We start from the raw sequence: 71,331 nt of genomic DNA on the forward strand, positions 1-71,331 counted from the left end.
AGGAAGAACGGCACTGTGACAAAAAGTTTTTCAGTGTTGATGCTAACAGGGTTTGTAGCATGACCAGACTTCTGTATCATAGATTAAAACACACTTCAAAGACAAAATCTGGTGGTGCAGGCTTGGGATCTCAGCTGTTTCAGAGGCTGAAACATTATTGAAAGTTCAAGGTCTGACTGGGCAACTCAGGGAGGGAGACCCTGAGTCGAGACCCTGTCTCAAAATAAGAAATAATAATAGAGTGATTGACTAGCGTGGGCAAAGCCTTAGGTTCTGTTTGTACCTAGCATGAGAGAGCAAGAGGGAGGGAGAAGTGGGGGGAAGAGTGTCTGAGGGTTAAAGTGCAGTATGTATCTATTCATGTGGTAATGGGGGGGATATTCTGAGGGTTAAAGTGCAATGTGTATCTATTCATGTTGTAACGGGTTGAGTAATGGACACATGTGCTGAGTCATTGTTGCAAAAAGTTTGCACATTTGCAGTAAGATGTGGTTTCTCTCTTGTTCTAGCTCTATGCAAATTGGAACACATGGACCGGCTTTTAGTGAAGTGGCAGCAGAATCTCTCCACATCACCCAGGTTGGCAGCTCTGGGCTATTTAAAGAGGTAAAGCCATCATATTAATGGAGTCTGTGGTGACAAATCAACTATCACACTAGAGCAGGTCCCCCAGATCCTCCCAGGCACAGAGACAGTACTGAAACTGTCTGTCAGTCTCCTGCCTTCTAAGACTCAGCAAAGTGGAACTTGGTAAAAAGAAAGCAACAGAATCTGTTTTTTTTTTAAAAAAAATAGCATTTCTCCAAAACACACAGCTCACTTTGTGAGGTATCTCAGCCTCTCTGTCTCTCTCTCTCTCTGAGACAGGATCTCACTATGTAACCCAGGCTGGCCTGGAATTCACTATGCAGCCCAGGCTCACAGAAACACATGCCTCTGCCTCCAAAGTGCTGGGATTAAAGGCCTGTACCACCACGTTTGATTTGTAGCCTGTTAACATAACTTTGACTAAATATAGGTAGTATTTGTTTTGAAAATACTATGATTTTGTTAGACTATTTTCCCAGTGAATTATCATCCACGTTTTATAGTTTAAGTTAATCTTGATTGTTCAAAACAGTAAATAGTGCCTAAAACTAAAAGAAATCAAAAAGCCATTGTATTACAGTTTCAACATTGGGACTGAATCCCTTAATTAATCTTACTTGTAATAAACTTCAAGGAACTGTGATGTCCCTTCGAAGGAAGATATAGAAATAGATTGGGCTGAGCGGTGGTGGCGCACGCCTTTAATCCTAGCACATGGGAGGCAGAGGCAGGCAGATCTCTGTGAGCTCTAGGTCAGCCTGGTGTACAGAACTAGTTCTAGGACAGCTAGGGTTGTTACACAGAGAAACCCTGTCTCAAAAAAAAAAAAAAGTAGATTGGTTGCAGGATTAATTGACTGAGATGAGATGGGGGGAATAAACATGAATGGGAATTTGGCGAATTGCTTGCTTGTTCCTTCTGGATGTTAGGAAGAAACAACAAGAGAACGTGCAGTTCAGGCCCAGCCACTGCTGCCAAAGCCCTGTGAACTCCTTCCCCCAAGGACTGGCCACTGAGATCAGCTACACCTGGCTCAAGCACTATACAGCCTGTCTGTTTGTATTACAGATAAGAATCACTGCCACAGAAGGAGGTGACCACAGTCAGCTTTGGTCAACTGGTTCTTCATACTTTAACAACAAAGTATGGAGCGAGGCAGTGGTGGCCTGTATCTTGAATCCCAGCACTCAGGAGGCAGAGGCAGATGGATTTCTGTGAGTTCAAGGCCAGACTGGCCTACAGAGTGAGTTCCAAGACAGTCAGCACTATATGGAGAAACCCTGTCTCAAAACAACAACAGAAACAACACAAAGTATGGGATGTCATAAGACTTAAACACAGCATCCTCTCCAATAGCCTTACCCTAGATTGTGCAGTTTGGAGCAAGTACTTTCCTTTAGCAGCCCAGTTTCTCATCCACATGATGGAGAGAATAATGTGATTGCTGGGAGATTCTTTTCTTTAAAGCACATTACAGTGTTACAATAAATAAAGCTTGCCTGAAGATCAGTGCAAAGCAGCCAGACTAGTCAGCCATACAGGCCAGGCAGTGGTTACACACACCTTTAATCCCAGCAGCCACACTAGTTAGCCATAGAGGCCGGTGATAGTAGTGCAAGCCTTCACCTTTAATCCCAGCACTAGAGTAATATAAAATGGGAGGAGACAGGTCTTACTCTCAGTCTCAGTCTGAGGATTCGTGGAGGCAGGATGGCTCATTTTTGGTCTGAGGTAGAGGTCAGAGCCAGTGGCTGGCTGCTTTGCTTTTATGATCTTCAGGTTGAACCCCAATATTTGTCTCTGGGTTTTTATTATTCATGCAACAACACATTTATTACGTTCATGTATTTGCTTATTTATTTATTTATTATGTGCCACATCATTGTGTGACTGTCAGGGTGACAACTTTTGGGAGTGTGTTTCCCCTTCTGTCACATAGGTCCTGGGACTCAAAATCAGGCTGTCAGGCTTGGCAGCCTTTGAAGGCCCCTATAGAGGATTCTGAATTTGATTATATATCAACTACTTGTTGATTTTCGGGCACTAATGCAGTCACTGGCTGGAGAACGCATGCTCCCTGCTCCCATAGAATTCACATTCTAACAGCGTGAGGCTGCAATAAACAAAAAATGAACAAACAGGGAGACATCAGATTTAGGTGATGCTAGACGGAGAATGAAGTGATGACGTCAGAAGTGATGACAGCCCTAAATTATGGTGTTATGCTGCTCTGACAGAGGAGGCCTGTTGGAACATAGTGTATTTAAGAAGAGATTTGAAGGATAGATCAGGGCAGCCAGGCATGCAAACATCAAGACACAGGAGAGAGTTAGAGCAAAGGGTATCAGATAGCTTTCACTTTGTAAAAAACAAAAAGCCGGGGCAGTGGTGGTGCATGCCTGTAATCCCAGAACTCAGGAGGCAGAAGCAGGCCAATCTCGGTTCTTCGAGGCCAGCCTGGTCTTCAGAGCAAGTTCCAAAACAGCCAGGATTACACAGAGAGAAACCTTGTTTCGGAAAAAAAATTTTTTTTCAAACATTAGTGGTGTAAAAATAGCAACCATTTATTTAATCTATAGTATGTAAACCAGTGATTTGAGCTGGGTTCCACTGGGTTGTTCTTCTGGTCTCAGATGGTATTAATTCTAGCACCAATCAGCTGGTAGCTTTGCTCTTTTTAGGATTGGCTGGCTGTGAGCTGGGGAGATGGGAATCTCTAGGCCTTGTGGCTTTCACAGCTAGTGTGGGCTTGGTTATGTGTTAATGAAGCGTTTCTAAAGAGTGGAAGCATGTTGCTGAAGGCTCTGGCTCAGAGGGAACATCACTTCTTCCATAGCCTAGATGGGGGAACAGAGGAGATCATACTTCCCAATGAGGGGACCGGAAGAGACATGGACATGGGAGAAAGACCCTGATTCCTGTAACATATTATAGGCAAGGATTAACAAAGAACAGAATATAATGCCAACGTAGCCACAGCAGTTACTAAGGAGAAAATGACACAAAGTGTTTTTTTTCTCCACTCCCAAAACAGAAAATTCAAAAGTTGGAATTTTGGGGCTAGAGAAATGGCTCATGTGGGTACACATGCTTGTTGTGCAAACATGACGAATTGAGTGTGGATCTCAGCACCCATATAAAAAGCAGGACTTGGTTGCAAGCACCTATAATCTCAAAGCTATAGAGGACAGAGACCAAAGGATTGCTAAGGCTTGCTGGTCACAAGTCTAGTTCCAGCTTCAGTGGAAGACTTTGTCCCAAGGGACTAAAGTGACAGATAGCAAGACATTTAATATCTTTCTCTGGCTTTCATGCACATACATACTTCTGTGTACATCTACACACATGCATACATGTAACACATGCACACACATGTACATGCACAAAAGTCAAATTTGATATCAGGTCTTTAAAAAAATCACTAAGGTTAAATGAGGTCATTGGGAATGACCCTCATCAGTATGACTGGCAAGAAAATGCCCGGTAAGATAGTGGAGAAGAACCCCTGAAACTCAAGGAAAGTAAACAGTGAAGACAATATACAGTGAGCTCTTTGCAAGAGACAAGGTCTGTAAGCAAACCCATTGAGCCAGGAGAGATCTCTATAGTGGAGCAGGCAAGAAAGCAAGGATTACAGCCCAGCTGGAAGCCCCTTTCCAACTAGCAAAACTTCAGCTAGAGTGGTAAGTACTTAAGATACAAAGTAAGTACTGTTCTTCACACTCAGAGATCTACAGGACCACAGGAGGCTACCACAGACTCTGTGGGTTCACGAGAACCACCAGGAAAGATCTTAAGGCTTCCCTTCCCCCACATGACAGACCCCAAGGAACATGGAGTCCTCACAGACCAGTGGTTCTCACTGGCCCCTTGCTCATCCAGCCTTAACTCCTACATGGGAACCGCTACAGTTGAAGGGATCTGAGAATTTCACAGTCTGACTCAGCATGGCTGCACCAGCAGTTCACCGCAGAAGTGTCCTTTTTCTTTAGTTCCTGTTATCTCGCTTCCACTCTTGCATGTGTGCTGTGTGATGGCTTAGTGTTTGCATAGAACTCAGTGAGGTTTCAAGGCTGCTGTGAATGTTTCTCAACCTAGCTTAGTGTACCTGTAATACCTCTGCCTTTTCCTCTTTATGTAATCTTTACCCCTTCCTCTTTTTAATTCTCCTCTTCCTTTATTCTTCTTTTTCTGTTTTTATTTTTTAACTCAGCAGGGTCCACCTGCCTTTGCCTCCCAAGTGTTGGGATTAAAGGTGTATATCACCATGCCTGGCTTCTTTTTAAAACAGATTTTATATATAATTATGTGTATGTTCATGGGAATTGAGGTGTGTGTGGGGGGGTACTCTGGGAGGCCAAAGGTATAGGATCCCCTTGAAGGTGGATTTATAGGCAGTTATGAGCCACTCAACATGGGTATTGTGAACCAAATTCAGATTGTATGCTGAAGGAGAAGAAAAGCCAACAGAGTTAGGCTAACTTTCTATTGCTTTCCAAATCATTGTATTACAGAAATGTAAACCACATCCCTGCAATATCGCCTGTCTGGTTGCCAGCAGGCCTGGCTTCCACAACTTCAGAGGACAACCCAAGCAGGAGTGTCCGTGAACTTAAAGGGTTTTGACTGGCAGTCTGACAGTAAGGTTCCAACAGCTTGAGATGTCAAGGGAAAACTGTGGAAGTCCAGGCTTCATTGTACTCCATTCCTCTGAAGGCCCTGGGCTCCTAGGAGACAGAAACCAACAACTCCAGCCTCCTGCTTTCCCAGGCTCAGCACTTCCCCAGTCCAGAGCAGTTCATCCCAAAGTGGAAGTCCTGGACCAGTGTCTCAGGACCCACCTCCCAAGATGAGAAGATGCCACCCTCAGTCTATGCAAGGAATCTTGTCACCATCAAGGAACAATCATGCCCTTCTCAAGGCTTGTTGCTGCCATTTTGGTCATGCCCCTGCCTCAGTCCATCTCCTGAGCCCTTCTAGGGTTCTATTAATGCAGGACAGAGAGGAGGGCACCTCTGACACAGACCTTTCCCTTTGGAGGTATTGATATCCTTTCTTCCCTCTCTTGTCTCTATTCTTTAAAGTCCAGTTCTGACCTATAGCTGGCAGTGTTTCTGGCATCAACAGACACCTGATAGGAAGTAGTTTCCAGAAAGCAACTTGGATGAAGCCCCAGAGGCCCTGGTTTGTGGAAAAGGTGATTAGCCCAGCCAACACGGGGACTTTTGGTCCCTGTGTTTCTTCTCCAAGATGGGAGCAAACTTACTCTCAAAACCCTCCAGATCATGGGGGTGATGAGGATTCGTGTTCTGATAGGCTCTGCTATTTCCTGTTTAAATCCTAGGTGTGCTTTATGGCCTTCCAGGTTAGGGTCTTGGGTGGAACACCTGGTGCCTGGGCTGTTCTCTGAATTTTTCTGGAATGCAATTTTTTCCCCTTGCATTTTAAAGCTCTAGGAGAGAGAAACAACAGCAAAGGCCATGTCTGGAAGTAATTTGGGTTGGGGGAGGAGTAGTCACAAGGCTTTCTCGGCCCCCCCCCCAGCTCCGGCAATGGAATCTTGTCTACACTCGGGACTGTTTTGTATAATTGTCCCCAGAAATCTAACTTCTGGAAAAACAACTGGCTAGCAAAGCATTCCAGATGCCAAACAGATAATCTGAAGTGACTTTGTTTATTAAGGAAGGATTTCAAGAGGGCCTGTAGTTTCCAGAGAATTGAGAGCCTGTCTCTGAGCCCCAACGAGTGGGAGAGGGAATCAAGGCTGCTGCTGGTGTCTGTGACCAGAAGTTACACCAGGCTCCATGAACTGCTGCTGGTGTCTGCCCTTCACCTCGTGGAGCTCCAGCTCCTTATTCTGCAGTTGGATTTGAGGTCGATTCTCATCTCCCTGTCTTCCCCAACAGAAAACCACATTGACCCAAATCCAGAAGAGGCCCAGATCTCCCCGCCCCCCAAAAAAGAACTGCCAGATGGGATCTAGCTCGCTGACACAGCCCACAGTGGCACCCACACCGCATCTGAACTTTTACATGAGAAATAAACTTAGATTTTGCTCCAGGTCTTGCTATTTAACCTCTGAGACTAAACAACAAAAGTTTCTACTAGCCAAGAAAGAAGCAGAAGAATCAGCTGGGAAGTGCTGGCAACTCAGCAGAATTCCAAGGGAACTCCATGTTATTGGGGAGTCTTCCCCAGTCCTCCCTGCCTGTGTGCTTTAGTTCACAGTTAGCTTCTTCTGCTCCTCCCAAAGCTGATCTTGGGACCTTAATGGGTTCTATCCAACCTTCAACCACATAACTTTGCCAATTCACCACCCAAACCAATTCATCGTAAACACCTGGTTCTCAGTAAACAGAGACTAAAAATGCAATTCAGTTGGTAAAGAGTTTATCCAGAAGGCATAAGACATTGAGGTCTTCCTGAGCACTAAGCACAATGATATGTACCTGTAATCCTAGCGCAATCCAGAGGTGGAGGCAGAGGATCAGAAATCCAAAATCATCCTTGACAAGAGAGTGAGTTGGAGGCTAGTCTGTGCTACACGAGACCTTATTTAATAAACCCAAAAGTGAGTAAACAAACCAGTAAACAGTCTCTGGCCAGTTAGTGGATAGACTGTTCTGGAAACAGACGATGGTGGCAAGGAAACTCGACAGCGAGGGCCATTACAGAAACAGTTTCTCTGGAACAGGTTGACATAAGTTACTCTAGGAAAAATAGTATTCATGGACTGACACAACTCTCATAAGCCTCTTGGTTTGTCTTTCCCAAAGCATCCCAAATCTCTTCTTGTGTGAAGGTCTCCTTTGAAAAGGACTGAATGGTCAGGTCAGCTGGGGGGGGGGGGGGGGGGGGGGAGAATGAACCCAGAGTAGAAGATGAGGCTGAGAATGAGCTGGGCAACAAGCCTGGCTTCCCCGACTCTTAACCTGCCTTTCCACACAAAAGTGTCACACCAAGAAAGACAGGAAGGGATTTCCGCAGTATCGCCGAGAACTAAACCAGGAGGTCTTAAAGCGAGTCTATAGTCCATAAGATCGTATGCCTTTGTGGATTATTCTGAGATTATTAAAAGGAACAGCACCCCTGTTAGGGGTCTGAGTGTTGAATTTGATCTCTAGATTGAACAAGATCTCTAGGGGCTCTCTTCAGTCTCAGCTTGTGTCACCGGGAAACCGACTGACTCTTACATAATCGCAAGGATTGTCTGCTTCGTTTTCTGCCTGTCCCATTTTACTAGGGAAGCAAATGGATTCCCCTCTACTCTACAGGTGAGCTCCGGGAAGACCTGCAGGGATTAGGGCCACACTCCCGTCTTTGTTCGTTCAGGGTCGGGACCGCACAACAGCGCCGCCCAGCTTCACGGTGCGAGTGTACAGACTCCCCAACGCTCGCGCCGTTGTCGCTCCGCCCATCGCCCCGCCCAAAGTCCAGCCATAGCCCCGCCCATATCTGGAGCGCCCCTTTTCCAGTAGCCCCGCCCGCCCATAGGGGGAGGAGCCTGTGGCGCGCGGGTGTGACGCCAACGCGTGTCTACGTCATCACGCGCCCAGCTGGGAGGAGGCGCGAGCTGAGAACGGAGCCTGTCGCCACCAGCGCGGCGGTGAGCTCACATGGGTCTCTGGCGCGGCTCTGCGTGCGCTGGCTTCCTGGCGCTGGCCGTGGGCTGCGTGTTCCTGCTGGAGCCGGAGCTGCCGGGCTCGGCGCTGCGCTCTTTCTGGAGCTCCCTGCGGCTGGGGCCCGCGCCCCCGGGACCTCTGTCCCCCGAGGGCCGGCTGGCGGCCGCCTGGGATGCTCTCATCGTGCAGCCCGCCCGGCGCTGGCGCCGCGTGGCTGTGGGGTGAGTGCCTGCGGGGCCTGCGGCTCTGGGCCTCCCCGGGAAGTGTGCGCGCTCCGGGGTCTGCCCTGGACGCGCTGGTGTCCGCGTTGCCCTCTTGGCAAAAGTGTCGGACGTGTGAGACGAGCCTTTCGTCATCGCTTCAGGGACACTCAGCACAATTTCCCCCTCGGCTGGTTCTGCTCTTCTCTTTTCCGTGTAAAACCATCCAGCCCTAATAGCCTCTTAGACATCTAACCCAGCCTGTCACCTGTATTTTTTTGAGGTTACTCCATTGTCGTGACTTTCACCCCTTCGCGGCCAACTGTTCTCTAGCGGTCACAGATTCCTATTCTTGCGCTCTTCCTATTCTGAACTTGAAGCTGAATGAGTTCTGTAGCTATTACGTCATCTCGTCTGAAGACCACTGTACTAAAACTGCTCGTTTTCAAATTCAGCAGTTTTTTTGGTTGAGGTTTCATTGTCTGCTCTCTGCGCCTTTCACGTTTAGCACGCCTCCTTAGAACTACTTCCTTCCCCATACTGAGTGACAGTCCGTATTTTTTTTTTTTTTTTTGGTTTTGACAGTCCGTATTTTTAAGGTTCTCCCAAATCACAGTACCTCCTTTCTTTGCTCACAGAAATGTAATCTTATTAACACTAACCTTAGTCCCTCTCCTAGTTCGCCTTGGTTTTCTTGTCACGTCAAGGGTGCCATACAACGCCAAGTTTATTATCTTTTGGGGGGTATGCTTTTCTTTAGGTTGGATTTGTTGAGTTTTTGCTTCTTTTTGAACTACGGTCTCCTTGGCTGGTCTGGAACTTATATAGATGAGGAATGGGCCTCAAACCTAGATGTACCTGTTCCTGCCTCCTGTACTGGTGTTACATGCCCAAGAGGCCTGTACAAAAACAACTCGTCCCTCCTATTTTGTGCCATTGTTGTGGCTAAGTGGAGTAAAGTAAAGCAAAGGTGACCTGCATCGATGAAATAATCACGTTATTTAACCAATAAAATGTTAGCTTTTGCAAGTACTCACATGTTAACTAGTTAGTAGTTTTGTACACAAGTAGTCTTTACTGTGTATTTCCTACCTCTTTCCAAATTCATACTCTCTTCACCCACCCTTTTATCGGATTCTTTTTTTTTCTTCTATGTGTATGGGTGTTCTTGTCAGCATGTTTTTCCACGCAGTGCCTGCCAAAAGTCTCTGAACCCCTGGGGCTGGAATTATGAACAGTTGTGAGCTGCCATGTGGGTGCTGGGACTTGAACCTGGGTTTTCTGCAAGAGGACCCTACTATTAATCACTGAACCATCTCTCTAGCCTTCTTTATCAGAGTCTTACTTTAAGATTTAAAAATTTTAAAATGTATCTGTGTGGGAGTAGGTGGGAGTGCAGGTCCCCTTGGAGTCCAGAAAAGAGTGCTGGATCACCTGGAGCTGAGTTACGTGTGCTGGTGAGTTACCCCAGCTGGTGCTAGGAATTAAACTCTGTCCTCTGGAAGAGCAGCCTGTGTTCTTAACTGCTGAGCCTTCTCCATCCCTTCTTATCTGATTTTTTCTTCTTTCTTCCTTTTTTTGTTTTTATTTTTTTAATTATCTTTAATTTATTTTTCAAGACAGCGTTTTTCTGTGTAACCCAGGCTGTCCTGGAACTCACTCTTTGGACTAGACTGGCCTCAAATTCAGAAACTGGCCTTCTGCCTCCCGAGTGTGAGTGCTGGGATTAAAGGACTTTGCCATCATGCCTGGTCTTATATTCTTTTTTGTTTTGTTCTTTTAAGACAGGGTTTCTCTGTAATGGCCCTGGTTGCCCTGGAATTCTCTTTGTAGACCAGGCTGGCCTCAAACTCACAGAGATCCACTTACCTCTGCCTCCCAAGTGCTGGAATTAAAGGCGTGCACCACCAAGCCCAGCTCTCTTATCAGATTCTTGATCATTTTTTTTCTTTGAGCTGTGTCGGGTATGTGCTGGGTTCTGAGTGTACGTATGGAGGAGGCCAAGTTTCTGCTGCATTTGTTGGAAGCAGATAGATTGTACTCCTTGGGCTGCTAGAACAGAATAACTCAGACTAATTGCTTAAAACAAAAGAAGCTTTCTGGTGACCCTGGAGACTTGATAGTTCCAAATCAAGGTTCCAGACTGGTTTCTAGGGAAGCTGATTTCTGGCGATGCCATTTACCTTGCAACTGGCCAGCTTCTTGTGTTCTCACATGACTTTTACTGCGTAGTCCAGAGTGATGTCTCTTCCTCTTATATGAAAACCATTCTTGTTGAATTAGGGGCTACCTCTGCCACCCATTTAACCTTAATTGCATCCCATGAGGCCCAAAGTCCAAATACAGTTACACTGGGGACTGGGTTTGTCTTAGTTACTTCTCTACTCCATAACAAAACACCACAATGAAAGCAACTTATAAAAGAGCCTTATTGGGGCCTTCAGTTTCAGAGGGTGAATCCATAGCCATCTTGACAGGAAACATGGCAAGCAGTCAGGCAAGCATGACACTGGAGTAGTAGCCGAGAGTTTATATCCTTGTTCAAAAGTAGGAGGCAGAGAGAGAGAGAACTAACTGGGAAGGGCATGGGTGATTGAAATCCCACCCCTGCTGATGCACCTGTTCCAACATGGCCACACCTCCTAATCCTTCCCAAACCGTTCTTAATCAAACCACCATAGGGTTTCCACATAGGAATTTGAGGTGATGTAGGGATTACCATTGTCCACAACAGTTGTGAAAGGTGCTGTGTTTAGCTCCTGATAAGAGTAAGGCAGTCCAGCTATTCCGAAGAATTGCTAATTCCTCCCAGGATGGGATAGTAGAAAACACTCCAAGGAAATGGCATTCCATTTTCTGTTGTTACATAGTAATGCATCACCTCAAAACTTACTTAAAACTGCCTTATTTCATGACCTTTTGTTAGTCTAAGATATGATTGGGTTCAGCTGAGCACTTCTAGCATTTGGGGTCTTCTACAGTTGTATTAGGGTAATGACTGAGACTAGGTTTATAATTAAGATTGATCAAGGCTGGAATGTCCACTGAGGTTTTCCATCTACAGGAGGCCTCTTCTGGCTGTTTGGATTCTCAGAACAGGGAGACTAGGCTAGGAGAATGTCCAAAGAGGATCAGGCAGATGGCTTAATGTCTCATGGTTTAACTATAGGATCAGATTTCCCAGCGTTTGGTCCACCTGGTTATAAGGGGAGGGGACATGGGTTACTCCTTGGTGGGAGGAATATCAAAATTACATTGGAGCAAAACCATATGGATCTTGGTTGAGACCATGATAGAAAATATATTCCATGATAACTTGTGTGATAGATCTAGAGAGAAAAAAGATTTCTTCTGATCAAGGCAAGGGAACAGATACATCTAAGCAAGGACCGAGTGTGGGAAGAGTCCACAGCGGCATCGGTTGTGGCGGTGCACACCTGTCATTGCAGCCCTGGGAGCTGAGGTGGGAAGAGGGCGTGTTTGGGGCCACCCTGGACTACAGCAGCCGGGTTTGAGAATGAGAGTGCAGAGAAGAAGGGAATCTTGGAGTTGGTGGTGGAGAAGAGAGTAGAGCTTTATAAACAGGCGAGTGCCGCTAAAGTTCCTTGTTGAAAACATCTGATGGGGATGGAAAAGATAGATTTTTGGGCAGCTATTTCAACCTAACTGCTCAGCACCATTTTGTGGCCAGCACAAAGCAACTAGCAACATTATTTCTTACCCAGAGGTGTTTAAATGTAAAGGTAGGGCATGGGGTTAGGGAGCAAATGTACTAAAATTTCATTTTGGAGTGAGAGGGTGGGTTGTAGTTTTGACACGTGGATTCGTTTCTCACTCAAAGCACATGGTGTAGTATGGTCTGTAAGGCAGGTTGTCTGGAGACCCTGATACTGGTAAAGAGGCCATTGTACGGCTCTGGTGAAGGGAGGAAAGAATCCAAACCATTGCTTGGCAGTGATCCTGGAGGGTGAGATTGGAGATGTTGGATAGCAGGGTGGACGGGCAGTTAAAGAAAGCAGGCTCGTCATGGCAGGTGTAGCAACTTTATGAAGCAGGTGGTTCTAAGTGTTCAGTCATCACAAATGACAAGCTGTCTTAGAAATACCGGTTTCCCGAGGTCACACACACAGACACACAGAGCCATCAGGTGCTGTAATAACATTGTAAGACTCGTCTTTCCCGCTTCTGCTTCCGTATTTAGGCCCCACGGTTACCAGAATAAGAGACAGAAAGAAAGGAGCCGGTTAAACTGGGCTGCAGAGGATTTGTGGGATTTCAGATGAAGTGGCTTCTGAGAATAAGGCTGAAGTTAGGAGTTTGCTGAGGACTGGGACTGCTTACTTTTGAGATGCCAGTGCTTAAATGAAGCCCACCTTGATTTTCTAAAAATGTGACTCCTTCCTGCTTCTGAACTGGACCTGGGTATCTATTGCCTATGGGATAAAAATGAAGCCCTCAACCTCACATTGACTCGAGTCTTTCTTTGCCCTGAGCTTTGCTCCCTCTAAATTCTCCACTCTAGATGAACATTCATGTTACAGACCTTGCCCCCTCGAGGAATTCAGTGTAGATGAATCTGAGTTTGAATTAAAGCTGCTCCAGTCTGTGGCTTTTGGAATGTTAGTTAATCTCTACTATAGCTCCTCTCAGCTGGAGCCATGACGACTAATAACTGAGACGCTTCAGCTTAGGGAGAAGAACGCTGCTCCCACCCAGGCTCTGCTCATAGACCAGGAAGCTAGGCTTCCAGTTCCTTCTCTGACCCCCTTCTTAGATAGACATTCGGTATCTTTGTCCTGTTTGCTCCCTAATTGTTGGGTTTTGTTTTCTCCATATCACACAACGATTTATATGTTTTGAAATTCTGCCCTCCTGTCAAGTGAGCACAATTTGTTAGTTTCTTTGTCTTAATTTCCTCTCCACAGTGAAGCTCTGGCAATGTGCTTGTTGATGTTGAAGGATGTTGTTAGCTTTAGAGAGAGAGTTTAACTGGTGACAGGGTGTGACAGGTACATAAGTTATTAGTTTGGCGTCTGCACATAAGTGGATGGTCAGTAACATTTTTCTGTTATTTTTAAGAATTTTTTTGTTTATTTTTGCTGAGGGTTTTACACTTAGACTTATCTAGGCTGTCCTGGAATTCACAGCAATCCTGTCTCAGCCTCCTAAATCCTGGACTTAAAGGCATAAGCCAACAAACCTGGTCTTTTTTTTTTTTTTTTTTTTTTTTCTAAAACAAGGTCTTACTAAGTTGATGAGGCTTTAGAATTTCATACAACCAACCAGGTGATGCTGTACTGGTTTCTCAACAGCCCTTTGAAGTGCATGGACCACTTCTGTGAACTCATGTCAAGTACTGAGCTACAACAAGGTTACAGGCCCGCCCAAGTCTTCCAAGCCATGCTCAGTTCTAAGATGCAGCTTCAGCTTGGAGTATTTGGTAGTTAGTGTAGTCTGCCCAATGTCCTGTCTTGTCTATGGAGGAAAGTGTCTGACGGCTGCCTTTTGCCAAGATTTTTTTTTTTTTTGCACTTTAAAACATACATTAATTTATTAAATCTTTACTATAAGTTAACTTGTATTGTTGCCATTTTATAGGCAAGGAAACAGATTCAGAAATTGAAGGGACTTGCATCCAGACAGCATAGCTTTGCTAGCATCTTTGCATAAATGCATTTTTGTTCCCATGATATTGTTGTTCTGAGTGCTGAGTACCTGCATTCTCAGTTTGTAGCTGACAATAAAAGTTTGCCTGACTCTGAAGAAGAGTTCCAGTATGTATGTCCAGATAAAATCATTCTTTAGATATATGATGTTTGCTTTATTGTCCTGGTGTCAGACCTACACCAGCTGTCTGCAGAGCTGCTCTCTGTAGGTAAATTCAGAGTTGCTGCCCCATGCTTTAGCTTCCTTTCGTCTCTCTCCTTCCAGAGTCAATGCCTGTGTGGATGTGGTGATCTCTGGCGTGAAGCTTTTGCAGGGGCTGGGTCTCAGTCCTGGGAGTGGAAGAGATCATGCTGTTCTACACTCAAGAAGTGATCTGGAAGAAGCCTTTGTGTACTTCATGGGGAAGGGAGCTGCTGCTGAGCGCTTCTTCAGTGATAAGGAAACCTTCCATGACATTGCCCAGACTGCATCCGAGTTCCCTGGAGCCCAGGTTTGCCCCAATTACCAGTGCTACAAACTTTGTTAAGGGAGGGAAATAGCCTTTTTTTTTTTTTTTTTTTTTTACAGGGTTCTTAGAAGCAGCTTTCTCAGCCAGGCATTTGTGGTGCACACCTTTAATATCAGCACTCCAGAGGCAGAGGCAGGTGGATCTCTGAGTTCAAGGCCAGCCTGGTGTACAGAGGGAGTTCCAGGACAGCCTCCAAAGCTACAGAGAAACCCTGTCTCCAAAAAACAAAACCAAAAAAGGGCAGCTTTCTCTTTTCTCTTTCATTGTACACCAAGATCCAATTCTGTGGGTTGGCCCTTTTTGTAAAATTTTGTGTTGTGTATGTCATTAATCCTATTTCTTTTACTTGGATTTCTGTTCTGGGTCATACAGAACACCCTCCCCCCTTCTTTGTTACCAGACTAAAGGTTAGAAGTATGTATGTCTATTCCTAGTTTAGGTTATAATTTATTTTTTCCATATTTGTGTGTGTTTCTATACTTTATTTTTTTTAAATAAATGTATTTATTTATTTTACATCCCAGCCACAGTTTTCCTCCCTCTCTTCCTCCCAGTCCCTCTCCCCTCAGGTTATAATTTTTTATATATAGTTTGCAGTAATCTTAATATGTCTGAGTCCTTGCCAAGAAGGAAGGAAAAAAAATAAGCCCACACAGAGCTCTATCTAAATCCTTTTGGGAAGGGGTTTGGGAGTGTCTTCACCTTTATTTCGTCCGTCCAGACTAGAGTGTTTTGAGAGTGTGGAGGCTAATGCTCTGTGAGAAGGGCTGTCCTGTGTGTTAGGGAGTTGTCAGCAACCTCCCACTTCAGACTGCTAAGTGCAAAGCTCTGCTCTCCACTGTGATGGCCAAACTATCTCAGACACGCTCCTGTGTTTCCTGTGGGAAGAGGCGCTGGCAGAATCACACTGTTTGAAATCTGCTGGTCTAGATTGGTAGTTCTCAGGCTGAAGTATGTGTTGGAATCCCTGAGGGGAGGTGGAATAGGGACTCTTGAAAGAAATTGCCACTGGTGTTCTGAGATCCTGTTCAGTCTGTGGAAGCCTAGAGTTTTCTTTTCTAGCAAGTTTCTTGGTTAACACTATTGGATTGAGGACCTTGTTTTGAGAACCACTTGTTTATAGAGCAAAACACAGTAGACATATCTTTAGCTCACCTGTAATTATCAACAAAACCCTAGAACCCGCATGGTAGAAGCACAGTGTGTGGTAGAAGAGTCAGTTCTAGAGTTGGAGATGCAACCTTGGCTCTTCCCATCTCACTAGCATGTCTGTCCTCTATGTACCCTGGGGATGAGTTTTGGTTCTGATTTCTTTCATCCCAGCCCCACTAGGCCCCAGTAATTCTTCCTCCTTATGTAGGGCCTTCATTTTATGCAAAAGACAGGTCTCACATAAGTATGAACCTGAATTCTGATTAGGGAAGTTTTTTGTTTTGTTCTGTTTTTATAGATTTATTTTTATTATGTATATAAGTGTTCTGCTTGTATTCTGCCTGCAGGCCAGAAGAGGGCATCAGATCTCATTACGAATGGCTGTGAGCCACCATATATAGTTGCTGGGAACTGAACTCAGGACCGTTGGGAGAGCAGCCAGTGCTCATAACTGCTGAGCCAGTTCTCCAGCCCTGCTAGGGAAGTTGTTAATACATTTTTAATTGGTACCAATCACAGGCAAACCTTGGTGACCATTTTGGTTTTGATCCCTTTGAGATTTAAATTCGTTTTGTCTTCTGAAGTGGCCATCCTGAGCATTAGAAATGAGCGAGGTGTTAGCCAGCCAAATCTGTCAAGGACACAGTTGTCATATCCATCCGGACGGCTCAGCGCAGCAGCAGAAGTCCTCTCGGAAGGGAACACTAGTCTTTATGATCCTGGTATTTAAGCCAGTTTGCTTTATGTCCTCTTCTGCTTTGATGGAGGGGGCAGGAATCGTACAGGAATTAAATTCTGCTTTCCAGTGGTCCACACTATTTCTGAACGTTAGAAAAATGTCTTGCTTACCTTCTACTGATGCCTCAGTTTGGTACCTTTTCAAATTACCATCAGCTGTAAGGCGGGTGGCCTGAAAACCAACAGATAAACCATCCTGTGGAAACTCTGTGTCTGTTTTGTAGCTATCTTGAAATTTCCCTAACATTTCCTAGTGAATTCTTTTATCCATTGTAGTTAATTAAAACATTAAATCTGACATGTAGACCAAATTTGAGCTACCCATCACAGAAAATTCTAAATTTTTATGTAGAAAGCTATCTCTGTCCTGCCTAAACACAGATTGATTGACCTAAAGCACAGGGTGAGAGTAATGGCCAGCCTCTAGAGTGAGTTGTTTAATCTCTGCCTCTGCGTGGGTTAAGGACCAAAAAGATGGAGTGTTGCTCAGGGAGAACTTCTCAGGCTTCTTAACTGAACTGGCTGTTATTTGAGTTTCCAAGGCATCTGAATCCATGCTTAGCAACATGAAGTACCAGCTGGAACTGCCTGCTTTCTAAATGAGAGCTGCAGTGTGGAGAGAATAGGAGTTGTTCTGTGTGAGGGACTTTACCTGGGAGAGTTTATTACCAAGGTGGCCATTGTGTTTCCTAACTCGTCAGTGTGCTACTTCTAACTTAGCAACAGACACTTACTTAACCCATAGCCTAAGAAGGTGATCCCTAACCTGAAGGAGCTAGTTGTGTTCCAGATGTTTATCACCTAAGAGCTGGAGCTGTAGTAAAGGCTATTCAAGTTAGGTGGTAAGAGATCCCTAATCCTGTCTAGGGAGGACCATTTTGGAGACTGAGATGTCAGTGGGGAAAGGAGAGCAGAGACAGTATCATATGTTGTTGGAAAGGACTCAGGACCCTAATATAGAAGGGCAGGGTGTCCTAGCCAAAGGTCCAGGGACCCAGAGGAAGGCTGACTTGGAGAACTACCTTTCACCGCTGCAAGATAGGGGTGGAAGAGAGATCATGAGCTGAAAGCAAGAAAGGCTCTGTACACCCACTGTACACAGTGTCAATGTCAGCTTTCCCCAGCGACGCTGCTTCTAATCTCTTGTGTCCGTTTCCCACAGTATCCGCTTGGTCCTTTCTTACACTTCCCTCTTTGCTGGCATTTCCTCCTTCAGGCCTTTCCTTGTAGTAAATCTAATGTGGATTTGACACTGGGAAACAGGCAGCACAGCTACATACTTTACTGTCTATTCCTAAAGTGGATAACGTATAGAGTACAAAGAGAGGATGTGATTAATTATTCATAATGCACATCTCTCCTTGGTGGGGTAATTTGTAAGCTGAAAAGTCTGGGAGCAATGTTTGTCCTTTATGCAGCTACACTTACCATAGAAACTGAAATTTAAGCTGTGTTGTTGGAGAAACTAGTGTGCAGCGCAAATTCTAATTGCTCTTACTTATAAAGACCCAGAGCCAGATATCAGGGTAAATGCTGAAAGATGAGAGAGACAAAGGAGCAAGCCACAACCAGCTCTTATCTGCTGTCTCCTCTTGCCTTATATTCCCCTCTCCACCCAGCCATATCACTTCCTGCCTGTCTGTACAGACCTCCAGACCTTTATGGTTAACTAGCGGCTAACTCTGCGCTCTGATCTTCAGGCAAACTTTATTTGTTAGAGGACAAACAAAATATCACCACACTAGTGTTATTTAATTAAATGATCATAACTGGAATTTATGCATACAAATTGGAACCAAGCAAAGCAAAGCTTACCTGTATTATGGACATTGAATTAAATAAAATACAAAATATTTTTTAAAGGTACATTTTAAACTGTTGGTTCATGCCTGTAATCTCAGCACTTAGGAAGCTTGATATAGGAGGATTGCTGTGAGCTCAAAGTACCCTAAGCTACATAGCAAGACACTGTGTCACCCACTCTCCACCCCAAAGTCCCCGCAGAAAATTACATTTTAGAGCCCAGTGTGATGATGTGAACGCCTAATCTCAGCACTCAAGAAGCAGAAGAAAAGAACAAACAAATTAAATGACAAAAAAAATAACAGACTGCGCAGCTACATCTTAGGATTAAGAATGCAGCTGAAAGCACTCACAGGCCCTAGGCTCGAGCACTGAGAGAAGGATGTGCTCCGGTATTGAGTGATATTTAGGAGAATGACATAGTCGTATGCTCCATTAAGGAATCACAGGATGTGGGATAAGGTACAGTCATTTTGTGTTTTCTATTCTCTGCTTTAACTGCCTGGAAGCTCAGGGCCAGTTTGATCTAATTCAAACAGCCATACTGATTTTCATATTTATTCTCTCCATCTTTCCTTATTACTCCGTGTCTGTTTTGTTTTGTTTGCTTTGAGACAGGGTCTCTCTGTGTAGCTCTGACTGTCCTGGAGCTTGCTTTGTAGATGAGGCTGGCTTTGAACTCACAGAGTTAAGCCAGCTTTTGCCTCCAGAGTGCTTGAATTAAAGGCATGGGCCACCGTGATGCCTGGCTTTGTTTCTGTTTTATTAACCTCATTTGTAACCTTTGTTGTCAAGTCACCTCCAAGCTTGGTGCAGGTAGCCTGGTGGTAGATACATGTGATCCTAGCCCATGGGAAGTGGACAGAAGGATCAGAAGTTCAGCACTAGCCTCAGCTGCATAGGGAGCTTGAGGCTATTCTGAGCTACATCAAACGCTGTCTCAAAAAACCAGGAAAAAAGAAAAATCAAAATATATTAGTGGGGGCCGGGGTGATATCTCAATGGTTAAGAGCACTGACTCCTCTTGCAGAGGACCAGGGTACAATTGCCAGCACCACATGAAGGCTCATATTTCCAGGGGATCCAATATCCTCTTCTGGCCTCTTCAAGTATCGCAAACATTTGGTGCACAGACACAGACATAGGCAAGGTACCCATAAACACAGAATAAAAACAATTCTGAAAAAAAAAAAGAGTTAAAATTGCTGGGGTAGAAATGGACTGTGTTTTTAACCTTAGAAATGATTAAGCTTGGGTTATGCACTTGTTTGAGTGCTGATAACCTTGAATTGTCTTACAGCACTATGTAGGAGGAAATGCAGCTTTAATTGGACAGAGGTTTGCTGCCAATGCGGACTTAAAGGTAAGTCACATTTCTGGATTAAAACGTGTCTTTTTAAAATTTATTCATTTTTATTTTATGTGCATTAGTGTTTTACCTGCATGCATGTCTGTGTGAGGGTATCAGATCTTGGAGTTACAGACAGGTGTGAACTGCCATGTGAGTGCTGGGAATTGAACCCAGGTCCTCTGGAAGAACAGTCAGTGCTCTTAACCACTGAGCCATCTCTCCAGCCCCAGTGTCTTTCAACTGGTGTTTCCTCAATGTTAAGAGCAAGAGTGGGTCTTGGTTTCTTAATTCAGTCTGTGGTCTACCTGAGCTTCTAGCGAGAAAGCAGTATTGTGTTAGGGATGAATATAGTAACTAATGATGTTTGGGTACTTACCGTTTGTTAGATCAGTTCTTCTGCAGTCATGAAAGGATAGTTAATACTGCTGTTGATAGGACTGTTTTTGCTTTCCACATAAGGAAATGGGAGGCCTAGAGGCATTCACACTAATACATATGGATGCTCAGATGCTATCTAGATAGCCTGACCTAAGAACCCATGTTCTGATGAACATGTAATGGCTAAAAGCATGTGGACTCTGGAGTCAGGCTAAGTAGGAGATTAATATAAGCAATAAGAGAAAATGGAGTTGGTTGTGTTGGTGAACCTGGATCCAAATTGCAAAAACATGAGAGCTGTCAGGTGTGGTGACTCCAGAGACAGAAGCAAGTACGTAGAGGTATATATTCAAGTCTTAACTTTTTTGATGTAAGTAGACTTTTAAATGACCCCTATAGCCAGGTGTAGTGATACACATCTGTAATTCCAGAAAAATCACAAGTTCTGGGCCAGGTTGGAGTATATAACAAAACTCTGCCTCAAAAACAATCTCCCAAATAAATAAATATTAATTATTTGCTTGTGATATGTGTAAAGTAAAATCTGAGTAAGTAGTGGGATAGATGTAAAGGGGAAAGCCAGCGTGACGGTAGTTGCCTTTGCACTGTAAAACAGAGTTTGGATTAGAGCTTTCAAAAAAGAAAAATATATATCCAAAACCAAAATGGTAAGCAGAGATTTAACAAAGATGATTTCAGTATAATAGCAGTAGCCTTCAACTGTCCTCCCAATTTCACTCAGTGCAGAAGAAAACTGCTTACTCAGATGTTATTTTAAACCTTTCATATTCACTCTCCTGAGGCTAGTGTTCGTTCTGTCTCTGGAGAAGCTAGCCTAGGACTACAAGACATTATAATAAACAACCTGGCCTTGAGTGTAGAAAAGACATGGCACTTGCTCTGTCCTTACTGCAGTCTCATGGTTTTATGATTCTCAGAATTAAGAAGTCCTGAGAGGCTAAGTAGGGTGTCCAAGGTTACCTAAGCTAGAGAATAGAAGGGCTACAATGTAAACACTACACTCCAGACTGACTACCTTCCTCTACTGCTCTCAGAAATTCAGTTTAACTTGTCCAAATGCATCCCAATATGGACCAGATAGTACCTGAGAAATAGCAGAAATTAAGAACTAGGTTTTCAGCTGAGTGGTGGTGGCACACGTTCTTGGGAGGCAGAGGCAAGAGGAGCTCAGTGATTTCAAGGCCACCCTGGTCTTGTGCTACAAAGCTGTAGCACAAATAATATAAAGCAAGAGATAGATATTGCATTCAAGGAAAACAAAGCAGCCAAGCCAAGGAAATAATATTAACTGAGTAAACAGGAAGTGTGAGCAAATGATTTCCAAAATAAGTGAGAAATGACAGAAACAGCTGGCTGCCTGGACAGTCACCTAAAATTCCTCTGCAATGTTGGGGCATCCATTTTCAGCCTAAAGGCCTAGAGTGTTTGACTGCCTTGCCTGTCTTGACAAGGTTTAGTGTCACTATCTTTTGTGTCCTGCTTATCTCGTTAGGATAGCATACTGTCAGCGGCCTTGCCCAGCAGCTTACTTTTGCCACAAAGAAAATAAACTCCATGTGGGTATTGTTCAATGCCCATTATCTACTATGAAGTAGATTGTTACTACCAGAAGCAGACATGTCTCATTGTGAAAAAAAAAAGAACCTATGTTATTAAAACATCTTAAATGCCATATTCGATAGATCTCTGAAGTATTTGAAGATGACCTGTCTATTTAAAATATATCTCTATTAGACCTTGAGAACATACCTAACATGACTTCAAATTTAATTGTACTAGGTGACTAATCACTAACCTGCATTTCCTCATTATCCTAAACAGTTGTAATAATAACTTTAAAGAACTAGAAATTTGGATTACATTATTAAATGAGCTGTATAGGTACAATACCTTGAACAAGATTAGAAACAAATACAGTATGTTTTAACAAAATTAATCTCAAATTTGTATCTATGCAAAATTTGTATAATATACAATAATAATATACAAAAATCTAATCCAAAATATTTGAAATTAGTAGTTGCTTTTTAAAAGTAGATTCAATAATCTAATTTTGTTTTATCATATCTATATTCTCCTTTTTTTCTTTTCAGAGTAGATTCAGTAATCTACCCTTTTATCCTATCATATCTGTATCTCCCTTTTTTTCTTCTCAAAACAGGAACTCCGAATCTCCTTTGTTCAGCTCTCCTCCTGTTTCCAATCACAAATTGTAACCAACCCCCAACAATGACAAGTATCTATAACCCATTGAAAGACCAAAACCCATCCACCTGTCTGTACCTCTTGGGAATGTGGGTGTCATAGTCTTAAATTTACTTCCTGCTGTCTGAGGGCAATGGTATCTTTAGGGGATCCTGAAGAGAAAAATTTGGGTTAATTGTCAAGTCCTGGGAGAGATAGCTCTATCATTTGTTGTCCAGTCTCTGCATAATAGAAAAGTGCAGGGCTTGTTTCAAGTCCTGGCTAGAGTAGTCTGTGAGGCTGGATCATCTTAGCTAGCCACCTCAAAATTGTTGTGAATAGTTTGTGGTCCAAAGCCAATCTTTAGATAGTGTTTTTCAACTTAGTGGTGTTATTATAGTCCTGGAAGAATTGTCATTGTGGGGCCCCATCCTCCTTTCAGAGACTTCAGAGGTCACTGTTAAGCATGGTCGTGACTCACTGCAGAAAATAGAGACTCAAACCCCAAATAATGTACCAGAAGGTAGATAAAGCCTTTTTCTAGAAGTAGTTAGTATTCTATACAACTGTTAACATCATGATATAAGGATATATATGTGTGTGTGTGTGTGTGTGTGTGTGTATAAATGTTGTAAATCTTGAGGTACTATTTATAGCTTAAGAAAAACTGTTAAAGAGTCAAAATAAAACCAAGAGATTATGAGATTAGTGACAATAAAATAGTCCTTAAATTTTTGTTTTTCTTCTGTCCCATATCAGGTGGCTCTTCTGACATGAGACAGATTTTGAATTTTACTTTAATAAGCATGCTTGGATTTAGAGAAGAAAAGAGCCACACTCCAACTCCAAAGACAGCTTTAATCTTTAATTGGACTAGGACTACAAAAAGACCATTTGCATTATATGTCTGGAGTGAATAGCAGAAACAAGCATTTGGGAAGATTTATGAAATTTCATCCTGTTGGAAAGGTGATATACCAACAGGCCAATTTGCTCTTTTTCTTGGGTTTTTTTTTTTTTTTTTTTATGACTTGTCCTTTTTCTTCAGATGTCTCATTTGTCCACTAGTCTTCAGATTCCTTAGCTGGATACCTTCACTCTCCTGAAAAGACAAAAACAAAGGCCTTCCCCAACCCTAATTTTGGGGAGATTCTCTTTTGACATGCCATATCTGATAAAATGAAAAGATTTGTTAGTTTTATAGGTTAGTTTAGATTAAACAGCCATACTGTTTGATGAACTATCATCATCTCTTCTAATTAAGAGGTGTCTCTTGTTCAAATTGAACCTTTATCAATTTTGATGGTATCCATAGTTTTTCTTCTCCTGTGGAAACAAAAACAAAACCCTTCCCCCAAATGTAACTCATGTCCTGGTTTCCATTCTGAGGTCAATATATCTTTAAAGTACACTGGCTGATTTAATTCCATAGTTTTTTTCTAGTATTCACTGTCTCTCCACAGCTGTTGTTCCTTTCTCATTAGCAATTCTAAAACTCAAAGTTAATAAAGCATTATGCAATCTATTTCTGGGGGTCTTGCATCCCTTTCTGTTTATTTAACATATCCTTTGGAGTTCAACTTGATCTTTCTATAACTGCCTGGCCTGTATAGTTGTATGTTATATCTGTAATATGCTTTATATTATAATAAGCAAATAACAGTTTCATTTTCTTAGAGACACATGCTGGAGCATTGTCTGTCTTTATTGTACAGGAATACCCATGATGGCCATAGCTTCTAGAAAATGGTGTGATTACTGAGTCAATCTTTTTTGAACTCGATGGACTTTGATTCATTTTACTTAAATTTTCTGATTTGTAACCTGCCTTACCTGTTTTATTTGTATCAGTATAGAATATAGGGTCTCCAGATACTGATTTTTCCCGTGTAATGTGAAGAAGGATCCAGTTGGTTCTCTTTGTGAGTTGAATTCTCCTGCTTTTGGAATATTTGTTGTTAATCTCTCCTAAAAAAATTACTTCAAGATCTTTCCTAGGGTTCACCTTCTTCCTATAATTTGTCGATTTCATCATTAGTGAACAGTACTACAATTTCTGCTGGGCCTGTTCTGTTAATTGATGAAGTCTCAATTTTCCATTTAGAATTAACTTAGAGACCTTTTCCACATAAGTTTTTTAATTTTTTACTCGGTTTGTGTGGCAAAAAGATCCACTCTAAGATAATATCTTCCCTCTGTGTTAAAATTTCTATAGGTGAATGTTTGGAGGGTAATATGACCAGAATGCAGTTAAGATTTGGATCCACACAATCCACATGTGCCTTCTGTAATTTCTTATCTATCAAAGCCATTTCTCTCTCAGCATGAGCTGATGGTTTCCTGGGACTATTTACCATCTTATCACCATCTAAGGTTTTGTTTAAATTACTCAGTTCATCAGGCTTTATCCCAATAGTGGGCTGTGGATTGGGAATGTCTCCTAGCAATCTTTGAAAGTTATTAAGAGTCTACAATTGATCTCTCCTAATTTGTACCTTTTGGGGTCTAATTTTTTTGTAAACCTATTTTATAACCAAAGTAATTAATAAAATATCCTTTTTGTATTTTTTCAGAAGCAATTTGTAATCCCTAGCAAGGCAAAATTTTCTTCTTCAAACATTCTTTCTAAAGTATCTGTATTTTATTAAACTGATAAGATGTCATCCATATCATGGTAAACTATAGATTGAGGAAATTTCTTACATATTATTTCCAATGGCTGACATATAGTATTGGTATAGGATGGCCTATTTAACAGTCCCTGTGGGAGAACCTTCCATTGATATCTCTTAACAGACTGAGAATTATTGTAAGTAGGCACTGTGAAGGCAAACTTTTCTCTGTCTTTTTCTTTAAAGGTACAGTGAAGAAACAATCTTTTAAATCAGTAACTATAAGACCATAGAAAAGGCAAAGGAATCCTAGAGTGTAGAGAACCCATTGGCTGAATCACCTTATTAACTATTCTTAATAGTTACCATTCTCCATTTTCCAGCTTTCTTTTTAATAACAAGTATAGAATTTCAAGGGCTGGTTGATTTTTCAATATGCTGAGAGCATTTAGTTGCTCCTGTACCAGATGTTTTAAAGCCTGCAGTTTCTCTGTTGTTAAAGGCCATTGCGCAACCCATACAGTTTTGTCTGTTGACCATTTTAAAAGTAGGGCTGTTTGGTGCCTTTGGAAATTCAGCAGCTGTTATACCCTGTTCTTGTACAACCTGAGTGGTTGGTGACCGTTTTTTTATAATAACTTCTAATATTTTTTCCAGAAATGTAGGTTAATTTAAGATTGGGAGAATATTAATCTGAGTATTCCATGTAACAAATCATGTTCCCACAAATCCTTTGCTATGTTAGCCACATATGGCCTTAATTTTCTTTCCTGTCCTTCTGGCTCTATACATTTGACCTATCTCATGCTCTGTTTTACCCGAGATAAAGTTCTGATCCCTAAGAGCTGAACATTTACCTCCTGAAGAGGCCAATTTGGATACCAAGATTCTGGTGAAATTATTGTTACATGCACACCTGTGTTTACCATACCTTCGATGACAACATTTATTCGTATTTTTAATTTTGATTTTTGTTCATTTATGTTTGTCAAAATACCTGAATTTTTTGTTCTCTCTTCTATAGCTGTTCTATTATCCAGAGCAATATAGTTTCTTACAGTAGGCATTATGTTCTTTAATTGCTCTGGGAAGGAGTTTTCCTCTATGATGACAGGAAATGACTGGACCCCTCAAGGAGTTTCCCTATGGCAAAGGGTTACTTTGAATATCTCTTGGCTGATCTACATTCATTAGTCCAATGTCTGCCTTTGCCACACCTGCATAATCTAGAAGGGAAGGCATTCTGTTTGGATTATGCTTAGAAAAAACATTGTTTCTAGGAATGTCCTGTTTATAATTTCTTTTGAGGTGACTTTGTTTGCATCAATTATAAACACTTGACATTTTGATTTTTCCTCAAACCTCTGGAAATCACCTCTCCTAGCCAAGCATCATCATGGTCATGAGATTCAATATTGATTATATCTCAGATCCATTCCTCCAAAGGTCCTGACCTTGCCTTTAAAGGCCTAATTATCCTTTTGCATTGAGAATTAGCATATTCAAAAGCCAGAGATTCAATTATCACTTGTCTAGCTTCTGGATTTGGTATCATTCTATTACTGCTGAAGTCAATCTTTGTAAGAAATCTGTGATGGTTTCCTTTGGGCCCTGTATAACTTTAGTAAATGAGTCAAATTTTTTTTCTACTTCTCCAGTTCTGTCCCAAACATTCAAATCTGCTACATGGCATAAAGCCAGGGTGTGGTCATTATATAAAGATTGCCTTTCTATAGTAGTATAATCCCCTTCTCCAAGAAGTTGATCTTGGGAGATTTCTATACCTCCAGCTTTACTCCGTTGTTCAATAGTCTTAGCCTCATCTCTGAACCAAATACTCCATTGTAATTGTGAACCAGGCTCTAAAACAGCTTTAACCAAGTCTATCCAGTCTTTTGAGATAATTCTATTACAGAGTGACCACAAGTTTAATATTTGCTTTGCAAAAGGTGAATACATACCATATGATGCTATCACTTCCTTGAATCTCCTTAATCTTAACTTTGGCACAGGAGCCCTTTCAGCTCTTCAGAGCCTCTATCATTTGGCAATTCCTATAAGGTTACTGAATATATTAAGGTTGGTTGTTTGAAAAACTTAGGCTTGTTCCTCTCTAACCTTATAATGCAATGCTGAAATTGGTTGTCATTTAAATTCCTCTGGATCTGAATATCTCTATGTCTGTTTTATTTAGTTTTTCTAAAGACTGTATCTTGGCAGTCAAACCAAACAACTTTTTAAGAGATAAACCAAGAATTATCAAAACAACAACAAGGATTATCAAAGTGATCATTAACAGTACGTCAATCCTGGTTATGTTGATTATCCCTTCATTTAGTTGTTTCATTTTTAAATCATGCATTACATAATCATACAGAGACCTAACTTTCTCTATTGTAATTGTGTTTCCCATTTTTTAACATGGGGAAAAACTCTCTCTTTGAACTAATTTCTACCTTAAAAAATTCCCAGTTTTCTTACCAAATCTGCTACCAATGATGATGAGAATGTGAGGCTTATTGCTGCTGTGTAGAATAATAAGATCCTGACTGGATTTCAAGGCAGCTACCTAGTTTGGCAGCAGCTTAATAGGGGGATTCAGGGAAAGCCTACCAGGAGAGAAGAAAGCAAAACCTAGCCTGTAGGGTAGTGACTCTGGCCACGTGTAGCTCTGGTCCAGCCACCAGCAAATGGCTTTTTTATAAATTTGTACCCCAAAAGTTGGATGCCAGATATAGCACAAATAATAAAAGCCCAGAGACAGATATTGTGTTCAAGCTGAAGATCAGAAAAGCAAAGCAGCCAAGCCACTAGAGAGTTCTACCAAGGCTCAGACAAACAAAGGCATGGTCCCATCCTCAGTATGACTGCAGACTGCAATGCTCTCCACCAACCTTAGACTGCAGTGAGCTCTTGTCTCCTCCTGCTTATATAACTCTCTCTGCCCAGCCATACCACCCCTGTCTCCACCTCCCTAGTGCTGGGATTAAAGGTGCGTGACTCCCTAGTTCATGGAGCACCTTTGTGTGAGTCTCTTTCTCTTTTTAGACAGATTGAGTCTCCTGTAGTCCAGAGTGGTCTTGAGTCCTGGGATTAAAGGTGTTTGCCACCATTCCCTGATCTCTAGTGGCTTAACTCTGCACTCTGATCTTCAGGCAAACTTTATTTATTTATTAAAACACAAATAAAATATCACAGGACAGCCATGATTGTTACACAGAGAAACCCTGTCTCGAAAAACCAAAAAAGGAACTAGGTTTTCCAGAGGTGCTAATAAGAGCTAACCCATATGTAGTTCTTACCACAGCCCAGGCACTGTTGGAAGTGCTACTCACATATGCACACACTCGCTCCTGTAATCCTCACCAGTGCCTGTGAGAAAGTCCTTTTTTTTATTTTCCCCCTTGGAGATAGGAGAGTGAGGTGCACAGAAGTCAGAACAGCTCATTGCCTGTTGTTAAGTAGACCAGCTTCAGAATTGTACTCCGTTTCTTAGAAGTAGACCTGGGGAGTCTAGTCAAGGCCAACTTGGTGCAGCAGTGAAAGTGAAGTCAGGTGGCAGAAGAGAAGCAATGCCTTTAAAAAGACATGTGTGCATACATATGTACATGTCCAGCCAGGGCTCTTGACCACTGAGCCATCCAGGGCACCCCCCCCCTTTTTAAATATTGACTTGTCCTTTCTTAAATATTGATATTCCTTTTATTTATTTATTTATTTTTGAGACATAGTTTCTCTGTAGCTCTGGCTGTTCTGGAATTTGGGTAGACCAGGCTAGCTTTGAATTCAGAGATCTACCTGTGTCTGCCCACCAAGTACTGGGATTAAAGGCATGTGCTACTATGCCTGGCTTTCTTTTTTCTTTTTTTAATATGTTGCTGGGCCTTGTGCATGCTGGAGAAGCACTATACTACCAAGCTACACCCCTAGCCTCATTTTTCAATATTAAATCACCTTTGTATTCCTGGGGTAAACTGTTTATGATGCATTACTCTTTTATAAGTTCTTGAGTTCTGTTTACTAAACTTTTGTTTAAAATGTTTATGTCAGTTTCCATGGAGAGACAGTGATTTGTATTTTTCTTATAAAGTCTGGTTTTGCTATGAGAATAATAATGCCATTCTATAGTAGAATAAGTTGAGATTATTTCCTCTGCCTCCAGTTTTGTTTTGTTTTTATTCTATAAGGGGCAAGGTGTTACAGAGAAACTGTGTCTCAAAAATAAATAAATAAAAAGGAATATCATGTACACCCCATGCGCAATTCACTTCTGGAGGTCAGAAGATAAGTCCTCCAAGTTGCATCTCTCCCTCCATCATATGGATTCTGGGGATCAAATCAGGCTGTCAAGCTTGGAAACAAGTCGTCCCCCCATTTTTCGAGACAGGGTTTCTCTGTAGCTTTGGCGCCTGTCCTGGAACTAGCTCTTATAGACCAGGCTGGCCTCAAACTCACAGAGATCCGTCTGCCTCTGCCTCCTGAGTGCTGGGATTAAAGGCCTGTGCACCACCACTGCCCGGCCAACATCTTTTTTTTTTTTTTTTTTTAATGAGTATGGGTTCTTTGCTTGCTTGTATGGACTTGCAGGTGGTTGACAGCTGTCATGTAGGTGCTGGGTATTGGACCTAGTTCCTCTGAAAGAGCAGCAGTGCTCTTAACCTTCATGCCATTTCTCCAGTCCTACACTGAATATCTTTATCACAGGTATGTAAATCTTTCCCAGGAAGACAAACAAATGTCTCTTCACCCCAATTAGGGCACCACCAGCAGACCACAGTAAGGCATACACTTAAATCTAGCTTGCAGAACCAGTGAGTTTAGTTAGTGATGCTTTTAAGAGTGTGGGTGAGGCATTATTTATAGGAACATGGAGCTGATACACCACTGAGGAAATGCACGGGTGTGTGTGCATATGCACGTTCGCGCGCGCACACACATCTCTCTCCTAGTACACTGCCTCTTGGAGAGGGGGAGAACAGAACCTTGTGAGTTTGTGGCCTAATGAGCCTCTCTTCCCCAGTAAAAGCTCTTTATTAAACTTAATGTTTATATAGGTGATCACAACTGCTGAAACTTCAAGAGGACAATTACAGTGTCATTCCCGGAAAACAGAATGTCACAATTTATTACAGCCATGTGTTATTAGAAACGATAAGAAAAGAATGACAGGTTTCTGGAAGGGAGCCGGCACAAGATCACCTTCCAGAGACCTTTATAGGGGATGGGCCAGAGTAGAGAGCAGCCGTTTTTAGCAGAGCTAGCTGTTATACATAACATGATGGGGGGCAGGGGAGGGGGGCTGGAAGAGCCTTCAGATCTCTCCACAATGGGGATCTCTGACTCACAGCTTCTGGGGAATGGCTGGAATTCCAGACTGTGACTTACTGCAGCCTAGAAACCAGGCACTAGGTAAGACCACAACCTTTCTTCTAGTTACAGGAGTGGGGGTGGAGAGGGTGGGTTTTGCGGGGAGCTGGGCTTTCCTCTTCTGCTGAGACATGAGTGTCCCATGAGCCTCAGGAGCAGCCTGGGAGCTCTCTATTCTCCCAGAGTAAGAAATTTAAAATGCTGAACTTTTTTTCCCTTTTAATGCTAAGTTTTGTAGACCTCCAAAGGATTTTAAATACTCTAGATTTTAGTAATTACCTCTTTTTAAAAATAGGGGGGGCGCCAGCTGGCCTGGGTCTGAAAAAGCCTGGGTTAAAACCGGTCTCGCTGAACATAGCGGACAATGAGGACTACTGAGACCCCGCACCTATTGGTTTTGTGGGAGCCTAGGCAGTTTGGATGCTCACCTTACTAGACCTGGATGGAGGTGGGTGGTCCTTGGACTTCCCACAGGGCAGGGACCCTGATTGCTCTTTGGGCTGACGAGGGAGGGGGACTTGGTAGGGGGAGGGGGAGGGAAAGGGGAGGCGGCGGTGGGGAAGAGACAGAAATCTTTAATTAATTAATAAAGAAATAAATAAATTAAAAAATAAAAATAGGGGGATTTTTACTTTTATTTGTTTATATATGTAAACATATGGAATTTGTTTATATATTTTTTTTATATGGAGATAAGGTCTCACTGTGAACTGCTGGCTGACCTGGAACTCATTATGTAGACCAGGCTGGCCTTGAATTTAAGAGGTTGGTCTGCAGCTCCTTCTGCCTCTGGAATGCTGAGATTGAAGGCATGTAGCACCATGCCCAGTTTCTGTATTTTTATATATTCATTTGTTTATGTGTGGATGTCATGTGCCACAGCATACTTATGGAAGCCAGGGGACAGACTGTGGAAGTCAGTACTCTCCTTCAACCATATAGCCCCAGGGATCAGGCTCAGGCCCTCGAGCTTGGTGGCAAGTGCTTTTACTTACTGAGCCATCTCAGGATCTATTGTTATTGCTGTACCTATTTTACATGTGTTATCAATCTTCCGCTGTGTTGTTTGTGTCTTTAATCTTTATCTTTCAAGCAGCATGACTCTAGAGTTAGCATTTCCGTTTCTCTTCGTTCCTGGTCTTGAGCCATAGTTCTACCTCCTCTTGTTGTTGTTCTGCCTAAAGGACTTCCTTTTATTAATAACATTTCCTTTGATAGGGGTATGCTAGTAAATCATAAATTCTTTCAGATTTTGAACATCTGGAAGCTCTTTCATGGTAAAATGTGTTTGTAGGGCTCAACAGGTTCGTTCATGCATCATACGGATCACTGTACTTTGCCTAATGTCCAAGTGCTTTGAAACTGTATTTTTGACCTTTTTTTTTGTTGTTTTAGGAATGTGGCTCTTATTGTCTCAGAATTAAAACTCCAAGTTAGAATTAGGGGAAGGAAATAAAGTGGCAGGACCAAAAATTTTCAGAACTGACAAGAGGCTCATGTCAAAGTGGAGAGCAGGGAGGGAGGTGAACTTTTACCCAGAAGCCCAAGAGTCTGTACGAAACAGTATACAAATAAGGAGCTCATTTGCCAGTGAAGATGGCTTTGAAGTGTGTGAGCAGGGTGCATCAATCTGAACCAAAGTTAGGGATTCTAGGGTCCATCCCCCCCCCCCAAATCCTCCTTCATATTTTGAGACTGTTAGGCTGACCTTGAGGGGTGTGAGAGAAACTATACACTGGACTGTGGTTCAGCTGTGATAGGAAGGGGCTTCTAGAGGTAACAGCCGGGGATCTCAGGTCCAGGGTGAAGAAAGGAGTTTGGAAAAGTTGCAGCACATGCCCCTAAGCTTGAAAGGCTGTGTGGCCATGTAACAGTTAAGGCCAGTGAGAGTGTGCAGTTGCACAGGTTAAGTCACTGGGCATTGCAGTCTGGTGAAAGGAAGTAGCCCTCTTTTCCTATACTATGCAAAAATTCCAAACAAGTATTTATTATCTGGCAGCTTTGTGCAAACACCTCCATGTCTATCTGCCCACAGAATACAAGGAGTTTTAACAAGACTTTGTAGGAGTTTCACACAGTAATGCACGCTTGCCATTCCAGCTACCCAGGAGGCTAAGGAGGCAGAGGGCAAGTTTGAGGCCAGCCTGTGCGACTTAGCTAGCCAGTATCATCTCGGGAAAAGAAAGAAACACACCTACTCCATCCTGAGAATATAGGGTGTGTGTATGTATAAACTGTGTTAAAACAAAAATCTACTTTTTCAGTTTTGGAGGCTCAAAGGTCCAAAATGAAGGTCTCATGGAGGTGTAAAGGGCCCTTTTGCTGCTTGTAGATGGCCAGCTATGTTCCAGTGTAGCCTTGAGGGGCGTACAGATCGTTTTCTCTGAGTTCCATCTGACTAAGACCTGATTTAATCTTCATTCTCATAAAGGCTCTAGCTCCAACAGCATCACCTTGGGGTTAGGCCTTCAGTGTCTGGACTTGAGGAAGACACATTCATTCTTTAACTGAGTGTGGGCCACAGAAGTTGTATAGATATGGAATAACAAGGACTTTGTCATTCCCATTTCTAGGCACATTACGGTTATACTCCTAACATCCTAAGCCTTGGCAATGAAGAGTCCTGTGCTACAAACCTCCAAAGCAGGGGCTTTTGAAATTCAGTTGGATTCTGATAGCTTGCTAAATGAATAGAATTGACTCAAACACACCTTCCTAGTTAATGTTTGGATTCTGCAGGAGACTGACTTGACGTTGCTTCTTTTCTCTAGGTTCTTCTTTGTGGTCCAATTGGTCCAAAGCTGCATGAACTTCTTGATGACAATGTGTTTGTTCCACCAGAGTCACTGCAGGAAGTGGATGAGTTCCACCTCATTCTAGAGTACCTAGCAGGTGAGGAAGTCAGGGGTGTGGGTGGTGGAGCATATGAGTGCTGATGGGAGGACGGGAAGAGGACTGTGTGGTGCAGGGAGTGACTGTGCCAGAAGTCCTTGTCATGGTAGGCCCCTGAACCAAAGATTTCCCAGCCCGTTGTCTTAAGGCGCTGCCGTTAGCCATTGTCTCCATGGAATATAACAGTGTTGAAAGACAGTGCTCCCTCCCATCTGCAGACTGCACTGGTATGAACCTAGGGAAAGAGGCTGCGGGAGAGATCTGTCTTGATTAAAAGTAAGAATGTGTTCAGCACATGCTTATAATAAAGTTTTTCTTTATTACCAAGAGCTAAGAAGGACAACAAATGTTTGCTCATTTCTCTTGGATTCTGCCATGAACTTTTCAGGCCCAGCCCTTCCAGGCTGCTTGAGATTTGGTACCAGGCCTCTGGCAAGCTTTCATGGAGCACGTCATTCTTTTCCTGGAGGTGAAATGCAGTGTTATTTATGTTTCTTCCTGTTACATAATATTCCAGTGTTATGAGTCCACAGTAAACCTATCCCAGTGGATTTTATGTTACAAGAATGAAGGTCTGATTCCTCAACAAATCTTTAGTACCTGGACACAAATAATTTTGTGTGTTTCCTATTACATCTTTTCCTGTGCTGAAGAACTCTTATTTTCTGACTGGGCATCCACACAGACTGATGGGTGTCCCTAGAGCAGTACTTAATGGTCTTCAGTGAGTCACTTCTAAGTCAAACAGGGACCCTCATCTAAAGTAAGAAACTGTCATGTGTGGTACAAATATATGCTTGAAAAGTACCCCGAGGGTTGGATGTTTCCAGTCCTCTGACATACACTAGAAACAGCCGGGGACTTATGGAGGACAGGTCTAAACTTAGAAGCAGAATGTTTTAGTAGGGAATCAACATTTAATAATACCCAGGCTTTGAGTTTCTGAGTTCAGTTTCCCCAAATGGGACATAAATGTGTCTTTTTACCACTAAATGTGGTGGCAAAGATGAACCTGGGAGTGGGTTTTAAGCCTTGTGAACTGCTTTAGAACCACTGCCTAGAAGGTTCTGGATCGCTAAGGTGTGTGCCAGGGCCCTGCTTCTGCCACTTCTATAGGCACCCGTAGAAATGCCTGGCCATTTTGTAGTTAATTTCTCACGGTGACTTGGGAGTGGAGATGGTACTGTGTCAGAGCTCTGACTCTTTTGGTAGGGAGCCCACTCAGCTCTCTCAAAAAGAATCTATGTCCTTGGCTTAATAAGCCTCCTATTTTTGTCCTTTCAGATGCCTAGGTTTTTTGTTTTTTGTTTTCTTGGACAAAGCAGTGGCCTTCTGTTACCCTCATGTGAAGCTGCCATAGGTTCCAGGTAGAGTCTGATCGCAGCAGCCCTCGGTAACTTTAACAGAAGCAGTTCCTGGCTTTTCTGTAGCCTGGATTGGTAAATTCCAAGAACATTTTTCAACTTTTTCTTTTTTTTCTTTTTTTCTTCTCACTGTCCTTCCAGGATACCTCAGAAAAGCTCACTTCAGGCTTAGTCTGGGAATTAAGTGAGTTACTGCAGAGGTTCACTGAGTTGATAAATTGAGAGAAGAGATTGCTTGGTGAGGAGAGGAGCATTAGCTGCCCCGTGTCAGGCCACTCCCTCAGGCCTATGTCTGTGGAAACAGCAGCACGCTCCATTCTCTCCTGTCCCGCCTGGGAAAGGCCTGTTTACTTTTGCCTGATCTGAAGAACTCAGAGGCTCTTTTCCCCAGGCTAGGAGGGACAGTACTTCCTAGCAGTGTCCAATGGAGAATAGCTTGTTTTAACCATTGTGTAGTCTTGATTGCAGAAGTACTAGATTTTTTTTTTTTTTTTTTTTTTTTGTCCTTGTGGTCATTTAGGTCATCTGTCTGCTTTCTGATTCCCTTGTTCTTTGCTAATTCATTCTCATGGCTGTGTGGCAGATGCGTTGTGAGGCAGTAGGGATGTGATGAGGGAAACATAGCTGCCCTCAGCGCGGGGGCTGTAGGCGATGGATACCTGCACAGGTCAGTGCAGAACTATGCTAAGTCCTACAGTAGGGCACACTAGTGGCCCTGCCAAGGAAGTAGGAGAAGGACGCATTTAGGGAAGAAGTAGTATTTTAACTTGCCACTGAATAGTCACTACTCCAAAGCCACTCTGCACAGAAATGGCTGAAACACCTAGATAGTCTTAGACCACAAGCCCAGAAACCTCCAGTGGGCAGGAGCAAAAGGTGCAGTCAGCTAGGCTCAGGCTTTCAGCATATTTAGCTTCCAGCTCTGAAAAGTGCTCAGGGTATGGCCCTTGAGAGGGCAGCATGGCCCCTCTGTTGGGTGTGCAGGCTTACCATGTATGCTGATATGTTCTGTGTGCTCTGTACACATGACCTGTGCTGGAGTTCAGCAGAGCTTTTTTGGAACTAAAGGGGAGCTGGTGACCTTAAAAGGCACAGGGCTCATCCTGTTTCTGTTTCTTTATTAGATTTGGATTTAGGTTTTGATTTGTGTTTTTATCTACTGCAGTCCGGTCCTGGATGCAGCACCCTGCAGGCCTTATACTGCTCTAGGGTCTGCTCAGAGCCGAGGCTCCTGTGAGGCCCCTGCTGTGCCCTGCAGCTGGGAAACTGAAAGCCTCTTCCTTTTCTCCCATGTGTTGACTGGGATTTTCTAGGGGAGGAGTGGGGCCCGTTTAAAGCTCCCCATGCCAACCGGTTCATCTTCTCTCACGACCTCTCCAACGGGGCCATGAATATGCTGGAGGTGTTTGTGTCTAGCCTGGAGGAGTTCCAGCCTGACCTGGTGGTCCTCTCTGGATTGCACATGATGGAGGGACAAAGCAAGGAGCTCCAGAGGAAGAGGCTCTTGGAGGTAATGGCTCTGTTACAGACCCATAGGTCTCAGTTGGTGTTTTCTGTCAGGCTCCTGCCACTGAGCCTCTAGCTGATGCTGGCTTGTCTTAGGCTCTGCTCTGTCAAAGTAGTAGCAGGAGAAAGGCAATTGAAGACATCTTGCCGGCGCCTCTACATGCTGTGCTTAACTGAGTGTGGCTACAAGCTGCAGGGTTTGTAGCTATGTCCTGTGTTTTCCGTACCATCTCACTTCACACCAGCTATGCTGTGCTTCATGCAGATTTGTCTACATTGGGGCCAATGGCTCAGATTAGGACCCAGGAATAGGAGACATGAACATACGGGTGCCGTTCTGTGTCCTCTGATCCTAAAGCCCTGGTTGCTCCCTACAGAGTAGAGTTTTTCTATTGGGGAAAAGCAGCCATTGTTCACAGAGGAGGTGGGGACCCAGTTCATGAGGACACAAAGGGTGTTTCGAGTACATCCCGGCTACTCAGGACCTAATCTTGCCCTCCCTTCTGCCTGACTTCTATCCTGTCTTCCTCTCTGCAGGTTGTGACCTCCATTTCTGACATCCCCACTGGTATTCCAATTCATCTAGAGCTGGCCAGTATGACCAACAGGGAGCTCATGAGCAGCATTGTGCATCAGGTAACCACATGGGCCATTCACTGGCTGCCTCTGGCCTGGGAAGTTCCTTTCTCCCATGAGATCAGATGTTTGGGCTCTGACAGGTTTACTAACTGACATATAGGTGTTGTGTCACTAAGATCTAAGTGTGGATGAACCAGAATGGATCAAGGACTGTTGGGATAGTATTTCCTACTGGGTTAGGACTGTGGCAGAATAACCCACGGCCTGAGACATGTTTCTTCCTTTGGAGAGAGGATGTTGAAGTGAAGAGTGTTGGGGGATTTTGTTTGTTTTGCATATTTCAGAGGCAAAGCTGAAAGCCCAAGTCAGCTCCTTTTAATTCAACACAAACTTTAGGTAAACATGACTCCCTAGTGCTAGGTATCTTAGGTTACCTCCCTCTAGACAGCAGGGATGATTTGGATAAGTCCCACTGAGTCAGGCCTAAACATAGGCATTCCACACCTGGGCTGGCACGTTAGCTTAGCTACTCATTAGCTTTATGAGCTTAGGTGACATATGAACTTACACCAGATAGTGTGAAAAGATCTGGGGTGACATCTGCTTCCACCCCATACCTGCTCAGCAATCTCATCAGTTTCATTTGTAACTCCAGTCTTATTTTATGCATTGGTAAGAAAACATGGAAGTTTAACAGGCAGGATGCCTGCTGACACCCATGAGCTCTCAGTGGTGAGAATATCTGATCTATGTGCAGAGGCAAAGGCACAACAAGTCTTCGGCCCTTTCTACAGTGACATATAGCAAGTCTAGGTCTGGAGGGTATTGAGGCAACTCTATACAGTTTCCCAAGTAGTCATGAGGTGGAAACAGATTTAATTCGTGAAACTGGTTTCAGAGACGGGCCATGGTAAGAAGAAAGATGGTCCCTGCCTGACATTTCATCATTGGCTGTGTCCTAATACTAATATACCAGGAGCTAGGTTGTGTCCACCAAAAAGAGACCTGTCATTATTTTTGTTAGCAGGTCTTTCCCGCAGTGACTTCTCTTGGGCTGAATGAACAGGAGCTGTTGTTTCTCAGCCAGTCAGCATCTGGACCTCATGCTTCTCTCTCCTCCTGGGACGGTGTTCCTGATGTGGGCATGGTCAGTGACATTCTCTTCTGGATCTTGAAGGAACATGGAAGGAGTAAAACCAGATCCTCAGATCTCACCAGGATCCATTTCCACACACTGGTCTACCACATCCTGGCAACTGTGGATGGACACTGGGCCAACCAGCTTGCGGCTGTGGCTGCAGGAGCTCGTGTGGCTGGGACACAAGCCTGTGCCACTGAAACCATAGATGCCAGCCGAGTATCTCTAAGAGCACCTCAAGAGTTCATGACATCCCATTCGGAGTCCGGCTCCAGAATTGTATTAAACCCAAATAAGCCAGTGGTGGAGTGGCACAGGGAGGGAATAACCTTCCACTTCACACCTGTGTTGGTGTGTAAAGACCCCATTCGAACTGTGGGCCTTGGTGATGCCATTTCAGCTGAAGGCCTCTTCTATTCAGAAGCACATCCTGATTAGGAAGACTGTAGGCAGTTTGCGTGAGGAATGAAAACCACCCATCTTAAGAATTCCAGGAATAATATAGCTTGGAAAATAGGCTGTGGGTGTCAGAACAGTTCCTAGACCTAATTGGAAGACAGCCAAAGAAATCACAGCAGATTAAACTGTACAGATACATTCCAGCCTGTTGGCAATTGCATAAAAACACTTCAGGTTTAATTGAAACTTAGTCATGTACTAATGAGATTTTTGTTTTTTTTATGTTGTGTTACAAAGGTTAGAGCCTCCATTCCTGAGTCCCCACCAGGTGTTACATGACATTTAACTCTGGAGAGCGCATCCAGCCACAGAGAGCACTTTTCTCCTTGCCCACTAGAGAAGGGCAGTCCCTCCCCACAAGCCTGGCTGCTCAGAGAGCTTATGTTCCTGGGCAGAAAACTGTCCTAGAAAGCTGTCCATTCAGTGTTACAGTGACAATTTGATGTACATTCCTTCTCAGCCTCCTGCTCAGACACAGGAAAGGATAAAACTGTCCTGTGCTTTATGATCTCAGACTGGAGATGCTGGCAAGGCCTGAGCCGCCTCATCAATCTAAACTTGCTTGGAAGGACCATGCCTTCCTGCTCCAGCTCCATAGACTGGGGCTGGCTGGACTCAGTCAGCCCCATTGCTCAGCCCTGGAAGAGCTCTCTACAGCAGAACCCTGGTACTTGTTCCTCCTGAGCCTTGAAGAGATCCGCTTTACAACTGGAATGTGCTTCTGTGTAGAACACATGTGTTTCATGTTTGCTTTGACATAGCCATTAAAGAGTTTGACCTCATAAGAGCCCCAAGATCATGAATAAATGTGTCATGTTGTATATTTTTTTAATAAATCAAGATTTCTGTGTGCTTTTAAAAATAATAAAAGAATTTACATTTCAGGGATCCTAAGTCTAATCGATTTTGTTCTCATCTCACTCTGAACAGATCTAGTGACTTGCATGGCACTTGGCTGCTGAGGCCTTTGTTCTTTGTTCCCGCCAATGGGTTAGGTAGTCCCCGAGCTGAGCTCTAGCAGTAGGCTTGTCAGGATCAAAGTCTCAGAAGCTTCTGCTGTGGAGCTGCCTTCAGGATAAGTGAAAGCATAGCCATGTCAAAGAGCCAAAAGCTTCCTAGTTCAAAGAGCAAGATGTGTGTGGCACAGGACAGGAGCCATTCACGCCAGCCATGCAGCTGCTCGTGGGATCGCAAACTACCCTCTCTGCTCTGGGTAAGCGGGAAAGTCTGCTCTGTTTTAGAGAAAACTGAAGTCTACACAAATATGAATCTGGAAATTGAAAGCAAACATCTAAGGATACTGGTGGCTGTCGCTTAATCCTCCACCTCCAAAGAAGCTCAGTTAAAATTAGTTTTCTGGGAGGCAGAAACAAGCAGATCTTTGAGTTTGAGGCCAGCCTGATCTACACAGTTAGACCCTGTCTCAAAAAAAAAAAGTTTCTCCGCCTTTTCTTTTTAGTCACCTAAGTGCTGAGATTCAGGTGAGCACCACCAGGGCTTCAGCATTTCAAGAAGCTGAAGTGAGAGAAGATAACTTTCTTAAGGCCAAGACTTTGTAAACTCTCATGTGTTCTTTCCCTTGGTCTTTATTTGTTCAGCTTCTGCCCTAAGTATAGTCTCAAACACCTCTCTGGGTTTTGCTGGTAATACCAATAAAGACTATAGTGACAGGTGTGGTGAGCACCACCTATGCCACTGGCATGTTTGCTGCCCCCTGAGAATTAGCAGGGCCAGCTTTGGCACCACACTCCAGCCCCAGCCCCTCCAAGTGTTTGTCACAGATGGGCCTTGGGCATTAATGGTTGCTAGATCCAGGAAGCTGGAGAGTGCCTACTGCAGTGAGGAAGACCCAGTTCAGATCCCAGCACCTACACTGCCAAACACAAAATAAATAGTCTAAAATTGATAGCTCAATTTTTGATGAGAGTAAAATGTACCAGAATGTATGTTAGAAGGTTTTACTGTATTGTATAGATTGAATGCCCAGGGCATACACCTGTCTGCAGAATGCCTTTCTGTGAAGGAGGCTAAGCCATAAAAGCAAGACTAGAATCTGATGCCTGGGATGAATGTGCAGAGGTGGATGGAACTCAACAGGTGGGGCTGTACTCCTCAACCCCAGACTCAGGTTTCCACACAGGGTTTATAAGGAGACAAAGGGTTTGACCATCCCCTAGTCAGTAATAGAGGCCACCTAGAAACTGTACATGCCCAGGTAATCTCCTTTGAAATTGATTTAACCTGGGAAAAGCTGCAGCCTGCAATACCACTAGAAGATAAGATGGCAGTCAAAGGCAGGTAACCCTTATCATCACATTGAGTCTGCATTTTATTGAATTGAAAGCTGTTGTTGTGATACAGCTTTTTCTTGTTTTGTTGTGTTTTAGGTTAAAAATTTACATGATGAAGCTGCACAATTTATCACTTGGTAAGTCTCAGCAAATGTATTTCCATCACCAGCTAAATCCTCCATGCCTCCTTCAAGTCATCCCATCCCTAACCCTGACCCCACTGTCTAGTCCTGTATAAAGCTGCTCATTGACTATAGAGTCCTGCAGTGGTGGCAGAGGCAGGTGGATCTCTGTGACTTCAAGGCCAGCCTGGTCTACAAGAGCTAGATCCAGGACAGCCTCAAAAGCTACAGAGAAACCCTGTCTTGAAAAACAAAAACAACAAAACAAAACAATATAGTCATGCGTGTTTCGTACAGCTCCGTATTTTGTGGCTGTAAGTACATACAAGTTCCCACTTTGAGGTAAAGAATCTCTCACCAACAAGAGCTTGAATAGGATCTTTTCAGATGAGAAACTGTAGAACCAGAATTGACAGGCTAGACTAGACGCCCGCTGACAAGTTCTGATTCTGTCTTGTTCTTGCTAATAGTGGGAGTTTTCAGCGTTCAGTTGGAGCCATTCTGGTGGGTAATGACTGCTTTTTCTGTTTTTCACATGACAAACGCTAGGCGCTGGTGCTCATTGGCCACTCCTATACTTCCCTCTGTAAAGTCGCACATTTGTCCTAGTTGGGTGTTGGGTTGGTGTGATGGTTATTACTGAGCTGTACGATTTCTTCATGTTGTCAGGTCTGTTCCCTCCAAGCTTCAGCCTGATGTTAGTGTCCTAACAGTCGTCTTCCCTGGGAAACATGACACGTAATCCACGCAGTCTCAGGTGGGGGTCTGTAATGGAGTTTGACTTAATTCCTATGCAGTGTTAATCTGAGGACAGATTTATTTTTTATTTTATGTGTGTGTGTGGATGACACAGTTTTGAAATACTGCTCACATTGTGGAATGACTAGATAGATACCCAGATCATCTCTGGGATCAAGCAGTTTGTGGATATTTCGAACTGGTTTTCACTTGGTATTATGCACTAACCATAGATTTTCTCAGCTTGATTCAGCTCCATTTTGTACTCTTCCTTTTGTCTGGCTCTACTGAAATTTATTTACCTACTTACTTGTCGATATCTTGATTTGCTTCCAGGTTTGGGCATCTGTGTGGGGGATTGTGATTAGTTCCAGTTCATTTCAGCAAATACGTTAAGTGTGACTCTTGGATTATATATTCAGTTTGTTTAGTTTTTAAAGAATATGCCAAATTTAATTCCAAGGTACCTATGCTGAAGCCTTGCTAGCACTTAGTATTGCCAGTGTTTTGGGTTTCGGTCTTTCCAAAGGCTCAAGCCATAACTGTATCTGTGATTATCATTTTGGTCTTATTTTCCTAAGTCTGTTAAAACTGTGCTGTGAGCTCCCTTCATAGAGTAACTTTTTGTTCTTTTCAGGATGAATAAGAAACTGAATGCAGACACCCAGAAGAATGGACATGTGCAGCCTGTTACCTAAGAAAGCCTAAGTCCAAGCACTCTGGAAAGCATTGCCTGTGACTATTCCTGGAAGAAAGGTGCCGTGTTGCCCCTGAGGAATGGGGAAATGAGCAGGCCTTAGTTTCTACCAACTTCACCTGAAGAGAATAGCACTGTGCCCCTGTCTGCCCTCAGACACTAAGACTTTAGCCAGGGGTGGTGGCACACACCTGTTAGCCACAGCATTTGAAGGTACAGACAGGAAGAGCAGGTGTAGAGGTTATTCTCTCAGCTATATATTGAGTTTGAGGCTAGCCTGGGCTACATGAGACCCTGTCTTAAAAATATTTAAAGTCCTCTCAGAGTAAGGAATTCAGAAAAATCTTAGTTTTCCCTCTACTTTTTATAAAATGAGTAGTTTAATCTCTTCATGGGCTTCTGTTGCCACCACTGCTCCTCCAAGGGTGCATCCTTGCTTGGTGAGGAATGATCAGGGGCTATGTCCAGTCAGAGGTTCTAATCCTGTGCAGCCTGGCATGTACCTTCTGAAATGGGTTTTCTTTTCCAACTATAGGTTCCTCCCCAATAGACTTGCTCTTTTTGACAGATACTTTGTGGTAGACACACTCCTGAGACTGACCCCCCCCCCCGCCACTTCCTGAACTCTCTTTTTACCTTCCATAACACCACACCTTGCTTTTCTCTTTGAATAGCTGTTTCCCCTTCCCTTCCTTCCTTCCTTCCTTCCTTCTTGATGTTTTTTTTTTTTTTTTTTTTTTTTTTTGAGGCTGGCCTCAAACTCACAAAGCTCCACCTACCTCTGCCTCCTGAGTGCTGGGATTAAAGGTATGTGCCACCACTGCTGGGCTTGTTTTCCTTTTTCTGTTTCTGCCTTCGTCTTAAAAAGACTTTCTAAGCCCATGCTCTTCAGCTAGCACAAAAATCCAGATTCCTCTAGCTCAGTGGTTCTCAACCTCCTAAAGCTGCAACACTTTAATACAGTTCCTCATGTTGTGCTGACCTCAACCATAAAATGATTTTGTTGCTACCTGACAAGTATTTTGCTAGTATTATGAATCATAATGTGCACTATCTGATATGCGGCCCTTGTAAAAGGGTTGTTTGACACCAAAAGGGGCTGCAACCTACAGGTTCTTCTCTAGCAGAACTTTTAAACAGACTTCTTTCTCAAGTCAGGTGATTTAGGTGTCTAGAAGGTATCATTGGGTTACCGCAATGACAGACCAGCTTATACCCAGACTTGAAAAGTCCTTGATCCTAGTCATCCATATTCCTAGTCCACAATGAGTATCTATTTACCTATATAGCCTCTTCTCATTTGCCACCTACAACCAGACCCTCCTTTCTTCAGCTTTAGCGCTTGAGTTTCTTTCATCTTTCTTTCTTCCTTCGCCTTTTTTTCTCTCCTCTCCCTCTAAGCCTATACCCTTATTATTTCTCACCAACACCTTTTAGTTTTAGTCAATCAATCTAGTCTGTACTACCCTTCATGCTGATGAAGGTGAGTTTTCTTGATTACTCCATGACAAATCTGCTACCTAGGCAAAGGAATTACCGTGCTTGCCATCAGAGATGAGAAAACTGAAGAAGGCCTCTGTTCAGTACTGTCAAATCAGACCCAGCCAAACTCCACACTCTGGCTTGACAGCTATAGTGAAAACTGGGACTGCCTCCAGGGGCCAACTTCTTTCTAGGCTGCTGTGAAGCTGCACTATAGCTAAGACCAACTTGGCTCGGAGGTGGTTATAGTTTCAAACCAGGCCTGGAAATAGGTTAAAAAAAAAAAAAAAGACAGTGATCACAGGTGTTTGGTTTTTTAAAAAGCTTTTAATGAGACCTCTTTGTGGTCCATAATCTTTACAAAGGCCACTAATGGGCCAGGAGAGCATCTGTCAGCATTTATCATTGATTGTCTTGGTTAAAATTCTTTGGCTAAGAGCTCTGTTCTTTTTCCAGCTGTACTAGGGATCAAACCCAGGGCCTTGGCAAACTTGAGCAGGAGCTCTAACAACTGAACTATTCTTCAGTCATCCTACCCACACCCTTTTCTTTAAATCCTTGGTGCCGATTCCAGACCAGCCTTGACTCCTATTACTTATACTGTCATGATCTGGCTCCAGAGTCTAACCTCTTTCATTCTTTAAAGAATGAAAATAGGGACTTGTTTTAGATTCTCTGAGCCAATATAGCTAGGATACATTCCAGATTGGGTCTCAACTTAATCTAAGGAGGGGGAGGGGAGAGCCCTATTTAACTAGGTTCTTAATCCAAGGTTTATGTTTACAGTGGGGACTGATATGTTTCCACAATCCAGTGAAAATGGGGCTACACCACCACTACTGAAGAGGTCCCTTTCCCTTTATTAACATAAAAGTCCTTCATCGAGTGATGATCTTTGATCATTTGCCTTGCTGACTCTTGGAGCTATACACGCAGGGCCTCAAGCCTATCTAGCATGTCTTCTCCCTTGTTCCTAGATGATGGGGCCAGCCAAGAGCTGCGTGGGCCTTATATGCTCCTCCTGATCATCACACCACACCCTGGGTTCTGTTTGAATTCTGCAATGCTCACCCAGGGAACAGAGCTGGCCTCCACCTGCCTGGTCCTATGACTGACCACCCTCTATATGGTCTCACCAAAGAGACCCCCTACTCCAGGGTCATCCTGTTTCTCTCGTGCCTTTTGCTATTTTTCTTTCTTTTGTTCGGATGCTTCTGTTGGACTTGCCTCCACAGTGGGCTCAGGCTCCAATGGAAGTGATGGTGGTTTTGTGAGCTGGGCTCCTCCTACAACACCTTGCAAAAAACAAAACTTGAATTCTTAGTTATTCCATTTCATAAGAAATCATTTAAGAGGGAACTCTGTATTGTCTGAGACTATCAAGACTGTAGTGCATAACTGAAGGTATAAAACTTAAGCTTAAAGCGAAAATGTACAACAGCATGCACTTAATAATGCATTTCTAAACCTAAAAACTGACTACGCAGCTAAGCCTGCCTGTACTGTTATCTGCCTAACAGCTTGCCCTTGAGAAACAAATGCTGGTTTCCACTCTGGGCTTTTCCCCCTTGGCTAGTACTAAATTGGCCATGAGTTTGCAGTGTGCAAGCCTTACTCAAAGCTGGGATCTCTGCTGATAGGAGTAGCTTTTCTCCACTAAGTCTTCACAGAGCTCTGTGTAGCCTCCTACCTGAAGGGAGCTTCCTGTATGCCGCTGCTGAAGACATCGCCTGTCCTAGCGCTTGATTGGAGCCCAGAGGCTGCTGGAGAGCAGATTTGTTGACTGAATTGGTCCGGTGCTTTGACTTGAGATCTTTGACTGGCTTGGTCCAGACCAGTGCCTCTCCAACCTGGAGGGCAGCTCCCAACTTCTGAGCCATCTCTATCATCTTGTGCCCACGTGGGAAGAAAAAGAGCAATTGACAAGATCAGCAGAGCCAAGCTGCCTGCTGGTACTAGCAGTTGAAGGAGGAAGTACTTATAATAAGGAAATCACTTTTAAGTGCTGGGATTACAAGTGTTTTCATGCTTGGCCTATGGAAATCATTCTTTAACGGAGAATAGAAGTTGCTTACTGGATACCAAGGGAACTCCTTACAGGATCTCAAAATGCAATAATTCAAGTTTGATGCTTCACTGGCCAAACTGCCTGTTCCTGATAAACTGTATTAGTGAGAACTAATAACTCAGTAAACCTGAATTCTTTTGTTACTTTCTTCTAGCAATATTTGTCTAAGACTGTAAATTGTCTAAAACTGGCAAATTCGTGCTGCAATGAACATGAAGCCGGAAGAAACATGAGCTTATGATACCTTTCATCTGCCAGCAGTTTGCTTAATAACAGACATGGTAATAATGATGATAACATGATAATGATAATTGCTAATAAGAGACATACCTCAGAGTCAAATTCCAGAGGACTGTTGTCCTTAAGAAAGTTGACCTTCTTCTCCATCTCCTGGTACTGGGCCAGGGCACCCTTTTTCTCACCCTGGTTATACAGCAGCACAGCATAGTTCAGGTTTACTAAAGGGTTACACCTGTGGCAGAGACAGGGACTCTGTGGGACTAAGGCTCTGCTATAGTCATTTGAAAATTCTTCTCATTATATGAAATCAAAACAAAAATAGGGTTGTCCCCATTATACAGCAAAGTGCTGTTATGACTGACCCACGAACCAGTGTCAAGGAGCTAACTGCCCAAGCAGCAAAACAGGATAAGGACCGAGCCTGGCACCAACAAAGCCTCCCAGGGAGGGGCTGAACAAGAAATCCCAGGCCTGTTGTGTAGCAGATGCTGGTGGAATAAACTTTCCCCAGGAATCTCATTTATTTTTGATTAAGATGAGCCCAGAGTCCCAGATGCTAATCTGTTTAGCTTACAGCTTATCAGCAACCCAAGCCAGAGTACTGCTAACTCTTTAACTTGCTTTGGATTCTTGATTACAGAGCTCAGAACTGGAAGTTGTTTTCTACGGCTTTTAATTCTTGCCAAGCTCTACTTGCTTAAGAACCACAACCTTCTAAATTTATCCCGCATAGTGACTAAGCTGACTCCAGCAGCATTAGTCTTATGGCATACTTTGCAGAATAACACTCCCTGGCCCTTCCCCATAGAACAGAATGCTCACTTATCCAGGCGGACAGCTTCTGCATAAGCTCTCTTGGCATTTTCTGTATCTTCCAGATTGGTCAGAGCCACTGCCACAGAGAAAATCAGGAGAGCTCATCTTAGCAAAAATAATACTTTAGACCACTCACCTCAGCAAGCGTCCTACTTCTGCCACTGCTTTTCAGGTATTGCCTTGTCCAAGCCCAAACCAAGGTCTCCATTTGTCACCACCTGCCTCCAGCCTCTCGCTGACTTACAAATACTGCGACCACATCACTGTTCCCTACCTAAGAATCCTCATCTTATAGATGATGTTCTCCACACTGATTTCTAAAATTTTTAGTGAGCCACAGAACATTAACCTTTTTTTTTAATCCAAAATCAGGATTTCCCGAGAGTCTAATATAGCTAAAAATAGCTATTCTTAAAGGCAACTCCACCTCCCAGCAGCCAAACAGGCAACTATGAGAACAAGGAATACAGAAGGACCCTGTGTCATTCCACAGACACACACTATGTGGCCATTTAAGTCTAGTTTGTCCTTAGAACCGTGTGAGGCTGGCTCTGCTTTGTCAAGTTAGAACTAATGCTTCTGCCCTGATGAGACACTCTTATCTTACACTAAGGCTCTGAGCCTCTCCTGAAACTTGAACTAGCTTTGTATTCTGGTGTTCTCCAAACAACCATGTAGTTGCTTTTGACCTTTCTCTCATAAATCGAAAACACCACAGGAATGACCAAAATACACACCAGAAAATACTCCCCAAAAGAAATATTTCATTAGTTTGTTTTTTTTGTTTTGTTTTGTTTTGGTTTTTTGAGACAGGGTTTCTTTGTAGCTTTTGGAGCCTGTCCTGGAACTAGCTCTTGTAGACCAGGCTGGCCTTGAACTCACAGAGATCCACCTGCCTCTGCCTCCAGTGGGGATTAAAGGCGGGCACCACCACTGCCCGGCTCATTAGTTTTTAAAAGTGATTTTTGTTGTGTTTGTGACAGTGTCAGGGTCTCACTAATGTAGCTCAGGCTAGATTCAAATTCATTATCTTCCTACCCCTACCTCAAAAGCTTAGATTATAGACACCTCTGCCCACCTTAATTTTAATTTATTTTGTATGGTATAAATAGAAGTTAGGACTAGAATAATCTAATTTGACTGAACTACCAAAGACCAGTTATATTAACAAAAGTACTAATGGGATCAATGGGACAGCTCAGTGGGTGAGATGCTTGCTGCCTAATGACTTGAGTTGGATCCCTAGGGCCCATATGACGTGACAAAAAGAGACAAACATCTCCCTCAAGTTATCCTCTGACCTCCATATGTACACTGGTATAAATGTTTGTTTCGTTTTTTTGTTTTTGAAAAGAGACAAATGATTTAGTAACCATGATAAACTCCAAAGGTTTAACATTTATTATATTTAGCCATACATACAATCCTCACATTGATCCTGAGTATATACAATTAGTAGTGGAGGCAGAACTCCACCTTATACCCAGGTTCTTAATTATTGAGCTCAAATAAATTAGGTTCAGTATATATGAGTATATAAGGGCTGTTAGTACAGCTCAGTGGTAGAGTGTTTACCTAGCTACATTCAAGGCCCAAGGTTCAGTTTCCAGCACAAACAAACAAACAAACAAACAAAAACACCAATAGGAAAAAGAAAAAAAAAACATGTTAAGAGGAGAATTATAGGGGTCTGGAGAGATGGCTCAGTGGTTAAGAGCACTGGCTGCTCTTGCAGAGACCCCCAAATTTGGTTCTCATACCCACATCAGATGGCTCACAACTCTTTGTAACTTTAGTTCCAAAGAACCCAATGCCTTTTTCTGGATTCACATGTGCATAAACTAACACAGACATATATATATACATAATTAAAAATAAATTTTTAATCCTTTTATAAAAAGCTAGGTATAGTGGTACACACTTTTAACCCCAGCACTCTAGAAGCAGAGGCATGTACATTTCTGAGTTGAAGACCCAGGTATGTTTCAGCCCAGCAGAGATCACATAGTAAGGCCCTGTCTCAAAAAAAAAAAAAAAAAAAAAAGCTATGGATGTGGATGATCTTGACTTAACCTGTTAAGACTGAGTTCAAATCCCTCAGTTAAAAACAACCAGATACTTGGTCACCTTTTCTTTTAAACTTCTTCAAAGTGAGGCAGTAATTCTGATTCCTATAGGATCTCCAAAGGAATGTCTATGTTAGGGCATTTAGCTAATGACTATGATCCTAATTAACTTTTCCATCATTATAACTCACAAGAAGGGGTTTCTATATAGATGTGCCTTACCAGCCAAGAGCATGTAGAGTTCCCCCATCTTTGGCTGGAAGTTGATAGCCGCACTGAGAAAATGGAATGCTGATGCATACTGCTGCATAGTCAAATGGACAAGGCCCAGATTGTACAGAATCTTCCAATCGAAGGGTGCCAAGTAATTGGCTCGTTTTAGGCAGCTGATAGCCTGCAGAAACAAGAGCATTCCACCCAGGGTAAGACAAGCTCAGTAGACTCAATAGCCACATGGATAAGTATAAACAAGGACTATAAGAAACACTCACTGCCACATACTTCTTCTTGCCAAAGAAACACATTCCAATATTATTCCAAAGTGGAGGACTTTCTGGAATAGCACAAGCTACAACTCTGTATTTGGTGAGGGCAACATCGAAGTCCCCATGAGTCTGCATCATGCTGCCTGCTGCCAAGATGGCCTGAAAAACAGTGCATGTAAAGTGAGTAATTCAGTCATCCAGGAAGTCCAAGGCCATGTCTATATAAGCCATCAGCACAAGACACGAACAAGAAACTTCTCCAAACTACTAAAGCAAGTGCTTCTAAGAAATGTTTTTGGAGCCAGGTGGTGGTGGCGCACACCTTCAATCCCAGCACTCAGGAGGCAGAGGCAGGCAGATCTCTGTGAATTCGAGGCCAGCCTGGTCTATAGAATGAGTTACAGGACAGACTCCAAAAGCTACACAGAGAAACCCTGTTTGGAACCCCTCCCCTCCCAAAGGAAAAAAAAAGAAATGTCTTTGGAATCCCACAGCATGAAAAACATATACTATCATTGGCTCTATCTAACTCCATTTGTTTCTTTCTAGCTAGGGAAATCAGTATTCTGGTAACTACTGCCTTTCATCTTTGTACACTAATTGCTCCAGACAGCTCACATACACCTGTATATGGCTACTTAATACCCAGCTCTTTCTGCCTCAGGATGCAATGTGAGATGGCTTTAGTTTTTGGGGGGTTTAGTTTTTTTTGGTTTTGGTTTTTCAAGACAGGGTTTCTCTGTGTAACAGCTCTGTTGTCCTGGAACTCAACCAGTTTGGCCCCAAACTCACAGACATCGATCTGTTTCTGCTTCCCAAATGCTGGGATTAAAGGTGTGTGCCACTATGCCTGGCTTGGCTTTAGTTTTTATCAGTCCAGCCCTATCGTTTCTTTAAGAAAAGGTGTCAAGGTGTAGCCCACAGAGCCAGGCTACTGACTTACTAAATGATGACCGAGCTAACAGCCCAATCTAGTTACATTTTCCTCAGTAATGTTCATTCACTTGATTTTCTTTCTCACCCCCAGGTCAATCTGGAACTTGTAATTTCAAATCCATTAGGATCAAGACATTCTTCTTCAATAGTTGTTGTGGAAGATTGGCTAAATTCTCAAGTAACAAATGAACTCTAATGGCACTCAGTCTTTGCAGCAGTTTGTTACCACAAATGTGCTTCTTCTGATGTCGAGCATCAACATTTTACCAGAGTTTCAGTAAGAACTTTTTTTTTTAAAGATTTGCTTATTTATTATGTATACAGCGTTTTGCCCACATGTATGCCTGCACACCAAAAGAGGGCACCAGATCTCATTACAGATGGTTGTGAGGCACCATGTGGTTGCTGGGAATTGAACTCAGGACCTCTGGAAGAGCAGCCAGTGCTCTTAACCCTTGAGTTAAGGACTAACTTTTAAAAGTAAGAATTATATATAAAAAGTATTTTCAGGTACAGGGATGAACCTCAGTGGTAGATTACTTGCCTAGAACACATAAAGGTCTGGTTTTGTACCCCAGCACCAACATCCAGATACACACAAATTTAACTTTTTGGGTATTTAAAATGAGAAACCCATCTTCTGTTCCCTAGGGTCTGATCATCTCTAGAGGTCATGGGACCATGCACAGGAAGGCTCTGTAGTTCCACAGCCTGCAATACCTTGTAGTTGGCAGGGTCATAAGTCAGTGCATTCCCAAGATGTTCAAATGCCTTCTGGTAAACACCAAGCTTGAAAGAAAGCAAACCAAAGAATTTACCTCAGGGGGTGATGTGACGTTCAGGAGTCTAGCCAACTGTACCCTGAATGGAAACATGTAGTCATTTGTGAGTTTTCTTGACCCTGCCCACCCCTAAAATCATAATAATAACTAATAATAAAAATAAACTGGGTATACCAAATAAAATGCACATCTCCATATTTGTGAGATTGTCTTGTTTTTTTCTCCTGATAAGGTTAAAGTATCTTTTGCTAAAAAACCATTTCAGAAACACTCATTCTGATCCATATTGATGCCTCCTGACTGGGACTGTGATAGTTAGCTTCATGTCCCTTTGGGCCTGCTCACAAGCCAAAGCCCAGCGGTTCCGAAGCTAAACTCTTGGTTCTTCTTAAAGCAGTAGTCATAAAAGCTACTTTAGAAACACACAGGCTGAGCAGGGACCTGTCAGGTAGGCAGGGTAAGACAGCTCAGAGACCTGGGGCTTCGGGGACTCAAGTGGACAGAAGTGGCAGACATTTAGGAATCTGAAAGGAAGGGGAAGTTTCTCTTGCTTCTCTCTCCTGCAGGACTTTGGCTAGCAAGATAAACCAGCAGAACAATCTTGGCCTCAAAATCCCACAAAACAGTAAAGTATGTCAGATTCTCCTTTCCCATAACAATAAGATGATAGCCCCAACCACACAGCTGTCTCGTGTGTGTGTGTGTGTGTGTGTGTGTGTGTGTGTGTGTGTATTGCTATTATACTAGACTGAAACAGAATTACGACTTGAGAGCCAATGTCAGTTCTTCTAGCAGTGAGTATGTAAAACAAACCAAGGTTCATGTGTGTACTGTGACTGTTAGTAAAATGTGCCACATAGAGAAATGAAAGAGACCATCACAGATACAAACGCTGAAGCATTTCTAATGCCAGTGTGTGAAAAACAGTTTTCATTACCTGTAAGTAGAGTAATCCTAAAGTTGTAAGAAGGTCTGTATTTTCTGGCGAGAACCTGTAACAGAGAGATGCTCACAAGGAAACCATGGCTATGAGATAAAGACTTGTACAGCCATCTGCCCCACTGCCAACACCCAGGAGCCTTTATTAAACCTCTTTCTTTCCCAAGTAAACTTCTGAGGGCAGTTTGGCAATCTCCTTCAAAAGCAAAACATCTCAATCCTGGCAACAGAGAAGACCTGCTCAGCAGAACGAAATGGGACTTAAGACTCCAGACTCCTTTTCAAAGCTTCTGTCTGTCTGTCTGTCTGTCTGTCTGTCTGTCTATCTATCTATCTATCTATCTATCTATCTATCTATCTATCTATCTATCTATCTATTTGGTTTTTCGAGACAGGGTTTCTCTGTAGCTTTGGAGCCTGTCTTTGAACTAGCTCTTGTAGTCCAGGCTGGCCACGAACTCATAGAGATCCACCTGCCTCTGCATCCCGAGTACTGGGATTAAAGGTATGCGCCACCACCGTCCAGCCAGAGCTTTTCTTTTGAACCAACAGCAACCTTAAAAAAGAACTGCAATGAATGATTCATCACACTGAAATTAAGCCAAGTCAGTCAGGACACAATATGCTAGTCCTTCTGTTGAGAAGTCTCTCTGCCCCTTTCCCTATGCTTACAATGGTAGGTAGCCTACTTCCTATGTCATTTAGCCCCTGACACTGTGCTCTCTAAACTAACTTGCCAAACTAAACAAAAGAAGGAAGGCACATACCAGCCCTTGGAAAGACTTAGACACTGGTCTCTCACTGATACTTGTCTTTGTCAAAAAGCCAGGGTTGAGACCATCTGAATATAGGATCATCAGTCTCAATGGCTAACGCAACAAAGAACAAGGAGCTGTTTCATGCTTGTTCCCTGTAGGAAGTACAGAACCTGCAGAACTAAAACCCAACCCATGCGGGAGCTGGCAAACAACGTTCTCAGTGAAATTGAGAATCTGTCTCTCACTTTTTGTGGTAAGTATACATTTTGATCATGTCCCTTCCCAAACCACATATGTAACTTGTGCTTCCTACTCTTCTGATTCCATCAGTACCTATCCCTTACCTAAGAACAGTCTTCTCCAAAGCTTCAGGTCTTGAACCTACCTTCTCAAATACTCAACTTTCTAGTTTTGTCCTCTGGAAAGCCAAATGACTCAAATCTTTTGAGTGGTCACTATCACTACCCTCACTGGGGTTCACGTATACTAACTCAAAATGCTACCTTGTATAGGATAAGGGTCAGGAACAGGCCTACTTTTCAGCATTACAGAAGCCTCTGACTTGTTCTATGGCTCCTTCCAACCTGACCACATAAGCCTGACATTTTGATGATAGAAATTGCTATAGTGCTGGGCAGTGGTGGTGCACGCCTTTAATCCCAGCACTCAGGAGGCAGAGGCAGAGGCAGATGGATTTCTGAGTTCAAGTCAGCCTGCTCTAGAGAAGGAGTTTCAGGATAGCTATGGCTACCCAGAGGAACCCTGTCTCAAAAAAACCAAACAAAAAACAAAAAAAAAAAAAAAGAAAGAAATTACTGTAGCTTACCAAACACAAGAGATTTTTTCTGTCACAAAAATGTGGTTAAATAAAATGCAGAAAACAGCACTATGATTAATATAGCCAGGAAGTTCATCCTGTGGGCAACAAAGCTAAAATGTGACCAGTACACTACACCAGTTTCAAATTTTAGTCCAGGAGTCACACATAGTCTAGTCTGTGATCAAACAAGACACCTGAGCATTTGACTATAGCTGTCCTATTTAAAAGAACCAAGTCAGTTGCAAAGGCAGGTGGATCTCTGTAAGTTCCAGGCCAACCTCGTCTACATAGCAAGTTCAAGGCAGTCAGGGCTACATACTGAGATCCCATCTCAAAATAAATAAACAAAACAAGGTAATAACACACAGAAAAGACAAGATTCATGTGTCCCCAGAGAGGGAACTTGGGACAGTGGCATGAGAAATTCAGTTATCCATTATCAACAGGTTAGACTACCCAATGATACATTTTAAAAAACAGCAACATCAAAACCCATGATATTGGGACTGGAATGCAGCGAATGCAGCTCAGTTTTAGCACGTGTTTGATTAAGCATGGGCAAATTTCTATCCTCAGCATAAAAAAACAGAATATCAGTAACACAAAATATATTGGTCTTAGACTAAGAAGGCCAGATGTCTATTACTGTGCTAAGAGATTTCTGTTCCTGATATGATCTCTAGGAACACAGGATCTGCTACAAAGTATTAAACTAGACAGTCACACTGCCAGCTGACCCCAAATTATTGTTGAGTGCATACCAGCCCACTTCTGCTGCAGCTGTGTGTTCCTACCTAATTTCAAAAAGTGTACAATTTTAGGGTTATTTAAAACTAGAGATGCTTACTCCATATTTAGCTTCCAGTATCATCTTCCTTCAATATGGCCTGGAACACATGTTATAATTAGTTACTCAGTTTTAAACATGCAAGTGGAAAAAAAAAAACACCTAAGGAACCTAAATCCCAAGTTGGCCTGTGAAGCAGCTAGCCTCAAGTAAACACTGTTACAGAAGAAAGAAACCATCTATTCTCCTAAGAGTTTATGTATCTGTTCCATTGTTTTTCTCATTGCTTCCGGTAGATGTGCCCAACCTGTGCCCTGGGCTGCATGCATTCCATAATAGCTATGAATGTGTCCCAACAAAAATAGCAGACTTACAGAAAACTAAGATTTTTTCGTGTGTATATAATTTTTTGTTATTTAACTGTGCAGTTCTTGAGGGTGAACTTTGTAGGTGATAATTTCGTGTTGCAATGTTAAAAGGGAGGACATGCTGGTTAGAATCTAAGAGAAAGAGACACTTACTCCACTGCTTTCTTGTAGATCTCAATGGCTTTGTCCAAGTCTCCCTCCAGTAAGTGGATCTTCCCCAGCATTATGTAAGTCAGATCATGCTTGTTAAGCTGGAGGGCACTGTGCAACTGGTCTTGTGCCTAATTAAAAGTTAATGGAGTAAATAGAACCAAGTCAATACCATTGAAGGACAGTGGTTTTCTGTGGTGAACGTGAAGGCAGGCCTTTGGTGTTCTTATGTGGGAATACCTTGTCTCAGAAAATAGCTTTTGCCACCTAAACCCAAGCATAGCCTAGCTGGTTTTGCTGAGTTCATACAAGATAATCAAGTTTTTGAATGTTTTCTGTTTGACATTTACACCTATGACTTCAACTTCATAACCCCAAAGGGACATCATAGTGCAGTACAGAATACCACAGCAAATTTGATTCCACCTACACTCCTGACTGCCTGCACAACATTCTCCAGCTAGGCCTTGTTTTCCTCGATAAATATGAAAACAAATGAATACAAAAGCTGTTTTTATTTATTCATTCAACAAGTACTCACTGAGTGTCTGCTGGTCTAGACACCTGCTATACCAGAGTTAGCAAGAAAATAATGCTAAGGGGCTGGAGAGATGGCTCAGAGGTTAAGAGCACTGACCACTGACTGCTCTTCCAGAGGTCCTGAGTTCAATTCCCAGCAACCACATGGTGGCTCATACCTATCTGTAATGAGATCTGGTGCCCAGAACACTGTATACCTAATAAATAAATAAATCTTTAAAAAAAAAAGAAAGAAAGAAAAGAATGCTATGGCTGTGCCTGCCTTTTGGAGGCCCTGGGTTCAATCTCCAACACCACACAACAAAGAACAAACATAAAATAACTTTTTGCTTGGAGAAGCCTACATCTTAGTAGGCTGTATAAAACTTTTGTTCATTCACTGATTAATGAGGGCTTCTATAAATGCCAGGTGTTGTGTTTTTTAGCCTGTTAGGCTTTATAATAAATCTAAACATAACTCTCCATCTTAGTATAGATCCCTCTCCCCTGACTTAGTTATACTATGAACAGGAATGTACCTGATAAAAATATTCTCAGGAGAGAAAATTTAATCAGCTGTACAAAACTATAGATTCACCAAGAAAATTTATGTATCCCACTGAATATATATTTTATTATGTCTTACAAAAAATAATTCTTACACTCTAATTGCTAATAATGCAGATATCTTTTTCATATTCCTGAAAGATAGACTAGGTTTTACTGTGATCTTGCAAAGCCTTGTTAAGTGGGTATTAATAAGAGTCAGTCTTGGTGGCAGTAAAAAAAAAAAAAGAGAACAAAGCCTCATTCACCAGGTTACGAAGCAAACTACCTAATCACCATCACTACCCTTTAGAACTCTCAAAAATTCATCTGTTCCTCGGTTAAGACATGCATCTATAGGGCTGAAGAGATGGCTCACCAGTTAAGAACATTGCCTGATCTTTCAGGTGACCTGAAGTTTAAGTCCCAACACCCAATTGATGGCTCAGAACCACATGTTAACTACAGTTCCAGAGAATCTGAAGTTCTAGGCTCCAAAGGAACAGCATACACATAATACACAGACATACATTCAGGCAAAACAACCATAGACATAATAAAATTAAAAAATTTCAGTTTTAGGGCCGGGTAGTGATGGCGCACGCCTTTAATCCCAGCACTCAAAAAAAAAAAAAAAAAATTCAGTTTTAATTAAAGAAAAAAAACAGGTATCTATTCCCTAATTTGAGAACCAAGGTCAGCATTAACCTGCTTTGTCTTATGTCAAAGTCTTAGAGCACAGATTTGTTCAGAGCAAAATATAAATTCATATCAGAAAAAAATCTTATCATAAATCAAAATTTAAACCACTCTAAATTCATTTTTATTGACCTTAAAAGAAAAAAATCAAGTCCAGGCATGATAGTGCATCTTTAATCCCGGTGCTCAGGAGGCAAAGACAGAGGCAGAGGCAGTAAGATCTTTGGGTTTGAGCCCAGCCTGGTGTGAGTTCCAGGACAGCCAGGGCTACATAGAGAAACTCTGTCTCAAAAAAGAAAAACAAAACAAAAAGTAAAAATCGGTTGTTGTCAAAGCATAAGATGGTTCTTTTGGTCATGATGATGGCTCAAGGTGCGTACATGTTTCTTTGAAACAGTGTCTCACTAGCCTTAGAATTTGAAAGAGTGTCTCACTAGCCTTAGAATTTGAAACAGTGTCTCACTAGCCTTAGACTGGTCTCAAACTCAGATTCTTCTAAAATTAGTCTCTCAACTGGTGAACTTTCAGGAGTGTGCCACAATGGCCTGAGAAGGTTCACTTTTTGATTTGGGAGGTAGAGAGAAGGCAACTGGACCATCACTGATAGTCTAGAACCCACCCCCTCTTTTTTTTTTTTTTTTTTTTTTTTTTTTTTTTGGTTTTTTAAGACAGGGTTTCTCTGTAGCTTTGGAGCCTGTCCTGGAACTAGCTCTTGTAGACCAGGCTGGCCTTGAACTCACAGAGATCCGCCTGCCTATGCCTCCCTAGTGCTGGGATTAAAGGAGTGCATCACCCTGCCTCCACCCCCCTTTTAAAATCAAAAGTAGGAAAAAATGGGCTAGAGAGATGGCTCAGTGGTTAAGAGCACTGTCTGCTCTTTCATGGATCCAGGTTCAATTCTCAGCACCCATATGGCAGCTCACAACTGTCTGTAACTCCAGTTCCAAGGGATCTGACACCCTTACAACAGACGTACATGCAGACAAAACACTAATATCCATAAAATAAAAATAAATCATAAAAAAGTAGGAAAAATGAGTAATGACAAGTATTAACATGGCAGTAACTATAAAAGGCAATTTTTACTCCTCAAGTAAAAATTAACTCTACTGCGGACACAATGGACAGTGGCTCTTCTGTGACAAATGAACCACAGTGTATTCCAGCCAACCACGATCACCATTTTTATGAATTACCTTGTTGAACTCCTTTAGGTAAGTATAGCACACTCCCAGGTTATGGCAGATCTCCTGCATAAAAGAAAGGAAGGTAGTTAGGTGTTAGGCTATAGTTAGCAGTAGAGCACAGCAGTCTAAAGACTGTAGTTGAGGGTATTTGTGTTCATAAATACACGTGATTCTACAAAAAAAATTTCCTAACTGTATTTTTTTAATTAAAATTGTAAAATGTATGGTTGGAGTGATGGCTCAGCAATTAGAAGCACTGGTTGTTCTTGCAGAGGACCTGAGTTTGAGTTCCAACACCCGCATAGCAGCTCCAGTTCCAGGGAGTTCCATGCCCTCTTCTGGCATCTAAGAACCAGGCATATATGTGGTGCACAGACATACATGAGACAAAAAACACCCAGACACAAATAATTTTTCAAAAATTTATAAGATGCAAAAGAACAGATAGAATCTTCCCAGATCTATGGCTGATCTGATGAAACCTATAACATAGGTCAGTGGGGCAAACCCATTCTTTTCCTTTGTAAATTACACTTTATCAGAATACAGACTTCCTATGGCTCTTCTACACTAGAACTAAAACTATAGAGTTATGTAACTGTAAGTGTAAAAAAGATGCAATACTGTATAGAGACATATAATAACTATATACTAAATAGTCCTTTACAAAAGTCTGCCAACCTCTGACTTGCAGAAAAGAAAGATGAATCACAAATCCACAGTGACTACCCTGGCTGCTGACAGTTTCTAATTTAGTTCACTCTAAGACTGGTCTGTCTTCTGACCTAAGTGTTGTGAAATCTCTGGAATTCCTTTGTAATAAATCTGACTTTAGCAGCTTTAGAAAAGAAACCAGGAGTATGAAAAGTGTTCCTGGAAGGCAGCAAGGGCCCAGGGCCCTATAAGTAGTAGGGATGCAACCCTGTCTCAGGAACACAGACCACAGGGCTCACAGACAACTAGTTTAATATGTTCCACATCTCCTAGAACAACGAAACAGTCAGTGGTAGATAACCTATTATTCAATAGACTTGGTGTCAGATATTTTCATATACATTACTTTAATTTTCCAAGAAATCTACAACATCAATATAGTTTTTTTAGTTTTATAGGAAATGGAAACTCAGAGAAGTTAGTTTTCCTAACACAGAAAATGACAGCGTTAGGATTTTTTTTCCTTCTTTCTTTAGTTTGTAAACAGCAACACCACAGACTCATGAGCCTGACAACCATCCAATCCTTATCCTTTCTACTATTATTTTATAACCAAGTACCAAATAGTGTAACATTTCACTCACAAGTATTTCAGTATGTTTCTCAAATGAAAAGGTCTTTTTTTTTTCTTATTTTCTTTTTTTCAAGATAGGGATGACATGGTCTTAAAAAAAAAAAAAACTTCAGGGCTGAAGAGATGGCTCAACAGTTAAAAGCACTGGCAACTCTTCCACAGACCTGGGTTCAGTTCCCAGCACCCACATAATTGCTCACAGCTATATATAACCTCACTTGGAGGAGATCCAGTGTCCTCTTCTGGCCTTGCAAACACTTCCCACATTGCACACAGACATACATGCAGCCAAAGCACCTACACACAAAAGGAAAATAAGTAAATTTTTTAAAAAGTTGTTTTAGGGCCAGGCGATGGTGGCGCACACCTTTAATCCCAGCACTCGGGAGGCAGAGGCAGGTGGATCTCTGTGAGTTCGAGACCAGCCTGGTCTACAGAGCTAGTTCCAGGACAGGCTCCAAAGCCACAGAGAAACCCTGTCTCGAAAAACCAAAAAAAAAAAAAAAAAAAAAAAAAAAAAAAAAAAAAAGTTGTTTTAGGGGGCTGGAGAGATGGCTCAGAGGTTAAGAGCGTTGCCTGCTCTTCCAAAGGTCCTGAGTTCAATTCCCGGCAACCACTTGGTGGCTCACAACCATCTGTAATGAGGTCTGGTGCCCTCTCCTGTCCTGTAGGAATACACGCAGACAGAATATTGTATAAATAATAAATATTTTTTTTAAAAAAGTTGTTTTAAACCTACCTGAAAAACAAAAACAAAGCCAGTATGTCTCATAAAGGTCTCACATTTTTAAATTATTTCTCTTAAGCCACAATTGAAATAATGTCTATATTACCAATGACTGTGCCTTCAAGTCAAGCCTGTCTCCAAAACTTGTACATATTCCATTCCTTCATGCTATAGAAGTACATGAACAGACAAGAGAAACTCCACCTTTCTAGTCATTAATGCTCTGCACACTAATTGACCCCTAACCTTGTGAATCACTGCTGTGGGTGATATTGGAGAAGACAGCATCAATATTCCTCAAACAACTAACAGCATAGGAAATGTGGAAAGAAAAGCAGAATCCTATCTCTTCTAGAAAAGGACAGCAGTATCCAGGGACATCCTGCCGAGGCAGTAGACACTGCAGAACGATCTCAGATATAGTTAGCAATAATACACTGCAGGCTGCAATCTACTTCTGTTCTTCCACTACCTCGCTATGTGCCTTTGCTATGCCACTCCATCTCCAAAGCCTCAGATTTCTCTCTTGACATTAGTGGAAATTCTCCCTACTTAACAGTTGATTCTGAAGTCAAGACAATTGCATGCAGGATTATTATCTCCTTGTTAGAACCGGATTGTGGAATATCATGATGAGTACAAGAAAGTAAAGCTAAAAGATTTCCTACAGATATTTATCAGGTATCACATAGATGGTATCTGGCTGTTTGCTGTCCCAGGTGAGCTCTTTCAGCTCCACAGAGCAGCAGATGGGCTTCATATTCCCAGCACTCCTGACTCATCTTCCACCTTTTGTCCTGCTCTTCCTGAACTCCATCTTCAACTCACTGCCAAAGGACTATCTCAGCCAGTTTCATAGTTTCAGTCACTAACTTTATGTTCCTGACTCTAAAATGTTCACATATAACCTAAAACATCATTTATATCCAACTATACACTGGACATACAATAATAGAAAACGAGAGGTACGTTAAAAGCCAGAATTGCTGTATCTGATAGGAAGTGACAATTAGTGTACAGACAGGGCTGACACACTCAGACATGAGACACACTCTTGTTTTCCTTTTCTAGAGAGTCTCCCATTTACTAATAGGGAGTCCTAAACCAGTTGAATTCCAGTTCAAAAGGTATGTTCTAGCCTTCCTTTCAGAAGCTGTGGCTGAAGCACAGGCTCTATCAGGGCTTGCTCTTTCTAGCTTCTTTGAGCTCCTTATCTGAGAATTAATACTTCTGAGCTGCAACAGTCATCAGTTAACTAACTATGAGTAAGTTTCAGCCCTGAAATTCTAGGACTACCAAATAAAGTCAAAACCAGTGACATGGGTTTTCATAGGGGAGAAAAACCTTAATTTGTAAAGAGAATGTGTAGTCTGATTTTGTGCTGTAATTACATATAATCCCAAATTTATATAAACAGATGATGGAAATAAAGGGATAGGGAAAATGACTATGGTCAAGCTATGAAAATATCACAGTAAAACCCATTGTTTTGTACAATTAATATACACTAATAAGAAAAGGAAGACAGTGGAAGGAAAGTACTCAAAGAGCCACTTAAAGGTGCCATGAGCCAAAGAAAGGCAAAAGAAATAGCTGACTGATGGCCAAGCAGATAGGGGAAATTATGAAATGTGCAATGAGACAGCTATTGCTGATGCTTTCAAATTCCAAAGGTAAAGCAACTCAACTCCTAAAGTTCTTGGAAATCAGATAGATAATCATAGCAAGAATCAGAGCAGTGAAAAACTATCCGCAATACTAACAGCTGGAAACTATACTACAATGCCTGCACAGTTATGTCGAAATGTCATGCTAAAAACAGAATCAATAAGACAATTTGATCATCTAAGAATTCTAGACAAGGGCCAAGTACTATGGAGGCAGAAGGAAAGCAGATCTCTCTGAGTTTGAGGCCAGCTTGCTCTACATAATGAATCTGAGGCCAATCAGGGCTACACACATAATCGGACCCTGTCTCCAAAGAAAAAGCTACTTGATAAATGGAACCATTAACATGCTAAGAAAGAAATGATGTTTCTTACCCAATCTTTCTGATTAAGTTTAGCTGCTTCATTATATACTTCAATGGCGGCTTTATGTTTTCCCAGGAGAAATCTGTAAAAATACATTTTCTAAAATTATTCAAATTTCATTATTTTTGGTTTGTTTTGAGGCAGGTTCTCATGTAACTCAGGCTAGCCTCCAGTTCACTGTGTAACCAAGGATGGCCTTAAACGTCTGATCCTCATGTTTCCACTTTCAAGTACTAGGATTACAGGTGTGTACTGCCATACCCAGATAACCTAAACTCCTCTAAGATTAACTCTACAAGTTCACACTTTACACATATTCCATTGAGCTAAAACTTGCTAAGTTTGAGCTGGTTGTGTGGGAAAAGTAAGGGACAGTGCCGTGTCCCAAGAGCAGAATCTTCAGAGATAAGGCTTGCATTGGCAGTTGTTCTAAAGCCTTAGTCTCATACACACCAATGTTGGTGGCACTCTTCTGTAACTACTTCTTGTAGCACGAATAATAAAAACCCAGATACTGGGGCTCAACCTGATTATCAGAAAAACAAAGGAGTCAGCCACTGGCTCTTACCTCTACCTTAGACCAAAAATGGGCAAGATTCTGTCTCCACGAATCCTGAAGATTAAACAGCCCACACTCCACACTTTACTGAGTTCCTGTCTCTTCCCCCTTATATTTCTCTCTCTGCTCAGACATATCACTCCTGTCTTCACCTTGCTAGTGCTAGGAATAAAGGTGTGTGAGCCCAAGTGCTAGGATCACCTTCATGTGAGCTCTGTTTCTCTTTTAGATACATTAAATCTTGTATGGTGGCCTTGAACTAACAGAGATCTGTCTGCCTCTGTTTCCAGAGCCCTGGGATTAAAGGTGTATGCCACTACTCCCTGGTCTGTATGGCTGACTAGTATGGCTGCTTTGCCCTCTGATCTTCAGGGAAGTTTTATTTATTAAAACACAAATAATATACCACTATATTTCCCCTTTTTCTCTAAAAAAAGGCTATAACTAATACAAAAAAACTATATAGAATAAATACGATAACTACAGGCAATAATTACAATATATACAAGTAATAAATACATCAACAATGTCTAGTCCATTTATATTTGACAAATAAAGAGAAAATACTCTATATTTATGCTATCTTGGTGAGTCCAAAGACTTGTACCTAATTTACTTTCTAGCATAGCCTGCTTTCTGTGTCTGGTAAACAAAGAAAACTATATCTAATCTTCAACTCCTTCAGAGACACAAGAAGGAAATAATACTAACTGAGTAAGCAGAAAGTTCAAGCAAGCGACTTCCAAAAAATATGAGAAACAGGAACAGCTGGCTGCCTGGACAGTGATCTAAAGTTCCTCTGCGATGTTGGGACATCCATCTTCAGCCTACAGGCCCAGCACTTCCAACAGACTTCTCTTTGAAGCAGGATATTCTGAAGGGCTATCTCTCTTTGTCTTAACAATGTTTGGCAATCACTTTCTTTTGTGTCCTGCTTATCCAATTAGGACAGCATACTGTCAGCAGTTGAGGCAAGGGCACTTTCTTGCCCAGTGGCTTACTTTTGCCACAAAGAAAATAAACTCCATGTGGAGTTTCTTCGCTGCCTATCATTTTCTCAGAAGTAGATCCATGCTACCAGCAGACATTTTTCATTGTCATAAAAAAGAATCTATGTTATTAAAACATCTTAAGTGCCATATTCTGTAGATCTCTGAAGTGTCTTAAGATGACCTGTCTATCTAAAATATATCTTTGTTTGACCTTGAAAACATATCTAATATGACTACAACTTGATTATAATAGGTGATTAACTATAACCTGCATGTCCTTATTATCCTAAACAGTTAGTAATAATAATTTTCAAGGACTAGAAATTTACATTACATTGTTAAATGAGTTGTATAGGTACAATAAATACCTTGAACAACAGTAGAAATGTATGTACAGTATGGTCTAACAAAATTAATCTCAAATTTGTATCAGTAAAAAATTCATATACAATATACAAAAGTCCAATCCAATGTAAAATATTTAAAACTAGTTGTTGCTTTTTAAAAGTAGACTTAGTAATCTAACCTTTTATTTTATCATATCTATATCCTCCAGATAATCATAGATTAAAGGAAGTAAAAAAAATAAGCCATGTAAAAGTGGAAAATTCACAGAAAGTCTAGATTATGTGTATTATTGTGTTTTCTTTAAATTTTTTGACTTTGAAGGAGCTAAGTACAGAGAGACTTTTCATTGTATGTGCTGCTAAGCTAAACCAGCATGTATATTATTAAAGTATTATTACTTCAAACTTTGGGTCTAAGGATATGATGCTTTGGAAAAGAGGTTGTTCTTTTGTTTTTACAGAGGATGAGACCCTATGGATTGCTTCTAGACCAATATGGTATGATACACCACGCCTTCCTGAAAGATTGCCATAAACACCCTTAGAAAATTACTTCACTCAACTGGTGACTGAGATGAACCTAGCACATAGGATACACCATGAAAGAGCCAGGCAGTGGTGGTGCATGCCTTTAATCCCAGCACTCGGGAAGCAGAGACAGGCAGACGCCACAATTCTCCTGCCCAAGATGGATGCTGGTTAGACTCATGCTGGTAAGCCAGTCAAGTGGCGATACATATTAATGGAAATGGGTTAGATCAAGGTGTGAGAGTTGGCCAAGAATAGGCTAGATATAATGGGCCAGGCAGGAATTTAATTAATACAATTTCTGTGTGGTTATTTCGGGGGTTAAGCTAGCCAGGTGGTGGGACACAGCCCACTCCTCCTTACTACATCTTCCCTTTTTTCTTTTCAGAGTAGATTCGATAATCTACCTTTTATCATATCATATGTATCCCCCTTTTTTCTTTTCGTATGGGTATTGTATTATTAAATTTACTTCCTGCTGTCTGGGGTGACTGTAGATCCTGAAGAGAAAAATTTAGGATACTTGTCAAGTCCTGGAGAGGCAGCTCTATCATTTGTTGTCCGTTCTCTGTGTAATGGGAAAGTGCAGGGCTGGTCTCAAGTCCTGGCTAGAGTAGTCTGTGAGGCTGGGTCTTCTCAGCCAGGCACCTCAAAATTGTTCTGAACAGTTTGTAGTCCAAAGCCAATCTTTAGATAGTGTTTTTCAACTCAGTGGTGTTATCATAGTCCTGGAGGAATCGTTGTTGTGGGGCCCCATCCTCCTTTTGGAAACTTCAAAGGTCGCTTGCTGTTAGGCTCATGGTTCATTGAAAAAAACTGATAGAGACTCAAACCCAAAATCATGTACAGGAAGGTAGATAAAACCTTTTTTCTAGAATTGGTTAGTACTCTATATGATCACTAATATCATGACAAAAAGTTTAATATATATATTTATATGTTAAATATGTGTGTATATACATATATAAATCTTACAAAACTTATACCTTAAGAAAAGCTGATGGTCAATTTAAAACCAAAAGATTATGAGATTAGTGGCAATAAAATAGTCTTTAAATTTTTGTTTTTCTTCTGTTCCATATCAGGTGGCTCTTCTGACATGAGACAGAGATTTTGAATTTTACTTTAACAAGCATGCTTGGGTTTAGAGAAGGAGAGAGCCACACTCCAACTCCAAAGACAGGTTTAATCTTTAATTGGACTGGGACTACCAAAAGACCATTTGCATATATGTCTGTAGAGAACAGCAGAAACAAACATTTGGAAAGATTTAAGAAATGTTATCCTATTTGAAATGTGATACGCCAATAGGCCAATTTACTCTTTTTCTTGGGACATTTTTCTGGGTGATTTGTCCATTTTCTTCAGATGGCCCATCTGTTCAGTGGTCTTTTGATTTCTTAGTTGCATACCTTTATTCTCCTAAAAAGACAGAAACAAAACCCTTCCCCAATCCTAACTTTGAAGAGATTGTCTTTTGGCAAGTTATAGCTGATCAAATGATTGGATGTGTGTTATGAATATGATATGATTCCTGTTCCTGATTGTATCTTGTAACAGAATAAATAATGAAGTCAATTCTGTATCATCTGGTATAAATTCAGTGGTTTCAACATGCAAAACAACTCTTTCTGCATATTGCAAATTAGTCCCAATGTTGAGAGGTTCTTTAAAATCCCTTAGTACCATGAGAAGAGTATATATTTCTGACTTTTTGACAGAATCATAAGGGTTTTGAACTACTTTACTTAAATTTTCTGATTTGTAACCTGCCTTTCCTGATTTATCTGCATCACTATAGAATATAGGGGTTCCAGTTATTGGTGTGTCCCATACAATGCAAGGAAGGATCCAGTCAGTTCTCTTTATAAGTTGAATGGCTGCTTTGCTCTGTGATCTTTAGGCAAGGTTCATTTATTAAAACACAAATAATATACCACTATAACTTCCTATAGCATTCTATAAAAATAAACAAAAAAAGTCAAATAATTTGCCATTAAGCACAAGCTGCCATTATTTATCAACATCATCCAATAAGGGCAAGTCTTTTCCTCCTGAATCAAAATTTCTTTCCTTGATCATGAATTTGAAGGAAAAAAAATGATTTCTATGTAAAAATCATGCAAGTCTGAATGGCAGTGTAGGGAGGAGCATGGAGGTGGCACTGCATAGAACATTGGACTACTCTGAGAGTTTATGAAGACTTCAGAAGTGTTTCCATTTAGGAATTTGCAGGTCATTCACTCAAAATACCACAAGCTTATTATATGTCAAATACTCCACTAAATATCAGAACAGGCTATGAGTTGCTTATATGACTACAGAAGTGTTATGGTATAACACACTATGACAAACAGTGTTTTTATTCAACAAAAAGACTAATTAAGTTCCTTAATATTAGCTGACTTCCAGATTAATCCATGGTCTCCAAAATGAAGCCCATTCTACTATTTAGTATTCACTGGCCTCCCACCTCTCAGGCATCTGGCTGCCAGCAACAGGTTCTCCCTAGAATGCATTTCAGGAGAAAGCCTTTTTATTTTTCTAATTTTTTTTTCCGGACAGGGTTTCTCTGTTCTGGAATTCACTCTGTAGACCAGGCTGGCCTCGAACTCACAGAGATCCACCTGCCTCTGTGTCCTCAGTGCTGGGATAAAAGGTGTATGCCACCACCGCCTAGCCTAGGAGAAAGCATTTTATGTGGTCCTCTGTGATTGCTCCAATACTCACAAAGATCTGGCCACCTGTTTGAGATTATCAGCACACTGAGGGCTGAGAACAGCACACGTCTGAAAGAGTTCTAGGGATTCTTGGATATTTCCTTCCAGGCGGAAAATCAGTGCTGCCAAGCAAAAGAAAATAGAGAAAATAAACCACATTCTTGGATGAAGAGGATGGCATCAGAATAACTGGAGCAGGAGAAAAGATTCCACATCAGAGAAAGGGTTGAATAACTTTGAATAACTTATCATCAAATGAGCAGAAGCAAGTAAAGTGTTAGTAAGGTAAACCTGTAATGAGCTAACTTCCACCTGCCCTTGCTCCCAGCATCTTACCCAGATAACTGATCTTTTTGCAAATCACAGAAATTCTTCATAATATTTTTGCTGGGTGGTTGGTGGTGGCACACGCCTTTAATCCCAGCACTTGGGAGGCAGAGGCAAGCAGATCTCTGAGTTTGAGGCCAGTCTGGTCTCCAGAGTGAGGTCCAGGACAGCCAGGACTGTTATATAGAGAAACTTTGTCTCAGAAAACCAAATAATAATAATAATAGTATTTGAAGGGCTGGCGGTGGCTCAATTTGTTAAGTATATTTGTTACTTTTGCAGAAGACTAGAGTTCAGTTCAATTCCCAGTATCCACATGGTGGCTCACAATCTGTAATGGGGTATGGTGCCCTCTTCTGGCCTGCAGGCATACACACAGGCAGAAGATTGTATACATAATAAATAAATGAAAAAAAAAAAAAAGAACCTAGACTAAGTATATTTTTCAGTAAGGAAAGAAACAATATGTCTTACCTTGGACATAGATCGCATATTCACACAATCCCTGAGTCTCCTGAAGCTGTTCTTTAATCAAAGCCTAAAAGAGAAGAACACTTGAGTAGTGATTAAGTGTTGCCAAGAAAACAGTAGAAATAGGTAAGGCATGGATGAGATACCTAGGATACTAATACTGACTAGTCAGGTAGCTCCTTCAAGAGTTTTGTTTTTCTTACCATCACTTATTTTAGAATGAGGCTAGCAATCCAAGGGCTCTCGGCATATTTCTGTATATCCCTCATTTAGAATGCTTTTAGGGTTGAAAAGACAGCTCAGCAGTAAGGGAACGTGTTGCTCTTCCAAAGGACTGAGGTTCAATTACCAGCACCTAAAAGGCAGCTCATGACTGTCTGTAACTCCAGTACCTGATGCCATGTTCTGGCCTCCTCCAGCACTGCTTGCATGTGGTGCACAGACATACATGTAGGCAAACATCTGCACACATATATTTAAAATTTTTTTTAAGTTTTCTGTTTTTGCATTATTTTAAAAAGGAGCCATGAATTGTGGCACATGCCTACAATCCCAGAACTCAGGAGGTGAAGACAAGATCAAGAAATCATCCCCTACTAACTATTGAGTTTGAAACTAATCTGGGCTACATGAAACCCTGTTTCAAACAAAACCAATGAAACGATGACAAATATGAGATGACGACCACAGTGACTGTAAAGTCTACATTACTGTCTTGGGCTAGCGTGAAGGCAAACACACCTTTAATCCCAGCACTCAGGAGGCAGAGGCAGGTGAATCTCTGAGTTCGAGGACAGCCTGGTCTACTTAGGAAGATCCCGGTTAGCCAGGGATACAAAGTGAGACCATATCTTTAAAAAAAATTTAATTAAGCTACTATCTGGTTCATGACAGAAAAACTTTCTCAACCCCTATTTCAAATCTGATTAGTGAAGCTAGTACCACTGCAGACACTAGGGATTCTCTGATCAGCAAATCACATGGACTCGGCTCGGGTGCTTGTAGGAGCTCAAAAGACAGCATTTGATTCCAACTCAGAGAATTAAGGACGGCTTTCCAAAGTGAAGTTTCAAACTGTGTGTTGGCAAGGGGTGGAGGAAAAGCTGAAGGAGTGCTGGGCGGTGGTGGCGCACGCCTTTAATCCCAGCACTCGGGAGGCAGAGGCAGGCAATCTCTGTGAGTTCGAGGCCAGCCTGGTCTACAAGAGCTAATTCCAGGACAGGAACCAAAGCTATGGAGAAACCCTGTCTCAAAAAAAAAGAAAGAAGAAGGAAGGAAGGGAGGGAGGGAGGGAGGGAGGGAGGGAGGGAGGGAGGGAGGGAGGGAGGGAGGGAGGGAGGAAAAGAAGAAAAGCTGAAGGAAAAGAGAGGGTCAGAAAGAGAAGGACTGAAAATGTCATACTAAAGGGCTTGAGCATATGGGTAAATCTGTGATAGCTTTAAGCTGGTAGGAACCTGGTCCTATTTGCTATACAGAAACATACTAAAAAAGAGATAAGATTAAAGTCAAGGTTGATAGATAAACTATTATTTAAGATAATGAAATTTAAAGCAGGAAGGTAGGGGGTGCAAATTCAAGACATTCACTGCCACGCTGTGCTGCGGTCACTGCTGGCCCAGTCTGCCTCTCATCCCTCCATTGCTGCAGTCCCTCACCTTGCATGCTTCATAATCCTTCCGGATATAGTGGAGATGGATCAGCCAGTTCTGTTTTTCCACAATAGGAAACTCTGGAGCTAGAAAGTATTTTTTGACATAACAAACAATATAATCAGTGTTAGATCTTCTCCCTTAGCATATCATGTCTAAACTAACCATAAATAATTATGATACCATGTTAAATTCTTCATGGAATATGTAAATATCTTATTTTCTGAATTATATTTATTTTGTGCCTCTCCATGTGTGGGTACACATGTTCCACAGCTGTATATATACTTCTGTATATACAGAAGTCAGAGGACAATATTGGAGATGTTGGTTCTCTCCTTCCACCATGTGGGTCCTATGGATTGAATCTGGACTATCAGAGTGGCAGCAGGTCCCTTAACTCACTGATCCATTTTGCTGACCCTTGGACTAATTCTTGGTTGACATACAGTCATCTTCTAGGCCTGTGGTCAACTGACCCATGAGTCTGACTCTAGAGAAAGGGTAAAATACATACTGGACTAACAATCACAGCACATACTAACTAGCCCTACTAACTAGCTCAATCATTTGGTTATTAAATGAGGTAACAGCAGAATGATTCTCATATCCAGAAATGGTATAAAAATACTAATAATTATGTCAGACACTTGCATAATTACAACTGAATTTCATAAATCTCAGCCAATCAGAAGGCTGAGAAAGAAGTATTTTAAGTTCAAGACCAGCTTGAGCTGCACAGTGAATTTGGGTCAGTCTTGAAGATAAATAGGACATGGATTTTTTTTCCTCAGGAAATTAACAAAAGAAAAAAAAACTTTTTAAATAAAATTAAATGGCACACTTATTTAACATATGCATAAAGTTAATGGAGTTCTGATTTGTACAAGAATTGAATGCTTAGGGGACTGGAGAGATGGCTCAGTGGTTAAGAGCACTGTCCGTTCCTCCAGAGGATATGGGTTCAATTCCCAGCACCCACATGGCAGCTCACAACTGTCTGTAACTCCAGTATCCTATATGACACCTTCGCATCAATGCACATAAAGTTAAATAAATTATAAAAAGAAGAATTGAATGCTTATTACGCAAATAAAAATTAGTGTACACTGACATATTAACCAAAGAACATTTAAGTACATTACAGGTCACTAATAAATCTAACTGAATAAAATAAAACCTAGATATTGTGTAAGGGTTGAAACATTTCCTAACATGCTTTACAAAGCTCTGCTATATATATAATAGGATCAATAAGACAAAGAAACAGGTACACACACACACACACATATATATAAATATTACATACAGACCTTTTTTTGGTCTGGGTTTTTGAGATTCAGGAACCTGAGTTTTCTGAAATTAAAGAAGTTATGTGTGTTAAAGCAGCCCATGTATTGCTAATTAAAAGCACATTCATATAACAAGAATGATCAGTAACTCACCAGCCATGTAATCAATCCATTAAACGAAGAGACGTATAAAAAGAGGCATTTTGATTATGACTTAAATTACCACATTATTCTTTGGCTATGCAACTTGCTCATAATGCATAATACATATTATATGTGCATTTATAACTTACCAAAATTACAATGTATAAAATATACTCATATTAATACACTAAACTGATAGATACCTCATAAAGTATATTTAATGTTCTACTTCTAAGAAACCAAACCAGAAAATGTTTTTCATATTGTGTGTGTGTGTGTGTGCGTGTGTGTACTCATGTACACGTGCAAAAGGGACATCCTTTAAGAGTCTATTATTCCGTTCACCGATATGAGTTCCAAGGACCTAGCTCTTGTCAGGCTTGGTAACAAGCCATTTTTTATACTTTTTTTCTCGTTTATTTATTTATTAAAGATTTCTGTCTCTTTCCCGCCACCGCCTCCCATTTCCCTTCCCCTCTCCCAATCAAGTCCCCCTCCCTCGTCAGCCCGAAGAGCTATCCGGGTTCCCTGCGCTGTGGGAAGTCCAAGGACCACCCACTTCCATCCAGGTCTAGTAAGGTGAGCATCCAAACTGCCTAGGCTCCCACAAAGCCAGTACGTGCAGCAGG

General features: G+C 41.9%; 2 protein-coding genes across 4 annotated transcripts in view; one reads left to right on the forward strand and one right to left on the reverse strand.

Annotated features, from left to right (window-relative positions):
• Window positions 1-8,111: 8,111 nt before the first annotated feature.
• On the forward strand, window positions 8,112-39,017 carry Adpgk (ADP dependent glucokinase). 3 transcript variants are annotated; one of them, XM_050151846.1, is made up of 7 exons: window positions 8,112-8,194; window positions 14,342-14,567; window positions 19,579-19,641; window positions 32,963-33,083; window positions 35,761-35,957; window positions 36,491-36,589; window positions 37,557-39,017. In XM_050151846.1, exons 2-7 carry the CDS (start codon window positions 14,475-14,477, stop codon window positions 38,106-38,108), a joined length of 1,125 nt encoding a protein of 374 aa, XP_050007803.1. In that variant the 5' UTR covers window positions 8,112-8,194; window positions 14,342-14,474; the 3' UTR covers window positions 38,109-39,017. The 3 variants fall into 3 exon arrangements, with proteins under 3 accessions (XP_050007803.1, XP_050007801.1, XP_050007802.1); XM_050151844.1 differs by having other exon boundaries at window positions 8,141-8,431; XM_050151845.1 differs by having other exon boundaries at window positions 8,141-8,431; window positions 37,560-39,017.
• Window positions 39,018-43,766: 4,749 nt separating this feature from the next.
• Window positions 43,767-71,331, reverse strand: part of Bbs4 (Bardet-Biedl syndrome 4) — a 36,733-nt gene continuing 9,168 nt past the window's right edge. The window contains exons 2-16 of the mRNA XM_050151838.1: window positions 70,580-70,622; window positions 69,273-69,352; window positions 67,621-67,684; window positions 66,830-66,941; window positions 61,683-61,755; window positions 57,635-57,688; window positions 54,678-54,805; window positions 51,790-51,844; window positions 50,791-50,859; window positions 49,141-49,293; window positions 48,872-49,043; window positions 46,590-46,659; window positions 45,858-45,999; window positions 45,150-45,348; window positions 43,767-44,754 (exon numbers count right to left, since the gene is read on the reverse strand). Coding sequence (XP_050007795.1) covers window positions 44,645-44,754; window positions 45,150-45,348; window positions 45,858-45,999; window positions 46,590-46,659; window positions 48,872-49,043; window positions 49,141-49,293; window positions 50,791-50,859; window positions 51,790-51,844; window positions 54,678-54,805; window positions 57,635-57,688; window positions 61,683-61,755; window positions 66,830-66,941; window positions 67,621-67,684; window positions 69,273-69,352; window positions 70,580-70,622 — 1,524 coding nt within the window. The 3' untranslated portion in view covers window positions 43,767-44,644. The remainder of the gene's footprint in view (window positions 44,755-45,149; window positions 45,349-45,857; window positions 46,000-46,589; window positions 46,660-48,871; window positions 49,044-49,140; window positions 49,294-50,790; window positions 50,860-51,789; window positions 51,845-54,677; window positions 54,806-57,634; window positions 57,689-61,682; window positions 61,756-66,829; window positions 66,942-67,620; window positions 67,685-69,272; window positions 69,353-70,579; window positions 70,623-71,331) is intronic.

This window comes from Alexandromys fortis, unplaced genomic scaffold (assembly GCF_014885135.2).
Source record: "Alexandromys fortis isolate MF-2015 unplaced genomic scaffold, M_Fortis_MF-2015_v1.1 scaffold_70, whole genome shotgun sequence".
Classification (NCBI taxonomy): Eukaryota; Metazoa; Chordata; class Mammalia; order Rodentia; family Cricetidae; genus Alexandromys; species Alexandromys fortis.

Excerpts from the sequence above, each read along its gene's own strand:
- Adpgk (XM_050151844.1), top strand. The coding sequence starts at position 8,205 with ATGGGTCTCTGGCGCGGCTCTGCGTGCGCTGGCTTCCTGGCGCTGGCC. Across the intron at positions 14,568-19,578 it reads CCGAGTTCCCTGGAGCCCAG|CACTATGTAGGAGGAAATGC; the intron begins GTTTGCCCCAAT and ends ATTGTCTTACAG. Across the intron at positions 19,642-32,962 it reads CTGCCAATGCGGACTTAAAG|GTTCTTCTTTGTGGTCCAAT; the intron begins GTAAGTCACATT and ends TCTTTTCTCTAG.